We start from the raw sequence: 60,948 nt of genomic DNA on the forward strand, positions 1-60,948 counted from the left end.
AAGCTTGTTTAGTTTCTGTGGGGCGAAGAAATTCATTACTAATAATGTAACAGCTGTAGAAAGTGAATGTATGTAAGGAAGTGATGGTATTTGAAAATATGAGGATTTCATAATGTATGCAGGGATATACTGCATAAAAGCTGAATTTTTAGTTAGTTTAAGCAAAACTGACTATCCTACTATGTACTGGATAGCTCTAAGCTTGTTAAAGAAACACACTTTTAAGCATGAAGACAATACAGAAGTTTCAAAATCAACTATTACTGTCAAATTGAATCATCAACATTTACTCTCCCATTTTTTAAAACCACCATTATTTTATATTAATAAAATAAAATGTAGTCATGATATTTTATAAAAAAGCAGAATATACAGTAAACATAGAAAATAAAACTATAACTTCAGAAGAGTGAAATAACTACTGATACATAACACATGCTTTATTTTATTTTTTTCTACCATTGTATTTTCTAATTGGTCATTGCTGGTACACAGGAAAACTACTGAGTAAACATATTTATGTTATATATAGGCACTCTATTAAACTATTTTATTAACTATCTTTATTCTCTGAAGATTCCAAGTAGAAAATCATGCTGTCTATAAAAAATTGGAATTCTGTCATCTTTAAAAAATTATATCAATGCTTCTTCTTCATATTATATTTAATTTGCCAGAACATAAACAAATATTACACTTTTCTTACTAAGTTGAGAATGACTCTTGGAATTAACTTTTCACCATGTTTACTTGTATTACTCTTATAGTTTTTAAACTATTTGTCAGGCACTGGTTTGTTGCCACATGTACAAGAAGTATTCTGTCGTTATTTGGAAGTAAATTATACTTTCCTCAGGTATTTTATTGATTTAGAGTTCCACATTTAAAAAGAGGTTTTTAAATATATATTCTGAATCACATTCATTGAATAAGATTCAGGTATCAGCAGCTAAAGAGTGCTGAATATTGTACTAGATGTTTTGGTGAGGAAAAACTAAACCCACTAAGACCAGGAACTGATGTCTTCATTACAGTTGGTTAGGTAATGAGAGCTGTCACAGGGAACTCCTGATAAAGATACCAAGCAAAAATAAGAGTTAATATTGAGTGCTTTTAATATGCTGGTCACTGAGCTTTTACATAGATTATCATAATACTAAATCTTCACAATTATCCTTTGAGGTAGGATTTGCAGTTATGTAAATGATGAATCAGAGGTCCAAATGAGCTTGAAGTTCTTGCTTAGGTCACTTTAATCCCTAGCCTCGCCCGGCTTAGAGTGTAGGCAGCCTGATCTAGACTCTACTTCTTAAACATTATATAACACATTCCTCTGAGAACTTAGAAAGAAGTGTCAATTAGATGCTAATAGGTCATGACAGTTTCATGAAGTTTTTAAAGATGATGTGGTATTTTGAGAGTTGAGAACAATCTAGACAGCTTCTCTCTAATAAGATAATGGTGTGAAGAGGCCAGGACTTGGGAGAAACAATAGTTAGACAATCTAACTGAAGCAGAGGGTTTATAAAGAAGAATCATGATGTTGGGCAAAGAATAGGAAAATAATGAATGCTAACCTAAAGACTTTCATTCCATTTTTTTTTTTTTTTTTTTTTTTTTTTACTTCATAATTAGTAGGGAACAACAGAGGAGACAGAAGACTATGAAATAGTAACCCACATCCAGTAGGCCTTCTAGATATCTTTCAACAGTGAGGTTAGAAAGGGGAATGAAAAGATTTCATCCTACAGAATTATCAAGCAAAAGAGACTTGAAGAAATCATAAGCAGCAATAATGAAGGCTGAGAAAAATATGTGACATACGGAAATGAGCTACTTTGGATGTGCTAAAGACTTTTACTTTTGCCCATTGCAGGCCCAAAGAGGGCAGCCAGTGGGAACAAAGCCTTGGGTTCAAAAGTTCTAATGCAATTTCTGTCTTCAGAATTCTATCAAACTGAGCTGGAAATATTTTTACCCAAATCCTCCTAAGATTTCAGGTAGCCTCCAGCTATGCTGAACCACTTTCACACTGTTACAAACCTTCCATTTCTTTTATGCCTGAAATATGGGTTTGCCTTATCTTAAAATGCACGTGCATGCATGCATGCACACACACTGCACCCAACAAAAAGACTATGAAAAATAAAAGTTACAGAAATCTTTAAGAATATCAGAAAAGATTAGTTTTATATCCTGCTGTGGGGGCCTCATTCACGCTTTCTCATAAGTTTCTTCGTCCATAGAAATGACCTTAGATACAGGGATGTGTTATAAAGCTTTATGCTAAAACACATTTTAATTGACTTTCTAAATTTAAGATGATTCTGTTTTTAACCATTTTCAAACATTTTGTGTATACCTTAAATTATTGAAAGTCTAATGCTTTTTCAGCAGCTGGTACTTTTCAGTCAGAAAGTCCATCCCATCTTATTTAAATAGTCAGATGTGTGATGACTGGCAACAAAACTATTTGTAATTATGATTACAGCTAAAGGTTCCATACTTCTACTAAAATTTTTAGCTGCCTCAATCCACATTTCCATGTGAAAAAGGACATTTGCATGATCAAATTTGAGAACCATATTTTAGTCATTTTACAAATGTTCACCAGAGTAATTTAAATACATGTGTTAAATGCGAAATATTTTTAGATGATAGTGTCAAAAATATAGTGAGTGACTGATGCCAGAAAAAAAGTGTAACTTTATGAAAATTCAAATTTGCTACATATTTTAATCGACTTTAAATTTCTTTTCAGATGCATTATTTGAAGCTTTATGGAAAGCAACTAGAAGTTAAACTCTAAATCATCACTATCCCATAGAAATTTTTGCTTGCTGGAAATGTAGTATACCTGTTCTGTTCAATACGGCAGACATGAGTCACACATACTCATCATTTAAAATGTGGCAGGTGTAGCTGATGAACTGATTTTTAAATTTTATGTAACGTTAATTAACTTATAAATAATCAGTGAAGCTAGTGGCTACTCTTATCAGACAATACAATCTGTAGTCTGCAAGTACTTATAGTTGAAATATCTCAGTGTATATTAACCTTTCAATAAGTAAGTGTTGCTGCTTGTGTATTTTTTGCATTATTAACGGATCAATAAATACAAAACACAAAAGAAACAGCATTCATACAGACAGACGCACACACACATGCACACATATGTTGTTTCAATGCTTAAGACAATCAATATAGTAAAAATCCATTGCTGCTAAATGAGGAAAGAATCTTTAAGTAACCAGATACTTTCTCATAGGTGAGTTCTGGTTCTCCAGAGATGGATCTCTGTTAAATGTTTGTTTTATATATTTATATGTATCTATATATGTTGGAGAAAATATGTAACACTATGTGTTAATATATATGCATACATTTCTCATCAGCTTGGAGCATTGGAAATGAACCATTCTCCTCCTTTCTGGCTAAAGGCATTGAAAAGACTCTCAATGTGTATTTTGTTGGTTAAATATACGTCCTTCAAACATCCTGGCTCTGTATGTCTTTGCAGTGTCTTAAAAATATATCCAAGACCTGTTTCACTTAGTAGCCCTACTTAATGTACAGTTATAGCTGTTAAAGGTTGATGCATGGTCTCACACAACAGAATAAACGAATAGTAGCTGTCACACAAAATTATTCACCCTCCATCTTTCCAAGACTTGCTTTTGTGGCGCTATTACTGCCGTGATCCCTTTCTTGTTTTTCACCCTTACTTCAATTGATTTTAGGTATTTTTGGTGTTTTTCCCCTTCTAATGTATTACCTATTTTATTCAAATATGTAGGTGGAATATTTTTAAGTGAATCAATAATGAAGTAGTTGAGACCACAGGCCTCATCACCCTCTACATGCTATTAGTATTAGATTCCCAAGGGGCAACTGTGCAGTGAACCACAGTAATGAGGTTGATAGTTCACGAAGGGGCTGATGTGACAAATTGCCAACCTGCTGCAGGAAAGCCTCCCTCACCCTCCAGAAGGCCAATGTTATTCCAATTTTCATCCAGTTTTGCTCTCATTCTAAATGTGCCAGTGCTAACACCACATTTGAATGATTTAAATGGATACACTCACTGTCCCCCTTAGAAAGGAGAGCACCTGGCGGCATGTACATTTATAATCTCCTTTTCAAATTGACATGCTCTCGGGGTGAATTTAATCAGTATTTGTCATACCTTCTAAAGCACAAAAAGATGTTTTATTTTTCATAACTTATGTTGGAGGTATTTGTGAAACAGGTATCTTCTTTTGCTGTTCTGGGTCTGTAAGCACTTTTTAGCTGTATTGTTCCTCTCTTGATAGTCATATTAATGGACTTTTGTTGTATTCTCTCATACTTGAATGAAACATCTTGCAGGCCTCTTTTCACTCCTTTTCTCTCCCTGAGTGTAATTCATATAAGAAAGGCAAAATTCAACTTATTGAAAAAGGCTCAAATATTATGTCAGGTGAATTTCTTTATAGAGTTTTTTTTTTTTTTTTTTTTAAGATTCATCTTATTCTTTACTTCCCCCTTCATCTCTTCATCCTACCTTTAAATATTTTTTTAAAGTGTTATTGTTAGCAAATGGACAATGAAAATGAGTCATCTCTGACTTTCAGGGGAAATTTTAGCCCAGATTGGCACGGTCTATGCATCAAGTCGTTTACAAGACATTCATAAGCATTTTAAAAGAAGCTTATACTTCATAGAGTGGTTCCCAAACTACCATGACTTGACCTGCAGAGAAGCCACTGGACATTGGGTACTCAATTTCTGATAGTGAAACTAAAGCATTTTTATCGATAGAGGCGCTAAAATAAATGTTTTAATTCTTTAGATGCCTCTAACATTCCTATTTTTCATTAATGCCTGCCACAGCTTAATAAAAAATAATGTTTTAAAACTTGAACATTGACCCCTATAGCCCCGAGACTCTAGCTTCTGTGAATACATACAGCACAGGGTTTTGTTTTCCAAGTCTTCAGGGATTCAACTCTCTAATCATCCATGTATTAGATGACTCTGGCACATCAGTTTTGAACCTATGTTGTTTCACCTTGAGTTTAACTGTGAAACACTTCAGTTATTCTCATACTATTTCTTAGGCATATGTTTTGTCTTCTTATCTAAACGATTTTTAAATTACAGATTCGGCAGGTACCTGTGCAGGTTTGTTATCTAAACTCTTTGAGCTAAGGCATATATACTGCCTTTAGTCAGACCTTGGCTGTAAGATTTTCGGTAAATGCTGGTTAATTGTGTCCTATGTGTTATCAGTTGCTCCTGTTATTCACTGTGGGAATTTCATCATCTTGTAGTTTATTACCATGAGGAATCACTTTTTACCTTATATGACTCAGAGATAGTGTGTTGCACATTTCAATCATCTACTGCTCAGCCAGAGAATATATTTAAGTTTCAGATGCTTATTTTTATTTTATTGACCCAGAGGGCACCTTTATTCATTGAACATCTATCTATTGAACGCTGAGGTGGGTCAGGCACAGTGCCAGGAACAGGTAAACAAACAGACACACATTCCTTTCCTCGTGGTGTTTATGTTCCAGAGAGCTGCATTTTCTTGTAACTGATACTTTCTCAAGGAACATTAGAAAAAATAAATGAATAATAGGCAGGCATGTTAGTGCCTGTCCTCTGAGAGGCAAATACCAATATAAGATAAAATGTGCAAGCATTTTATTAAGAAAATGCCTGTGTGAAAGGAAATAGAGCCAATCCAATTATGGCTTGGCTTGGCTGACAGAATTCCATCTAAAATGGGTGGTTCTAGGTGTGTGATAATTTTGTGTCCTGTAATCAAGAATTTCATCAGTATCAGAATCCAGTGAAAAGTTTCTGTTTCTCAAAGGGTGTGGAATCCTCTGTTGCTGATGGCATGGCCTTGCTTCAGATTATAGGGAACTGCATCTTGGTTTTCTCACTGGAACTTGCCATAAAATCTAATCTGCATCACTATCCCCTCATGAACACCTCTAAATCCACAGGTCTACTCCACAGAAGACATGGTCTAAGTAGCAGGACTTATTGTACACAGTCTGGATCTACTGCAGTTCCCTTTCCTGTTTCAGCCCTGACCCAAGGCTGGCAGCCCTCCATGTCACCTGACATAAAGATGTGGAAAACGTTGCCTCAAGAATCCAAAGTTGCCAACCAATATGTTGCTCTTTTTGTGTTGAGAGATGCAAAATTCAGCAACGTGTTACCTTCAAGGGAATATTTCAGTATGCCCCTGGCCACTAGACCCCTAAAAACTTCAGTGAATTGGCCAGGCACTGAATCTTTGTAGGATTTATATCCAAATCTCTAGAGCACATGTGTCTAGGAAAGTTTCCAGTATACTGAGTACCTCTTACTTGCCTTGTCAACTTGATGTTGTCACTGTAACAAATCGTGTATTGTTCTATGGGGTGTCCTGGTGTTCCAGATCTCTGTGTACTATACAATGGTAGAGGGCAATTTATTGTAACTCCACGGCAAAAATTTAAATAATAATTTTGCTGCTCATGTGAATGCAAACTGTTTCTGATCCTCCTTTCTAATTGGAATACAATGGAATGACTTTATACTGTGTACCTGATGTCTTATTAATACATTCTAGCAAAGATACCACATTTAGCACCGTAACTATGACTGGGGCTGCTGCCTGGCTACACCTTCAGTATGGTCTGTCATCATTCTCTAAGATCCCTCTGATTTCAGCAGAAGCCAGAATTAAATAGAGATATGATAGGGACAACAATGCTTAAATCCATTATGTTTCTCCTGGTGACACTAATCTGTACTTTCCCCCAGTGATATGATTTTGATTTGGATATATTTGGGAGGAAGGACAAGAGGAGAGGGCAGTTTCAGAAGTTTTCGTTTGGCCTTCACCAGTATATTAACTCTTATTCTATAGACCAAGAACTCAATGTGGAAGTTAATTCAAACTGCCATTTATGCACCCAATGATTGAGAAACCGATCATTCATTGTCTGTGGCACGCAAGCCCACTGGGAGTCAGACTGTAACTGGGACCCCCTTGTTACTTGGCCCTTATAGATTTCCACTGTAACAAGGAGACTATGATGAGGTCTTGTATCTTTAAATATCAGTGTCAACCCAAACCCTATTTCCAATGCTCCTTAAAATGTCTGATTTAAAGGAGCAATTTAGCTCTTATTGGTTGTCTATTTATTTTTCCTTTAAAGACACTGTGGTCTATTACCCATCTCTACAATTCCCTGCTGGTCAAGCCCTTTTGGATTCTCCTACCTTACCTGTTTTATGAACACTGTGGGCTCCTGGCTTCTGGTGATTAAGCACTGCTGTTTGACCTCTATTACTTTGGGGTTCTTCATCCCAAAGGATGTTAATGAGCTCAGTTATATGAGTGTCTCTCCCACCTGCATGCCTGGCTTGCACAGACGAGCCACCACTGCACTTCTTACTGATGTTGGTGTCCCTCTTAGCAACACTTTCCTGATGGCCTTGGAAAGTATAGTCTCCGGGCCGCTCGCATGGAGCATACTCCTCTGGTGGATTTTCTGGCCTCACCTAATATATCTGGCTTGACCTAGTAAGCAAACCTCATCACTTTTCTCAGTTTTTGTGTTCCCTTTTTTAAGCTCTGCTAGGGAAAACAGGCATTTGTATGTCACTGAGATGTGGCCAGCATTTATTCCAGATTTCTAAGAGTCACCCAGCAGTGGACAGTGGGTTTAACCCATCCCCCAGGATCCTTGCTAGGGTGTTAAATCCCTCCTCAAGAAAGTGTTCCTATGTTGAATGAATGTCTGCTTTTCAGCCTAACATTCTAGTTCCTTGATCAAGCGCCTTCATCATCCAATTTCAGAGAACTTCTGTGGCTCCTGCTGACACATGCCAGCCAGTTCTTGTAATTTCTTAGTTGTATCATCTTTTCTCCTTTATCATGCCAGCATGCCACCAGTTGGGTTATGCTGAGATTTAGTCCTATTTGACAACCCGACACCTAGGTTGGAGGAGGTGGGAAGTAGCTGATGGAAGCCGCTATTGCCTTGTAGGGGAGAAGCTTCTGCAGCATCATCCATTGCAGTGTACTTACTAGCTCTTATTAGGAAGAGGCAGACCACTTCTGCAGGCCTAGGGATTGGAGGGAATGCAGAATCCACATCCTCAGAGGCTCCACTCAGGTTTTCAGGATTCCAGGTTTTCCTGATCAGCATCCTGACCTCAGCATAATGCACCTTGGTTGGGAGTTCAACTATCTATTGAGCTCTGCAACTCTCAAAATTAGACCTTCAGGCTACTTTTCCAATTATGTCTGTCCTTCTACTACAGGCGATGAGGTCCTCTTTATAAGCCACAATTTGGGCTTTGTGGTTGTCAAACTCAGCTGTTAACAACTCTCATCTCTCATTATAAGCACAACTTAACAATAACCAGCCAGTTCTGCTGCCTTAGTAGGCATATGATATGGTTTGGGTGTGTTCCCAACCAAATCTCATCTTGAGTGTAGTTCCCATAACCCTCATATGTCCTGGGAGGGACACATTGGAAGGTAATTTAATCATGAAGGCAGTTACCCTCATGCTGTTCTCATGTTAGTGAGTGAGTTCTGATGATATCTGATGAATTTATAAGGGGCTTTTCCCCCTTTTGCTTGGCACTTCTCCTTGCTGCTGCTATGTGAAGAAGGATATGTTTGCTTCCCCTTCTGTCATGATTGTAAGTTTCCTGAGACCTGCCCCATCATGCTGAACTGTGAGTCTGTAAAATCTCTTTTCTTTATAAATTACCAAGTCTCTGGTATGTCTTTATTAGCAACACGAGAACAGACTAATACAGTAAATTTGTACTGAGAGTGGGTGCTGTAAAGATACCCAAAATTTTGGAAGCGACTTTGGAACTTGGTAACAAGCAGAGGTTGGAACAATTTGGAGGGCTGAGAAGAAGACAAGAAAATATGGGAAAGTTTGGAACTTCCTAGAGACTTTGAGGGCTCAAAAGACAGGAAGATGTGGGAAAACTTTGGAACTTCCTAGAGACTTGTTGAATGGTTTTGACCAAAATGCTAAATGATAATGATATGGACAATAAAGTCCAGTTTGACATGGTCTCAGATGGAGATAAGGAACTTGTTGGGAACTGGAGTAAAGGTCACTCTTGCTTTAAAGAGACTGGCAGCATTTTGGCCCTGCCCTAGAGATCTGTGGAACTTTGAATTTGAGAGAGATTATTTAGGGTATCTGGTGGAAGAAATTTCTAAGTGACAAAGCAGTCAAGAGCAAGCAGAGGATAAAAGTTTGGCAAATGTATAATGCAATAGAAAAGAAAACCCTATTTTCTCAGGAGAAATTCAAGCCCGCTGCAGAAATTTGCATAAGTAACAAGGAGCCAAATGTTAATCACCAAGACAATGGAGAAAATGTCTCCAGGGTTTGTCAGAGGCCTTCACAGCAGCCCTTCCAATCATGGGCCTGGAGGCCTAGGAGGAAGAAAATGATTTTGTTGGCCAGGCCCAGGAGCCCCTGCTCTATGCCCTGTGTCCCAGCTGTTTCTGCTCCAACTGTGGCTAAAAGGGGCCAACATACAGCTCAGGCCACTGCTTCAGAGGGTGCAAGCCCCAATCCTTGGCAGCTTACACATGTTGTTGAGACTGTGGGTACACATGAGTCAAGAACTGAGGTTTGGGAACTTCCAACTAGATTTCAGAGGATATATGAAAATGCCAGGATGCCCAGGCAAAAGTTTGCTGCAGGGGAGAAGCCCTCATGGAGAACCTCTGCTAGGGTAGTTCAGAAGGGAAATGTGGGATCAGCGCACCCACACAGAGTCCCGACTGGGGCACTGCCTGGTATAGCTGTGAGAAGAGGGCCACCTTCCTCCAGACTACAGAATGGTAGTTCCACTGACAGCTTGTACTGTGTGTATGTGGAAAAGCCTCAGACACTCAATGCCAGCCCATGAAAGCAGTCATGAAGAGAGCTGTACCCTGCAAAGCCACAGGAGTGGAGCTGCCCAAGTCCATGGGAGCCCACCTCTTGTAGTAGTGTACCCTGTATGAAAGACATGGAGTCAAAGAATATCATTTCGGAACGTCAAGGTTTAATGACTGCCTATTAGATTTTGCACTTGCGTGGGGCCTGTAGCCCCTTTGTTTTGGCCAATTTCTTTAATTTGGAAGGGCCGTATTTATGCCATGCCTTTACCCCCATTATATTTAGGAAGTAACTAACTTGCTTTTGATTTTACAGGCTCATAGGTGGAAGAGACTTGCCTTGTCTCAGATGGGACTTTGGACTTGGACTTTTGAGTTAATGCTGGAATGAGTTAAGACTTTGGGGACTGTTGGAAGGGCATGACTGTGTTTTGAAATGTGAGGACATGAGATGTGGGAGGGTTTTGGGGTGGAATGATATGGTTTGGTTGTGTCCCCACCCAAATCTCATCTTGAATTATAGTTCCCATAACCATATATGTCCTGGAAGGGACCTGGTGAGAGGTAACTTAATTATGGGGGCAGGTACTTTCATGCTGTTCTTGTGATAGTGAGTGAGTTCTCATGAGATGTGATGGTTTTATAAGTGGCTTTTCCCCCTTCTCCTTGCTGCCTCCATGTAATGAAGAACACGTTTGCTTCCTCTTCTGTGATGATTGTAAGTTTCCTGAGGCCTCCCCAGCCATGCTGAACTGTGAGTCAATTAGACCTCTTTCCCAGTCTCAGCTATGTCTTTATCAGCAGCATGAGAATGGACTAATGCAGCATATTTTCCTAGTTACTCTAAAATATTTTCATGTTTTCACTGTAAGTACTGTTCAATCCTTTTGTACTGGTATGTTTATTTCTATAGAATAGATAACAAAAACATGGGATTTTTTGGTTAAAGTATATTTTAAATTATATATATTACTACATAGTATTCCTGTTCTGTTTCTGTTGTAACCATTCATGTTTTTACCAGTAATCTATGATATTACTTATATTCATCATACTCTCCAGTATTGAATATCAATTTTATCATATTCACCAATCTTGTACATGAAAAAAAATGTTCTCATTGTAGTCATAACTTGCATTTTCCTGACTGCCAGTCAGGAAATACTTTTTATGGCCATCTAGTTTTTACTTATTTGTTAATATTTTTTGCCCACTTCTCTATTTCATTTGCCTTATATTTGTCAGCTTATAGAATCTATTTGGATATGAATGTTGCAAATAGTTTATTTGCATTTTGACTTTATGTAGCTCTTTGTATTTCATTTAATGTATGTGTGTGTGTGTGTATATATATATATATTTGCTTACACCATAGGGTGTTTTCAATCTTGCTTAAAAACTGAACATACCAGAAGACTATACAAAGCATCTTAAAGGTTTTCTTCTAAATATTTTTCATAATTTCTTATATGTTTTCATCTAAATTTTCAAACTTTGATGCATTTGAAATTTATGCTTTTATATGGTAGAAAGAATGTGTCTGTATTTTTTTATTCCATCAGCAAGCCAATTATACAAGGACATTTATTAATCCTTTTTTGGATTTTTTTGTTGTATAAATTTAAGATATACAACTTGATGTTTTGATACAAACATTATAGTGAAATAATTACTATAGGTAAAAAATTTAACACATCTATTACCTTTCATAGTTACCTTTCTTAAGGTAACTATGAAATTCATACATTTTAGGTGAGAGCATGTAAAACCTATTCTCTAAGAAAATTCTCAATATTTAATACATTATCAATTATAGTCCTCCTACTATACATTAGATCTCCAGACTTATTTATCTTACATAACTGTAAATTTGTACCCTTTGACCCATATATTTCCATCTCCACTGCCTGATTTGTGGTAAATTCCTCTTTACTCTTCATTTATATGTAGTCAACTTTCTTGTTTTTAGATTCTACATATAAGTGAGATAATTTTTTCTGTGTCTTGCTTATTTCATTTAGCATAATGTCGTCCCAGTGCATCTATATTTTTGCAAATGATAGTATATTATTTTGTAAGACTGAATAATATTCCATTGGTGGAATATTATTTCATAATTTCTTTGTCCATTTATCTGTTAATAAACACCTAGGTTGATTTCATGTCTTGGCTATTGTGAATAGTGTTGCAATGAAAATGGGAGTGCAGATATCTCAAGGTACTTATTCTGTGGGTATATACCCAGAAGAGAGATTGCTGGGTCATATGGTAGTTCTAGTAAATAATCTTCTTGTCAACTATGTCCAAACTTACTCATACTTCATCTACCAAAGATTTTTTTCCTTCAAAAACTCTTAAATTTCAGGACTTCTTAAAATACATTATTTCATATCTAACAATTATTATTTCTTTGTAGGGCTTTTTGATTCGTTGGCAATTGATTTTGCAATATTTTTTTCTTTCTCTATGAGTGGTATTTTCTTTCACTACCTAAAAAAATACATATTTCAAAATGTTTCTTATTTTATTCATATACTTTGGAAGTGCGAAAAAAGTAAAAGGCATAAGCACATTTGTTCATTTCTGCTTGAACTACTGACTCTGTGATAAAATGCAGTTCTTCTGAATAATTCTTTGCAGATAAAACAGGATAGAGCACTCAGCCCCCTGCATCTCTGACCTGAGTCACTACATTCCTTAAAAGATAAATGACCTTGGCCTGGTCTCTTCCTACACATAAGATAATGTCTGACAGCGATAGTGATTATGCTTCTCCAATCTATAATAGAATGTTCTTTCATAATCTATAACCAGATGTACTCTTATACCCAAACTTTCATGTGATTTTGCACATACTGAATCTTCACTACCAGTATATAAACTGTGATTTAAAAGACTGTCTTGGAGCAGTCTGACAGAACTGCTCTCAGGCTACAGGCCTCAGTCTGTAATCCTCCGAAACACTTCTGTATAAAACTAACCTTAATTTTTTTTAAAGCTTAATTTTATTTAGTCAACAGAAGTTTATTTGGCTAAGTTGGTTTAGCACCAGTCCCCAGGGGCCCTCAGTTCATGAGCTTCTTCCTGTATTAACATTGGAGAGACCAGAGATCCACTCATTATCTCAGCTTGCATCACACTCCATCTACACTATGAGATGTGTATGTGTGTTTCCTCTAGCAGGTAAGTTCACACAAAGTCTAGATCTAGCTTTTTTAGGTATATACTGTATTTCAGGTATATGCTCAAGCAGGGATCCTAATTCCAGCCTCTTGCTTGGGGGGGGCATTTTGCCTCCATCACTGTGCAGGAGTAGAAGGCTCAGCCACCTTTGCTTGCTTCTGACCCAGCCAAAGCATCCTACAGTTTCATCCTATTTCCAAACTATTTTCTCTTTAATTTCTAATAGAGATGTTTGTTTAGTTTTAAGCCTAAACATGTCCTCTTAGTTCTCCCTACTTATATTTTATGCATTATTGCTTCGTCTTTGTTGTGGACACAAAATCTGACACTGTCTTAACTAGAAATTATTTACTACAGCCAAATCAAAATGACTCCCAAAGTTCCTTAAGTGTGGGGTCTACTGATAGAAGTTATTTTGTTCTAACAGGATATTTGGAATAAAGTACAGGCATATTCACTTTATTGGTCCTCACTTTATTGCACATAGCAGATATTGCATTTGTTACAAATTGAAAGTTTGTGGCAATCCTGTGCTCCTCAAGTCCATTGGCACTGTACAATTTTCCCACAGCTTGTGCTCACTTCATGTCTCTTTGTCACATTTTGATAAACTCCCAATATTTCACACTTTTTAATAATTTATGTATTTGTTATAGTAACCCCTGATCAGTGATCTTTAATATTACTATTGTAATTGTTTTGGGGTACCACAAACTGTGCCCATATAAGACAGTGAACTTAATCAATAAATGTTGTGTGTTCTGACTGCTCCACTGACTGGCCATTCCCCTGTCTCTCCCCGTCTTCAAGCTTCCCTATGTCTATTGTCTGAGACACAACAATATTCAAATTAGGCCAGTTAATAACCATACAATATCCTTTAAGTGTTCAAGTGAAAGGAAGAGTCACATGTCTCTCACTTGAAGTCAAAAACCAAAAATGATTAAACTTAATGAGGAAGGCATGTCAAGAGCCAAGACAGTCTGAAAGCCAGGCCTTTTGTGCCAAACAGCCAAGCTGTGAATGCAAAGGAAAAGTTCTGGAAAGAAATTAAATGTGCTACTCTAGTGAACACAGGACTAATAAGAAAGTGAAAGAGTCTTATGACTAATTTGGAGAAAGTTTTAGTGGTCTGAGGAGATCAAATCAGCTACAACCTTCCCTTAAGCCAAAACCTAATCCAGACCAAGGCCTTAACTCTCTTAAATTGTCTGAAAGCTAAGAGAGGTGAGGAGGCTGCAGAAGAAAAGTTGGGAACTAGCAGAAGTTGGTTCATGTAGTTTAGGGAAAGAAGCCTTTTCCATAAAATAAAAATGCACGGTGAAGCAGCAAGTGCTGATTAAGAAGCTGCAGCGATTTATCCAGATCTAGCTAGGATCACTGATGAAGGTGACTACACTAAACAGCAGTTTTCAGTGTAGACAAAACGGCCTTCTATTAGAAGAAGACACCATCTAGGGCTTTCATAGCTAAGGAGGAGAAGTTAATTCCTTCAAAGATTCAAGGGACATGCTGACAGTCTTGTCAGGGAGTCAGTCATGCACCTGGTGACTTTAAGTTTAAGCCAATGCTCATTTATCATTTGAAAAATCCTAGGGACCTTAGGAATTATGCTAAATCTACTGTGTCTGTGCTCTGTAAAATGAAACAACAAAGCCTAGATGATAGTGTATCTGTTTACAGCATGGTTTACTGAATATTTTAAGGCCACTGTTGAGACCTACTCAATTAGATTAGAAAGACAGATTTCTTTCAAAATATTACTGGTCATTAACAATACACCTTGTCAGCCAAGAACTTTGATGAAGAAGTACAAGGAGAATAATATTGTTTTCATGGACTGTATCCTATGCCAAGTGTAGCCTTACAAAATGTAATTCTTCATGATACTTGAAAATTGAAATGGATATTCTGCAGCCCATGGATCAAAGAGCAATTTCAAATTTCAAGTCTTATTATTTAAGAATTACATTTTGTAAGGCTTTACTTGCCCCAAATAGTGATTCCTCTGATGGATATGGGCAAAGTAAATTAAAAACCTTCTGAAAAGGATTCATTCTTCTAGATGCCAGTAAGAACGTTTGTTATTCATGGGAGGATGTCAAAATATCAACATTAATAAGAGTCTGAAAGAAGTTGATTCCAAACTGCTTGGATGACTTTGAAGAGGTCAAGGCTTCAGTAGAGAAAGTAACTGCAGATGTGGTAGAAATAGCAAAAGAACTAGAATTAGAAGTGAAGTCCAAAATGGGATTGAGTTGCTGTAATATCATGATCAATCCTGAAGGGATGAGGAAATGCTTCTTATGAATGAGCAAAGAGAGCAGTTTCTTGAGATGGAATCTACTCCTGTTGAAGACGCTGTTTATATCACTGAAATTACAACAAAGGATTTGGAATATTACAAAAACTTAGTTTATAAAACAGTGGTAGGCTTTGAGAGGATTATCTCTAATTTGGAAAAAGTCTTACTGTAGGTAAAATACTACCAAACAGCATGGAATGCCACACAAATGTCTTTCATGAAAGGAAGAGTCAATTGATATAGCAAACTTTATTGCCGTTTCATGTTAAGAAATTACCAAAACTACTCCAATCTTCAGCAGCCATCAATATGCGGAAAAGCCCTCCATCAGAAAAAGAGTATAACTTGCTGAAGGCTCAGATGACCACTAGCACTTTTCAGCAATAAAGTATTTTTAATTAAGGTATATATAATGTTTTAGACATAGTGCTATTGCACTTAGCATACTATAGTATGGTATAAATATAACTTTTATATGCATGAGACACCAAAAAATTTTTGTGAATTAATTTTATTGCAATATTCACTTTATTACTGGTCTGGAACTGAAAGCCCAGTATCTCTAAGGTATGTCTGTAGTTGTATAGTAAGTTATAATATTTTGTAAATCATCCTCACTCTACTTTTTCAAATTATTATTGGTTTTTACAGCAACTTAGAAGTTCAAATCTAAAATGCATCATGAGGATACCCATTGGAATTGTATTAACTATATATCAATTTATAAAGGCTTGACAATTTTAAGAAATTGCCATTCTAGAAATAGGTTATATCTCTCTATTGTGGAAATTTTATTTCCTGCTACAGAAATTTATAATGTCTGTACTGTTTTAGTTAATTTGACCCAAATATTTTTAAAAACTAGTATGAATGGATATCTTCTCTAAGTGATTAAGTTAGGGAGGCTGAGGTGGGCGTATCAACTGAGGTTAGGAGTTCAAGACCAGGCTGGCCAAAATGGCGAAACCCTATCTCTACTAAAAATACAAAAGTTACCTGAGCGTGGTGGCGTGTGCCTGTAATCCCAGCAACAAAGAAGGCTGAGGCAGAAGAAACGCTGGAACCCAGCGGGGAAGAGGTTGCAGTGAGCCGAGATTGCGCCACTGCACTCCAGCCTGAGCAACAGAGCAAGACTCCGTCTCAAAAAAAAAAAAAAAAAAAAAGAAGAAGAAGAAGATAGCTACTCATCTTTGTGTATATAATTTTTATAAAAGAACCATTGTAATTTTTCTAATTCTAAAATATTTTACTAGAATCTCTTTTAATGGAATCAGATGATAATTGTATAATGTAGAGCTAAAAATCAGAATGGAAAAATCATACTTTTCCAATATTTATACCATGTGTTAAATTTTCACATTGTTTATTAAATATAACTTCTACAATGGTAAATAATATTTAGTCATAAAAGTGTTACTGTTATAGCCCTAATTTTAATAGTAGCTTTAACATTTCAAAATTTATATATTTGCTCTTAATTTTTGTTTGAGAAAGATTATTTTAAGTAGTTTTCTTCTATTCATGTTTAAAGTAGAGCTTCAATTAGAAATGGTTGTTGAATTTCATCAATGTTATCTCAGCATCTATTGATGCAAACATATTGTTTACTTCTTTGTCACATTTATGTCATCAATTATTCTAGTATTCGCTGTAGTGGTAACCATATGCAGTTTCATACTTGGTCATTGTGAATTAGTATTTTTAATACACTTCTGGATTTGCTTTGCTATTATTTTATAAAGCCTATTTGCTCTATCTCTATTAAGAGATCTCCACAGTATCTATCCGACTATGGCATTAAGGTTATCTAGGAATCCTAATTAGAATTATGGCATTTTCCATATTTTTCTACAACTTAGACTAAACAACATAGGGAATACTGTTTTTAAAATTTGAACATAATTTACCTTTAAGACTATGTTTATCTTTATTTTTCAGCCCTGTTGTGGTTATTATTCTCTCACCGTTTCTTCCATTACTTGCAGCAGTCTTGTTTATTCTACCAAGAAATACCCATTTTATTTCAAATGTGCTCCATAAATTTTCTCAAAATAGTCTCCTATGATTCATAAGTTTTTTTCTTGCAAATACATGTTAATCAATTTTTAAGTATTCCAAGGACACAAGAAAATTCTCTTTCTGAAATATATATGTATCTATGTATATCTATTAAAATAAAATTATCAAGTATATTATTTACCTAACTCTCCTTGTCAACTTGATATGTCAAATTCTGCAAGAACATTAATAAGAGGTATTTTATTATCAACTACTATAAATTAATTTTTTATACATGCTTCTCTGTGTTCTTAGGCATTTATAGATTTGTCTGGTACATTGTTTGGTGCATAAAGTTTTATGGCTATAGATTATTCTCAGCTCTCACCTTTTATTATTTTATAGTAAAAATCTTTGTCCTGTTTAATGACATTGTCCTTGGAGTCGGTTCTGTCTTATATTAATAGGGCCACTTTTGCTTTCATTTTGTTTATATTTGCCTGAAATATCTTTGCCCATATCTTTGTATTCAAACTTTCTTTTCCATCAGTTCTACTTAACGGAAGTTCATAATCTAAACTTTATGCCTAATCTTTCCTTCTCAGTTTTTTGAGTCCTCTTAGACTAATCATTTTTCTTTTCCTATTCAAATGGATTAAAAAGTAAAACTCCAACAAAATTCAGGCTTATATTGATACAAGAGATAAATTTAAAAGAAAACATAGAAAACTGTGTGCCCCTTGGCACCTAAAAAGGATAGACAGTAAGGTCTCTCAAACTTGGTGGACCAGTAAGCAGTGGGAGGCAACTGGGTTAAAAACCATCCCTCTTCTCTGAGGTATGAAAATTAAGCCTGACTGTAGACAAACTCTCTGATTACCTTATGTTTAAAAACTCATGTAAGTTTTTCTAGAGATTCCATACTCTTATTTTCTCACCTATAAAACATAGCCTGGGAATTCTATTTCTTCTTGTTCAGCCCACTTCTAGCCACATCTAAACTGAGATTCCCAGTCCCTGGAGAAGCATCTTTCATCTTGGTACAAAAGCAGGCCTATAATTTTCAGAGAACAATGTTCTAGATGTGATCTGGTATCAGATTTATTAACTTATTTTTTTTTCCTTTTTGGATAAAACCTTTAGGCAAAAACATAATTCAACCTGGGAATTAAATCAGTAATCATCTGATGCAAAATCCCCAGGAAACTTCCAAGTTGTCCTTTAGCTTGTTATCATAAATTTTTTTGGAGGGGAAGGAATCATAATGCTGAGAGCAAACTTTTTCCCTACTTCTAATGGGCCCTTCCTTGTGGAGGAAGATCCATTATATGTTTAAACATGTGGTCAATCCTTACTTCCTCGCTCCTTTCAAGGGGAAGAGGTGAGTTTAGGAGAGGACAATGGGCATGTCTATCTCAGTTGCTTCTGCTTTCTCCTCTTAGAAAGCAACAGAGATGGCCGGAAACGGTGGCTCACACCTGTAATCCCAGCACTTCGGGAGGCTGAGGTGGGCAGATCATGAGATCAGGAGATCGAGACCATCCTGGCCAACATGATGAAACCCTATCTCTACTAAAACATAAAAAAATTAGCTGGGTGTGGTGGCACGTGGCCTGTAGTCCCAGCTACTTGGGAGGCTAAGGCAGGGGAATCACTTGAATCCAGAAGATGGAGGTTTCAGTGAACGGAGATCACACCACTGCACTCCAGTCTGTTGGCAGAGCAAGACTCCATCTCAACAAAAAAAAAAGAAAAGAAAAGAAAAGAAAAGAAGCAAGCAAGCAACAGAGATAAAACAGCTTACATTGTGCGTTCTTCGTTTGTGCTTCATGTTCTAAAGGTTTAGGCCTGTCCCTGCAAAGTATAGCAGTTTGGTACATAGAGGTAATTTTACTTCAGAAAAATGAAACATTGGGTTAAAAACAGATTTGGTAAAGAAGTGGAAATTGAAAAATGCAATACCGCTAAAAGTCTAGTTGAAACTTGATGGTTTGCAACAGTTTAAATTGTTCTATGTGGATGGTTTTTGAAGTTAACTAGTAACTCCATACCCAGGAAGATTTTAAGTTCTAGGTCACCTATGATATTTTCATGGAAAAACCTCTTTCCTGGAGTATTGTAATTTAGTACTAGGAGTTCTGGGATCCGTTTCCATGTTAAAACCGACTTTGCCTACTGATTACTGGATGGTTTGAATGATTTGCTGGCCTTACACAACTATGCTGAGCCTTTGCAAATTCTAGGAGGTCTTAGGAGTCTCAACAAGAAAAATTCAGCCATAGTAGGGTCTTACCAGCGTTACAAAGACAGATCAATCAGAATCAGCAAAAGCTCAAACTTCAGATGATGTAGGTTCTAAAGAACAGGCTTCTGCAGCTTTCCCTTGGTCTATGTTGGTTCAGTATTTGCTGAGCTGGTTTGGGGCAAGGACTGCATTTTTAAAAAGGAGTCTTTCATTTTGCAGCCATCTTAGAAATTAGGAGGCAGGGCTGGGCGCCGTGGCTCACGCCTGTAATCCCAGCACTTTGGGAGATCGAGGTGGGTGGATCACAAGGTCAGGAGATCAAGACCATCCTGGCTAACACGGTGAAACCCCGTCTCTACTAAAAATACAAAAAAATTAGCCGGGCGTGGTGGCGGGTGCCTGCAGTCCCAGCTACTCGGGAGGCTGAGGCAGGAGAATGGCCTGAACCTGGGAGGCAGAGCTTGCAGTGAGCCACTGCACTCCAGCCTGGGCGACAGAGCAAGACTCCATCTCAACAACAACAACAACAACAAACAAAAATAAATAAATAAATAGAGATTAGGAGGCAGAACATAAATTTATTTTTTTCAGATTTTTTTAGGCTGGTCTTCTAACAACTAAGATCCATTTCTCCTAAAAATAACTAATCTGCAAACACATAAGCCACTCCATTTATGTTGTTTTTCATGTTTTTTAAAACTGCATTCACTTCCAAAGGAGTAATCTGAGAAAGGCCTAAATTCTTCAACTCAGGTGACTTTTATGAGCTCTTAAAGGTTGCTTTCCCTGCATGTTTCCAACTTGGCTCAGTATATTTATACATGTTCTAACTATGGATTTTAGCTAATTCACTCATAATAAGAGAGAGATTTTATGAATCAACAAAAAGTAAAGGGAGCCCACATCAGAAATAGAATGTGCCATTTTCTCTGCTTGGAGCAAGAAAACAAACTCAGTTTATTACAATACAAAGACTTAAACAGCAATTCAAAAAGCTTGTTCTTAAAATACTGTCTGAGAAGTCATATTTGCACATAAAATAAAAGAAGTGGAAGGCATTAACAAAGGTGTGAAAGTATAGATCAGCTTTGCTTTTATACCAAGAGTGGTAAAGGGTGAAAACTAAAGAAAGAAAGAAAAAATTATTAAGTTCAGGGTTAAAACAGAGATTTCCCTAGGAGAAAGGGTCACATATTAAGAGAAAACCAGGTAGACATGAAGATTAGTTTCTATCTTAGAGATCATGATATGCAAATAGAAAAAGAAAACAATATACTCACTTCTAACTTCTCTTAAAATATGTCTGGGAAAGGGGGAAATTTGGTTGCCATTAAATGAGTAAAAGTTGTAGGGAACTAGAAAAATTTATTAATTGGCTTCTCAAAAGAAAAGCCATATCTGAAATAATCTCCAGCAGTGGCCAGAGTCTAAGAAAGGATTCATGGTAGCTTCTCAAAGACATGAAGAGATAATTTAGAGTAATAGCAATTGAGGAGCTACACTGTAGAACTGAATGTGGCTTTACAAAGTGGTTGCAAGATTGGAAATGGGAAGACCAAAGAGATCAGTGGAAAACAAAAGAAAAATCAACACCATCAACAAAGCATAAGGGAGTTTCAAAGTGATAGAACCATAATAAAATGAGCATATGAATATTTACTGTGCCTTAGATTAAGACCTTAAGGTCAACAGAGGAAAGGTGAAATATAGAACAAGAGAGCAGGCAGGACAATCACAGATTACATTCAGGCCTGGGCTGAATGTTTCTCAGGGCAGTGTATTTCCTGTGTGGGATTATCCAATTCAAATAAAAGAAGAGCTAAGCGTGTAGGCATGCGCCTGTAGTCCCTGCTTCTCACGAGACTGAGGCAGGAGGATCACTTGAGGCCAAGAGTTCTATGCTGTTGTGTGCTATTATTGCATGCATGAATAGCCACTGCACTTCAGCCTGGACAGCATAGTGAGATACCCATTACTAAAAGGAGTAATAAGAGTTTTTTTTTTTTTTAAAGGAGCACAGGATTTTGTCAAACTATGAATGCTTTTGTCAGACCCCAAATTTCTGAATATCCTTTTCCTCACTAAAAGAGAATGCAAAACAAAATTTAGAGGATGATATTAGAAAATCACATATCTGGGCCATAAAGCAAAATAAAAAAAACAAAGCATGAATGCAGAGAATGCTAGTGTTATGGTTTGAAAGTGTCTCTTTCAAATTCAGGTGTTGCCAATGTGATAATGTTAAGGGGCAGGGCTTTAAGAGGTGATTAGGTCACGAGGGTTCTAGCTCACTGGGAGTAGGTGCCTTTATATAAGGGCCTGCTCTTCCACCTTCTGCTGTGTGAGGATGCAGCAAGAAGGCTCTCGTGAGATGCTGGTGTCTTGATCTTGAGTTCCCTCCAGAACTGTGAGAAATGATTTTTTTTAAATTAATTATCCCGTCTCAGGTATTCTGTTAATTGTAGTAGAAATGGACTAGCCAGCAAATTATACTGGCCCGACATGTAATCAAGGAAAGAGAGAGATAAACATCAATTTAAGAAGCAGGTTAGGTTACAAGAAACTACTGAGTCTTCTTGAAAGTGGTATAGGCAGGTGAAGGGGTGAAAGATAAAATACTACCTACTGTGTACAAAGTACACTATTCAGGTGATGGGTACACTAAAAGCCCAGATTTCACCATTATACAATATATCCATGAAATAGAACTGCACTTGTGCCCCCAAAATTTATAAAAATAACGTAGTATAGAAGTAGTAGAGGTAAATGGGCCATCGTATCACATCACTTTAGGAAATAAGTAGAAATAAATGCTAATCCATACCTAGTGTGTTCAAAAATTATAGAAAGCTAGTGTCTTGAAAAACAAACTCCAGTGGCATAGATCTTCACTAGTTTCTCACAGCAACAACAACCTCGGTTGATTAATGTGGAGAAGGTTATTCTCTAGCGGAAACAAATGTGGTGAGGAGTGAGAATACTTCCCTAAGAAGCAGGTTGCATACGAGTGAGTCTCAATCCTGACAGCATACTGGAATCACCTGGAGAGGCTTTTCAAACTACTGCATTCACAGACATACTTCAGAGATTCTGACTTAATTAATTTGGGGTAGAGCCTAGTCATTAGTACTTTTAAAAGCTCTCCAGGTGAGTCTAATGTGCAGCCATCGTTAAGAACTACTGTTGTACAAGCATCAGCAAATGACTCTCAACCCTGGAGGTGTGTCAGACTCTCATAGAAAGCTGCTAAAATAAATCCAAGCTTGTGCCCAAAGCCAGAGGGTGAGGTCTGGATACCAATATTTTTGCACAGCTTCCCCCAGTGATTCTAAATCACAGCCAGAATGGATGAGCAAGGGCTCAAGCAATCCACAGCAAGAGGCATTGGCGGCAGTGATTGGTCACAGGCTAAAAAATGCCTGTGATTTATCTCTGTATTTAAATACTGAGATGCCAGAAACACAAGGCTCAAATGGAAAATGGAAATACAAAGCTTTTCAATATGGAAGAAAGTCACTTTGATTAAAACCTAGATGGAAAATTCTAAGACTGGAAAGTTCTAACTTATGAAAAAATTCTACAATATTTCAAATCCTATTCTTTGAGAGAAGAGACAGTTTATATGCGATTTCCCCCTAAATATAGTGCCTTTGACCCAGAAGCTAATATGAATGTTATATTTTCCCTCATTTTCTTATTTTCATATTTATTCACTGTGGCTAGTATATAGAAATACAATTGATTTTGTATAATAACCTTGAATTCAATGAGCATTCTAGATGGATTGATTTTCAGTTGTTGATGCTATGTTCAAAATTATCTGTGCAAAATGACACTTTATTCCTTTTCCATCTATTAATTTATCGTGACTTTTTGTACTGGCTGAGACCTCTAGCAAAAATATTGATTAGAAGTGTTGGTAATATTTTTTAATAAGTTTTAATTAATTTATTTTTTTTGAGACAGCGTTTCGCTCTTGTTGCCCAGGCTTGAGTGCAATGGTGCCATGTCGGCTCACCGCAACCTCCACCTCCCAGGTTAAAGCAATTCTCCTGGCTTAGCCTCTCAAGTAGCTGGGATTACAGGTGTCTGCCACAACGCCTGGCTAATTTTTGTATTTTTAGTAGAGATGAGATTTCACCATGTTGGCCAGGCTGGTCTCAAACTCCTGACCTCATGATCCACCCACTTCGGCTTCCCAAAGTGCTGGGATTACAGGCGTAAGCCACTGCGCCCAGCCTTTTCATCCCTTCTATAAGGGCATTTATTTATGGTTCCTCTCTTCCCTCGCCGACCTCCTCAGATAATAGCACCAAGTGTTTATTAGTTCCATTTAAATTATTTTCTTATTTCTATTTTTTTGTTTGTTTTGCTATTCTTTTCCTTATTTTTTGAGATGTGTAACATCACTGATATGCAATCTTTATTTTCTTCAAATACATTTAATTCTATACATTCCCCTTAATGTTTCAGTATGCTACATTTATTACACAATTAGATAGGTTTGTCAGAGTTTGAATTTCTTCCTGGGATCCCCATTTCAATCTCCTAAATGATTTTTAAAAGTTTAACTTTTTATGTTGTAAAATCTATGTGTCTGATAAATGCATAATGCCATTTATACACCATTACGGGATTTTACAGAATAGTTCCGCCTCCCTAAAAAGACTCCTGTGTTTCACCTATTCAACCCTACCCCCTCCTCCGAACCCTTGTCTGCTACTGATCTTTTTGTTTCTATTGATTTGCCTCTTTCAGAATATCATGTAGTTTAAACCATAAAGTATGTAGCCCTTTCAGACTGACTTTTTTTCACTTACCAACTTGCATTTAAGGTTTATTCATATTTTTCTGTGGCTTGATGGCTCTTTTTTGTTTTAATCACTGAATAATATTTGATTACATGGATGTACCATGACATTTTGTTTCTGTTCACCTATTGAAGGACAACTTGATTGCTTCCAGTTTCCAATTATGAATAAAGCCTCTATAAACATTTATGTACAGTTTTTATGTGTACAAAAGTTTCATATCAGTTGGGTAAATATGTATAAGCACAAAAGTGAGATCTTATATTAAAAATAAACTGCCAAACTGTTTTCTAAGGTGACTGTGCCATTAGAAGATAGTTCCCACTATAAATGAGTGAAAAGTTCTCTTTCTCCTCTACCTCTCAAGCATTTGCTTTTGTCAGTTAAAAAAATGTTCAGTCCTTCTAGTAGGCTAATATAGTAGTATCTCATTGTTACTTTAATTTGTAATTCCTTCATGACAAATATTAGAAACTTTCATAATTTTCTACCATCTATATATCTTCTAGAGATTTTGTTTAGATCTTTTGCCCATTTTTTAAATCAGGTTGTCTTCTTAATGGTAAGTTTTAAAGGTTTTTGTATATTTTGAATACAAATTCTTTATCAGCTGTAGGATTTATAAATACTTTTTTTCCGGTCCATGGCTTGTCTTTTCATTCACTTAAAAGTATCTTTCACTGAAAGGGGGTTTTAAATATTAACACATCAATTTTTTTCTTTCATGGACTGTTCTTTTCATGTTGTGTCTAAAAACTGATGCTCAAATTCAAAGTTCCCTAGATATTTTCTTATGTTTTCTTCTAGAAGTTTTTTAGGTTTCCAAGTTTTAGCATTTAGGTTTATGGTCCAATTTGAGTTAATCTTTGCAGAGGTGGTAAGGCTTGTGTGTAGGATTACATTTTGCATATGGATTTCCAATTGTTCCAGCTTCATTTGCTTAAAAACTATCCTTTATGAATTGAATTGTCTTGGCTACTTCATCAAGGATCAATAAATTATAACTGTGGGTGTCCTTTTCTGGACTCCTTGTTCTGTTCCATTTATCTATGTTTATCCTTTCTCCAATACCATGATGTCTAGTTTACAGTTGGCTATGCAGTAAAGTTGAAGTAGGTTATGTCCCCAAGTTTTGTTGTTCTTTGGTGTTGTTAACTATTGTAGACTTCAGCTCTGTTTGTCAGTATCTACAAAATAGTTGCTGGGATTTTTATTGGGCTTGCATTGAATGTGTCACATATAGATTCTGTACATGCTTTGTTAGGTTCATCACAGTGTTTCAATTGGTTTTACGCTAACAATATTGGTATTGTTTTTAAACTTCAAATTCCAATTGTTTGTAACAATTGTTTGTATGTAGGAAAGTAATCGACATTTGTCTATTGGCCTTACATGCTGAAACTTTGCTATAATCTCTTATTCCAGAAGTATTATTTGTCAGTTATTTGAGGTTTTCTATATAGACAAGCATTTTTGTCAATTATTTGAGGTTTTCTATATAGACAAGTATTAAGTTAACTGTACTTTTTTTTGTACATGTTCTCTATTTGAAGAAGTTCCCCCCTTTTCCTAATTGGCTAAGACTGTTTTTCATGAACAGGTTTGAATTTGTCAAGCGTTGTTTTTCTGTGTCAAATGATTGTAATTGTACAGTTTTTCTTTTTAGTTTGTTGATATGATGGATTATGTTATTTTATTTTCAAATGTTGAACTAGCCCTGAATACCTGGAATAAATCTCATTTGGTCATGGTGTATAATTCTTTTTATGCTTTGTTAGATTTAATTTGCTGATGTGTTAAGAATTTTTGTATCTGTTCTTCACAAGCTGGCAGGAAGAAGTGCCAAGGGAAGAAGGAAGAGCTCCCTAAAAAATGACCAGATCTTGTGAAAACTCATTCACTATCACAAGAAAAGCGTGGGGGAAACCGCCACATGATACGGTTACCTCCCACTTAGTTTCTCTGCTCACATGTGGGGATTACGGGGATAATGGGGATTGCAATTCAAGATTAGATTTGGGTGGGAAAAGCCTGACTATATCAGGGTGTGTTCCTTATATACCTATTTTTTTGAACAATATTGTGGAAAACTATAATTTCTTAAATGTTTTGTGGAATTCACCAGTGAAGTCTGGGACTGTAGCTTTCTTTTTTGGAAGATATTAATTATTCAAATTATTTAATCAATATATACCTATTCAGATTATCTGTTTCTTCTTCTGAGGATTTTGTAGTTTTTATGTTTCAAGGTGTTGATTAATTTTATCAAAGTTATCAAATTTGTTGGCATACAGTTGTTTGTAGTATTCCTTGATTATCCTTCTAATACCCATGAGATGACCCTTCTTTTATTTCTGACATTGGTAATTTTTATTTTCTCTTTTTTTTTCTTGATTAAAGTACCTACAGGTTTATCAATTGTATCAATCCCTTCAAAAAAGAGGCTTTAATTTTTTATTTTCTCTATTTTACTGATTTTAATTAGGTTAATTTCTCCTCTATTTTTTATTTCTTCCGCTTGCTTTATGTTTAAATTGTTTTCTGTTCTCTATTTTCCTAATATGGAACTTATATTATTAACTTTAGGTCTTTCTTCTAATATGTATATTATATATTTCCCTTTATTCATTGCTTGCTGCATTTCACAATTTTTGATAAGTTGTATTTTCATTTAATTCAAAACACTTTTTAATTTCTTTTGATGCTTCTTTGACCAAAGTGGTATTTAGAAATATGTTGAATCTATATTCTTACTGATATTTTGCCTCTTTGATTTAGTAATTACTGATAAAGGAGGGCTGAAGTCTCTATAATAGTGGATTTATACAAAAACTTAAGATTTTTTATCTCTTCTTGGGTAATTAACCACATTATCATTATATAATACCCTATTTATAACCAATAGTTTCCTTGCTTGAACTCTGCCTTGTCTGAAATTTATATAATTACTCCAGCTTTCTTTTGATTAATATTAACATGATTTATCTTTTAACTTAATTGTTTACATTTAAAGTAGTTTCTTATAGATAATATGTTTGGGTCTTGTTGGTTCCCCCCCCCCATTCTGACAATCTATTTTTTAATTGATTTATTTAAGTGACTCACATATGAAGTGATTATTGATACAGCTGAATTAATATCTTGCTATTATTTTAACATGTCCCTTAAAGTTAATATGTTGAAAACTCGATCCCCAATCTATCGGTGTTGGGAGGTAGGTCCTGTTGGGAGCTCCGTGAAGCCTAATGAGAGATGTTTGGATGCTGTGAGCACCTCTCTTATGAGTGAATTAATGCTTTTATTACAAGAGTAGATTTGTTATAGCAGGAGTAAGTCTCTTATATAAAGAATGAGTTCAGTCCCCTTTTGCTCTGTTTGCCCTCCCGCCATGGGACGGTGCAGCAAGAAGGCCCTCAGAAGATGCTGGCCCCTCAATCTTGAGCTTCCCAGCCTCAAGAACCATGAGTCAATAAATTACAGTTCTTTATAAGTTAACCAGTCTGTGTTATTGTTGTAGCAACTCAAAAGGACTAAGACATATTTATTATATTTGTAACTATTTTCTATTTGTTGCTTTTCTTTTTCCTTTATTCTTCCCCTTCTTTTCTACTTTTAAATGAATATTTTATTATTTCAATCTCTCTCCTGTCTTGCTATTCAATTATACCTTTTAAGATTTGAGTTGTTGCCTTAAAATTTTGAAGTATAATCACAACTAATCTGGATCCACTTTTAAATAGCAATGTATCCCTTCATGTGTAATGAAGGTACTTTATACCAAGTACTTTATTACAAGGTACTTTGAGTTGAAATACGGAATTCAACTCAAATTTCTGCCCCAAATTTGTTAAAGTCCTAATCCTTTTTTTCTCTTTTTAAAAAATCTTATTCCTTTTTTCCTGTGCCTTTTAGTTCAAAAAGTTTCTGGTGACATGTCTACAAGCTCATTAATTTTCTCCCCATCCCCATTTTCATCATACCCAGTCTACCAGTAGATACATTGAAGGTGTGAACCCTGAAAATCTAAGACAGGTCTCAGTTAATTTCGAAAGTTTATTTTGCCAAGGTTGAGGACATGTGCCCATGACACAGTCTCAGGAGGTCCCAATGACATGTACTCAAGGTGGTCAGAGCACATTTTGTTGTTATACATTTTAGAGAGACATGAGATATTAACATATCTTGGCTTGGTATGGAAAGGCAGGACAACTCAAAATGGGAGGAGGCTTCCAAGTCATAGGTCTGTAAGAGACAAATGGTTGAATTCTTTTGATTTTCTGATTAGCCTCTCCAAAGGAGGAAATCAGATATGCATTTATCTCATTGAACAGAGTGGTGACTTTGAATAGAATGGGAAGCAAGTTTATCCTAAGTAGCTTCCAGGCTGACTTTTCCCTTAAGCTTAGTCATGTTGGGGACCCAAGATATATTCCCTTCACATTGCTCCCTCAACCCCCACCACCTTTTGTAAAATCTTCTGGAGAAAGTTTTTTTAGAAGAAAATGAGTCTCTGGTTTTAGGTTGTGTCTGATTTCTCATGGCTAGGATGGTTTATTCCTAAACAGGTAGATCTTGAGTTATTAGGAAAGCTCATTTTTAAAAGGTTGTGAAGTCTCATGTCCTACGAAGAGAAAATAGGGGGAGCAAGGGAGGAAAACAACAAACTAAAGAACAATCCTGGAAAACTGATATAGGCCACATTACTCTGAAGTTCATACATCAGTAGGTACGTATGAAAGTGACTTACGTACATAAATAGGTTATTTTCTTCTAAATTTGTCTAGCTTCAGTTAACAGGGCATTATGAAAGCACAGCTTATTTTTCATTGACTCCAAATTTTAAAAACTGGAAAAAAAAATTGAAAACACTATTTTGAAGACTGGTAGGTAAAAAATTTAGGATCTTGTCCAAACTGTAGAAAATAAAATTTAAACACGTTAGGTTAGACTGAATCTAGCAAAAGGTGTACTATAGTTTTTGAAACATAATTTTTCTCTCTCTGGTTTCCCATTTTCACTAAAGACAAACCATGACAGAACTGGTTTGCTTTATCATACTTGGCCTAATTATGTATATACAGTGCAGCAAGAATAATTATTTTTTACATAGGCTTTTAAATTGGCTTTGATGAAACTTTGTTCCATACCACAAATCTCAGGTAATACTTTGTTAAACCCAGCCCAGCCCTGAATTTGTACCATCAAATACCTATGAGTTGGGTGAATTTCTCTCCTCTTGAGGTTCTTAGATAAATTTGGGGCTCCTGGGCCTGTCAGAAAGTGACACTCTTTACTTACCACAGGACAGGAACTCAGTACAGGGACTGTGTAGACAAAGGTATGAAGCCAGTTTTTCCAAGGGGCTTTTATTGGCTCTGTAAGTCAAGTTTGATGCCTAAAAGGAAAGCACACCATTCCAGTTAAAGTCTTGGTAAAATAACCACTTTCTCCGATTGTATCCTGTTATAAATGAAAACAGATTCTTATTGCACTGATGCAAATAACTGTATTGTCATAACAGAATACAGTTTCCAAATTCTATAAAAATCAAATAGAAACAAATAAATGCTCCAAATTTTGTTCACAGGAGTATACTCCATTTTTAAAATGTGTAAATAGCTTTTAAAAAGGTTTTCTTGACTCTGAAAAACAAAACAAAGGATCAGCAACATTTTAATCAAAAAGTTACAAAAATTACTTCAGACTCTTATTAATCTATGCAGTTAATTTCTGTTCTGCTTGATATTCATGAATATTTCAGCTATCCATGGTTCCTAAGGTTTTTCCACTATTCTGATGTCACAATCTCCAAAGTTATCAGAAATTTGCATTCAATAGCACCTGTTAGAGTTTTATAGCTGATTATAAAACCACCTTCTAAAGAGGTCTAAAACACGATAACAATTGTCCATGGATGACAAAAAGTTTCAGGGCAGTCAAAGACACAAGTGACAAGGAAATTTATTACCTCTGTGGGACACAATACTTTAACATAACAACTACAATAATTACTAATAATGTACATTAAGTCATATCATAATTATAGGCATTTCCCATAATTCTGGAACACATATCAATAACATTTATACAAAAACAGCCCAAAGAAAAACCAAACACCATCTTACATTTGATAATTCTTCTTGTATAATTTTTATACAAAATAAGCCAAATATGTCATTTTTGGAGTTTAGGGAACCTATTAATATCTTAAAGGATTAGGTCAGAAAAATGCATACTTTATAATTTGACTTTGAAAGTTTGTCAAATATTAAACATTAAAGGTTACAAAATATTAAAGGTTACAAAAAGGATCACAGGCCATTGTATAATGTCATTCATTTAACCAAAGTGACAACACAATTTCAAAAAAAGGCAAAAACCTTCATTCTCTGAGAGAGGACACTTAATTTTCTAAACAATAAGCCCTAATAAAAACAGCAAGAAGCCAATTAAATTTGTTTTCTAAAATTTTATGAACAACATGAAATTTTTATCTTGATCGTCAGATACAACTTCCATAAGCCTTTATCACCTTTAATAAGGAGTTGGTTAATGCCTCCAGAAAACCTTGTTAATCTGACACAGGGGCCCATATACTGGTGTTGTATCAGTGTGTCTTTGACATTAATGATTAATTTATAGAGAAAAAACTTATTTTCTCTCTCTGAATCAGCCCTTACAATTTCACACACCTACCTCTTCTGCAATAGTCCCTGGGCCTTGAAGAGTTGAATAGCTTCAATTTCTGAACCTGTAACTCAGAAATGCAGTTTATTTTGATTGACATCCTCTACTGGACCTGAAGATGAATCTTTGTTTTTAGTGTTTAAGATTTAGCAGGACTTATTGTTCTTTTTAGACCCAAAAGTTAAAGCCCTTTAACTCAATGTAACAAAGACTTTAAAAGTGTATACAGGAAGATACAAGAATTTAATAACCTTAATTTAAAAAATTTACATCTCGGTTTTTCCTAAGCAAACCAAACTTAATAATAATGGCATAGGAATTCTTTCAATAAAGGTAAAATCTGTTAGGCCAGTTACCAAAAGGCAAAATTAAAAAATTTCTGAGGTGCACAGCATATTATGTTGGAAGAAAACATTTCCTTTAGACCTTTAAGTAAACATTGTTAGCATCAGGCCACAAATAACAGAACTCAAGGAGGAAAAAGAAAAAAACTCATACGAACTAAAAATGAGTTGAAGGAGAGTGTTACTGTTTCACACCTTTTAAAAGGGGAGAGAAAACCAAAATCAACAAAATGTAATAAAAGTTGAACTTTGGATTAAAAAAGTATTTTAAAAGTAAAATCTCTTATAATCTATTAAGAGTAAATTAAACCCCTTAAGAAAATTGCATTGTTCTAATTCTTTAGCGTGTGTGTTTTTTAAACATTAAACCAAATCTCCAGAAAGACAATTATAATTTCCCTTTAATCATAGACAACTTGATCATATAAGAGTTTTTGGTTTTTTTAAATAAATCCTTTTATTGTGACTTTTATAGACTGTTTATGACATGCTTGGACTTTCAGGTTTGTCCTGAACATCCATCCTTCCGTCTTAAACAACCAGTCATTTTATTCTAGGAATGAATTTACCACACAATAGTCTTTCTTACATGAAATTATTTCTCTTTAAGCTCTTTACCACAGAAAACCCTCTTTTTGTAACTTTTTTTACGTCTCTTTTATTTCCTGGTTCTTTTTACCTTGTTTTATACATGACTTTTAAATAAGCTTTGAATTAGACAAAAATTGCTTACTTTTTTTAAAAGGACACACTTTTTTTCCTTATGGAAAGAATGTTTTCCTTCAAATATATCTTTATTGAAAAATACCCAAATGATGAAATATTTATTATTTAATTTAATATAACTTTAGAGTCTAAATTATGACAAGTTTGTCTACAAATATTTATCCTATTTACCTAATTATTTTAATTGTTTGCCTAGATTATTTTCAAAAACCACTGTGACTGTCATTATTTGAAGTATGAAACTGCCATTGCAAAATTATAACTGAGACTGTGAAAAATATTCGACCTAACTGACTCCATCTTTTAACCTCCAAGCTGTCCTTGTTCATTCCTGGGCATAGGCTGAACTAACTTGGGGAGAAACTTAGTTTATAGTTTAGCTTTGAAGAAAAGATAAGGATCCTTTCCCAAAACAAATTTTTCTGTTTGTTGACTAGACGACTTAGAGCCACGAGATTAAAAGTTATGGCAATCTTACTAAATTTCAAATGTAGCTATTTTTATTAAACCAATATCAATTTCTTATTTATTAAAGATTACACAAGCAGAGATCATTCTGTCTTCAGCTGGGTCTAAAGTTTTGTACCCCATATGCCAAATTTTGACACCTTAAAGTATTTGGCAGTGTTAAGTATGAAATTGTTTGATTAATAAATGTAAACAAAAATGTATGCTGGAAATTCTTAAGACATTTCTAATATTATTTTACTAATAATTTTAAAGCTAGCTTATTAAAGATTTTACTTAAGTTGCATAAACTTGAGCAAGAATTTGAGTAGCCTTTTCCTGAAGTATTTGATTCAAGTGCTTTTACAAAGCCAATTAATTAGAGCTCTTTCATATATTTTCAGTAGTGAAACATTGTGTACACAACACATAAATATATACATGTATTAGACATGCTGATGGAAGTACATCTTACAGACTTATAAATATCTTTTTTTTTCCTATCTTAGACTTTCAGTTCTTGATTACCTGTTTCACAACCCTGGGCAGTTGTCAGCTAAATAGTCTTAAATTTACATATTAGATGAACAACTCAGGTGAGTGAAAATCAAATAGAAAAATTTACATCATCAGGTACAAAGAAAAAAAAGTCTAGCGCTGCTACAGGGAGATTAAAGATGGATGAAAAATCAAACATAAAATTACAGAAATCTATCATAGGATTGTATAAGGAGACCAATTTTATTTATATAGGGACTACTTATCTTGTGACTGGATCTCTGAGCTCTGGCCAGAGTCCACACTGAATCCCGAGTCTTTGAAAAGGGAGAATTATTATGAGGTTAGACTGTGATGCTGCTACAGTGCACTTAAAAAATTGTTTTTAAACAAATACATTTCTAAGTGTCTAAACCATACTCTTCCTTAAAAACCCAAGAGTAACCTTTGTTGCAGTAACTATTTTAGTCAAAAAACAAAACAAAACAGGTAACACAATACAAAAGTAGGCAGTTTAAGATCTGAGACGAACTTCTCTGCTTACATGTTTGGGTTTCCATAAGGAAAAACAGTGTTTTTTTTTTTCTCCGAAGAGAGTCTGGCACCTTATCCATTTTCTTTAAGGAACCCTGGCTATTATAAACTATTTTAGGTCCCCCATGCAGCAAAGGGTGCAAGAGAAAGGAGAGACAGCAGAAGTAAATGAAGAAAACAGAGTTCAGTCAACTGAGAAGAAGAAAAACTTTTGCTCAAGAAAAAGACAGGTCTTAGGAGAAAAACAAAAACATGAAGACATTTTAAATACAAACACATGCATATACATTTATACACACACATCTTGGAGGTTAGCTTTTAATTAAGCTGACTTTTAACCATTGAGCTCATTTAAAAATATTTTTAAATATCATTGCCATATTTCAGCCAGGACAAACTGTGCTATTTTAGGAGTATAGCCATTGCTCTTTCAGTTTGATCCGGCTAGCAAAAAGGTGGCCTTGTTATGTAAGTAAATCCCCTTAGTAGTTAAGATCAAAAACCAACCTACCTTCCTTCTTTCCTTCCTTCCTTTTTTTTTTTTTTTTTTCCCCTCTCCCCCACCCCACCACCTTCTTTGTGTGTGTGTTGGGGGAATTTAGCCCCTTCAGAGCCCTCCTCCATAATTTGGAACTTCCTTTGGCTTTGTTAAAGTCAGATAGAGTTGATCAAACCCAATGAGAAAAAGACTAAAACAACAACAAAAACAGAAACAAAGAACAACGACAAAAATCAGTTAAGCCAATGGGAACACATGGACACAGGGATGGTAATATCACATACTGGGGCCTGTCAGGCTATGGGGAGCAAGGGGAAGGAGAGCATTAAGACAAATACCTAATGCATGCAGAGCTTAAAACCTAGATGATGGGTTGGTAGGTGCAGTAAACCACCATGGCACATGTATACCTACGTAACAAACCTACCTGTTCTATAAATGTATCCCAGAACTTATTGGGGGAACCTGCCTCCAATATTTCAATGTAGGTTCTTTCTATTTTTCCGTAAGTGTCAGCTGGCTGAGAAATAAAGAGAAAGAGTACAAAGAGAGGAATTTTACAGCTGGGCGGCCGGGGGTGACATCGCATATCAGTAGGACCATGATGCCCGCCTGAGTCTCAGACCAGCAAGTTTTTATTAAGCGTTTCAAAAGGGGAGAGTGTGTAAGAACAGGGAGTAGGTACAAAGATCACATGCTTCAAAGGGCAAAAAGCAGAACTAATAAGGGTGTAACAAAGATCACGTGCTTCTGAGGGAACAGGACAAAGGCAAAAAGGAGAACCACTGATAAGGGTCTACATTCAGCAGTGTACGTATTATCTTGATAAACATGTTAACAGAAAACGGGTTAAGAGCAGTGAACAAATTTACCAGGGTGGAGTTTTTCCCCACCCTAGTAAGCCTGAGGGTACTGCAGGAGACCAGCGAGTATCTCAGTCCTTGTCTCAACTGCATAGGACAGACATTCCCAGAGTGGCCGTTTACAGACCTCCCCCCAGGAATGCATTCCTTTCCCAGGGTATAAATATTAATATTCCTTGCTAGGAAAAGAATTTAGTGATCTTTCCTAGTTTCATGTCCATTTATAGGCTCTCTGCAAAAAGAAAAATATGACTCTTTTTGCCTGACCCCGCAGGCAGTCAGACCTTATGGTGGTCTTCCCTTGTTCCCTAAAAATCACTGTTATTCTGTTCTTTGTCAAGATGCACTGATTTCATATTGTTCAAACACACATGTTTTACAATCAATTTGTACAGTTAACAAAATTATCACAGTGATCCTGAGGTGACGTACATCTTCAGCTTACGAAGATAATAGGATTAAGAGATTAAAGACAGTCATAAGAAATTATAAAAGTATTATTTGGGAACTGATAAATGTCTATGAAACCTTCACAATTTATGTTCCTCTGCCATGGCTCCAGCTGGTCCCTCTGTTTGGGGTCCCTGACTTCCCGCAATAAAAACATAAAATAAAAAATTTAAAAGAAAAAAAATCAGTTAAGCAAAACACATGTTCATACAACTTACATGATTACTGAGCACTCTAATGGTAAGGGGAAATTAAGACTAGCAGATAGTTAATCTTAACTTGAGCCAAGACAAACCCCAGTTCAGTTACTTACCAAGGGATGGGTCTCAGGCTGAAGATTGCTTTCTACCATCCTAGAAGCAGGCAAAAAAACTCATTTTGCCTGTAGGAAGCAACTTAAACTCCATAAAGGAGTTACCTGCCTTCCATTGTCATGGAAGCAGGAAAACACTTGCCTTCCTTGTGTTGGAAGAAAGTAAAACTGCCACCCACTGACCCTGCAAAAAAGGGTTGCAGAGCAAAAAAACTTTAGATCTTGACCAAATCTGGGGAGATCAATGATTCTCTGGTGGGGGTGCTTCCAGGCCTCAGCAAATTGTGCTATTGCCCATAAAGGTAGCTCAAGCTGGTACCAAGCACCAATAGGAGATTTGCCAAAGGTCAGGGGCATCTCCACTCAGAATCCCTGCGTGGTTACCAAAATGTGAACCCTCAAAATCTGAGACAGGTATCAGTTAATTTAGAAAGTTTATTTTGCCAAGGTTGAGGATGTGCCCTGTGACACAGCCTCAGGAGGTCTTGATGACATTTGCCCAAGGTGGTCAGAGCACAGTTTGGTTTTATACATTTTGGAGATACACGAGACATCAGTCAACATAGGTAAGATGAACATTGGTTCAGTCTGGAAAGGTGGGACAACTCGAAGTGGGGAGGAGGCTTCCAGGTCATAGGTAGATAAGAGATAAATGGTTTCATTCTTTTGAGTTTCTGATTAGCCTCTCCAAAGGAAGCCATCAAATATGTATTTATTTCAGTAAGAAGTAGGGTGAATTTGAATAGAATGGGGGGCAGGTTTTCCCTAAGCAGTTCCTAGCTTGACTTTTCCCTTTAGCTTAGTGATCTTGGGGGCCCAAGATATTTTCCTTTTATAAAGGTATTCTTCATTTTTGTTGAAGTATTTTTTTCTCATTTCTAACATTTTCTTTTGATTCTTTCTTAGCGTTTCCATCTTTCTGTTTACATTACACATTTTTCTTGTATATTGTCTATTTTTCCATTAAAGTCCTTTACGTATTCATAGCTATCATTCATAGCCATTCCCCTCTGAAAATTCCAAAATCTGTATAAAAATCTGAGTCTGGTTATAATGCTTTCTTTGCATCTTCTTACTACATTTTTTCTTGCTTTGTGAAAGGACTTATACTTTTCTATTACCAGCTGGATATGATGTATCAGGCAATTGGAATTTAGGTAAAAGTCGTCTAGTGTGAGACTTTATAATAATCTGGTTATGAGCTGGGTTTTGCTTAATGTTTTCTGTACCTGTAGATAGCCAAGGCTTTAAAATTCTCCTAATGTCTGAGAGTCATTATTTTTTCTTTTTGTAATTGTGTTTTCCTATTCCTTAAGTAGAGCCTGTACTTTGCAGCTCTTTCAGCTAGAATTCACTGCTATTATACTGGAACCCCTTTGAGATGATGGTAGAAGTAGTAGAAGAGGATCACTTTCTAATCTTATGATTAAATCCCAGTCTTTCAGTATATCTGGGTTTCTGGAATGTAATATGTTTCTTAGCTCCATCACCATCTTCATTTATGTGATACAAGAAGGTTAGAAAGAGCTGAAATTTGATAAATGCTCTTCAACATAGATTGCATAAGTCTTGGGAAAGTCATTTCCCCTCCATAATAGACCTTTGTTATGGAGGCTACTATGGCTGTCTTTCAAATTGGTTACATTTCGTTCCTCCTGCTAGAGTCACTAAAGGATTGATGTTTTTCTGTTTGTTTGGCTTTTCACCATGAGAACCTTATGGAGTTACTAGAGATAAAACCTATGAATAACTGGGCACCCTTGTCCCCAAACCTCACAGGTAGTTTCCCATTCACATGCTTATCCACTCTCCAGCACCAGTAACTTTCCACAATTACCATTTAAGTGTTTCTATCAGTTTATGGCTCCAGTGGCTTCTCTTCCAGATGTTACAAAGACTTTGACTTGGATAACGCATAGTTGAGACCCTGAATCCCATATAGTAATTCTTTCTATTTTCCTGTCTGCATATTTTAGTATGGTGGTTGGCCTGCTACCTCAGTTCACCAATGAGTCTAAGAAAAGTAATTGATTTTTAGATTGTTCAGCTTTTTCTTCTTGTTATAAAGACAAGTGACAACTTCCAAGCTCTTCACATGTCACATCTGAAACTGGAAGTCTATGAGTCTACATTTCAAAAAAAGGACTTATTTGTGCTTTAAATAACGCATATCACCAATTATAACCAGAAATTGACAGACTGTATTTAAAGAATGGACATCAATCCTCATTAAGAACCATCTCTTCCAGTTCACATCTGTTCCTCAGATGGTAGCATTCCAAGAGGTTCCAAGCAAGTCTGTAGCATTGGAGAGAAGCAGCATTCTAAGAGGTTCCAAGCAAGGTTTCCTCATCTGTAACACTGAAATTGGAGCAATCTGCTGGAAAATGCTCAAGTTTTCACCACATCCCTTCAACTTCTACTTTATTGGCAATCACAAAGAAACCTGAAACCATATGGTAGGCCTGTTTCTCTTGGCTTTTCACCTCTTCTGAATCTTTGCCCATTGTATTCTTACTGCCTGGTGATGAAGACTCTCTCCTTGACCAAACATTTAGACAGGCTCCCCTGAGACCTCTTTTGACTAGGTCTTATGTTTGTGCCCTATATTAAACCTGCCTGTGTAAGTCTTAACAAATAATCCTGCTAAGTCAATACCCCACTCTTTGATATCTGATCAAATTTGATATCTGACCAAGTTCTTCATCCCCTACCTTTGATGTGTAAGTTCTTGGCCAGGATTAATAAGCATCTGTAGGTCAGTTTAGCAACAATGCTCCTACCCTTGATGTCTCCTCGTAGTAATTTCCCTTAGTAATTCCCCCGAGTCTGCTCATCAGCTATAAATCCTCACTTGCCTTGTTGTACTTGGGGTTGAGCTCAATATCTCTCTGCTGTTGCAATGGTCTTACTCTTTATTGCAGGAATCTTAAGTAAAGTCATCTTTAACATTTTTGAGGAGTCAGAATTATCTTTAACACTAGTAGCTTTTCAATATGTTCAAATAGATTTCTAAAAATGTATTCTGTCAATTCTTTAAAAATTATTGAATGTGAGGTAGAAGTTCAAAATAACCTAAGTATCCAGCTTGGAGTGAAGTGGCACAATCATAGCTCACTGCAGCCTTAAACTCCTGGGAAGAGTAATACTGTTTGAGGGCATAAGAGCATATACCAAGCATTGAGCTAAGTATATAACATAAAGAATAACCTTATATAACAGCCTTAAAATAGTATTATACCTAATTTACAAATGAAAATGAAAGAGTAAAATATATATGTAATCTTCCATGATTGTACAAATGATAAAAAATTGAAGGCTGAATTCAACCACAGATTAGTTTGGTTCCAAAGATATGTTTTAGCATTACTTTCCACAGCCTCTCCAAGCATCTTGACTTTAGGAAATTACTAGTATGAAGTTGTACATTGTGGTTCATATAAGACTTTTTGTCTTATTCACTCTTCTTAGAATGGTTTGGTTCTGGGTAATATCTATATATTTTTTCTTTCTAGACGTTTTTCTCCACAGGAAAATTTTGTATAGACTGCAAATGCAAAGCACAGATTGAAATACATCAAAACACTAATTTTTAATCCTTGTAATTCTTTGATCCTATCAGTGTTTCCATTCTACCTATTGAAAATTAGAGATTTTATAAAGTAAATAATATTCCAAAGACAACAATTGTGTGGGGGAGAGCCATTTTTGAGCTCTAGGCAGTTTACTCTGAAGTTCATACACTTAACCTCGATATTACGTTACCGTCTTTGGTATACTTGCCATGTTGAAGTTGTATTTTGACAGATTAATGATATAGTAATATTTTCCCTGCTTATAAAGTCAACCATTCATTTCAATTTATTTCCTTGTGGCTGTTAGTATATAAAAATTCCGAGTTATTTTAATCATGGCTGATCTATTTATCCATAAAATAAAAATTATTAAAATTTATTTCATTGCATTGTATAGTTAGTGCTTAAGATCAGCTAAGAAGTTCTATTTCTGCTCTAATCAATAATCCCCACCTCACACCATCTCCCCACCACCGCTTCACCCTTAATCATCTTGTCCTCTTCTCAGGAATGACATTACTGATACATGTTAGTTCCATTGACAGCTGTCACCAGAACATGGAAATCCAAATATTTCTTTCAGTTATACTACTAAAAATATGCAGTACTTCACATTTATATTGTATTGCTTACAATTCTACCCAAAACTGGGATAACCACATCTTTAATAAGGAATATGAATATCGTCATGGGGAAAACTTGTGTCCATGGACTTTTAAAAATATCAAAATGAAATGACAACACTTTTGACAATTAAAATATGTGATTGACAATAAAATATGTTTATCAATTTTCAGGGAATTCTAGAAATATTTTAACTTTATTCTTTATAAGTATAAAAATTGTTAAATGTATATTTAGAAGTTTATATTTATACAATATAAATTTAAAAAATAAACTTGTGGCAGGTGGAGATACTGCCTTTGTGGAGATTGCTTAGTTATTTGTTTCTGCTTCATCATTGGCATCTCGTACAAATTTCTGAAAAGCTAACTAAACACTAACAAGGCTTCAACTGAAACTTCCCAGAGAAGACTTCACTCTTGAAGGATATTGATAATGGCATATGAAAATGTTGACCTCTAAATGAATTATCCTTTGCACAATGTAGATTAGCACAGGTTGGACATACAGGCATATTGTAAAGTCAGGCAGTCACCATTCATAGTTGAGATCTGCCTACAGTAGTTACTTTTTTTTTTTTTTAATTTTTTATTTTTTGAGACGGAGTCTCGCTCTGTTGCCGAGGCTGGAGTGCAGTGGCGCGATCTCGGCTCACTGCAAGCTCCGCCTCCGGGGTTTACGCCATTCCCCTGCCTCAGCCTCCCAAGTAGCTGGGACCACAGGCGCCCGCCACCACGCCCGGCTAGTTTTTTGTATTTTTAGTAGAGAACGGGGTTTCACCGTGTTAGCCAGGATGGTCTCGAGCTCCTGACCTCATGATCTGCCCGCCTCGGCCTCCCAAAGTGCTGGGATTACAGGCATGAGCCACCGCGCCTGGCCCTACAGTAGTTACTAAACATTAGAAACCTAATTAAAGGAAAAGCGACATCACCCCATTCTTGAAATGTTTCAATTGTTGAGAAAATAGATGCACATGAATCAATTTCATGAAGAAGTAACAGGACAACATGTACATATACAATATAGATCCCTGAGCTGCTATTGGTACAATTCCAGCTCCAATATAACTTAAATTATTTTTAATATGTTTTAAAATAGCATGATCAGTGGGGATAAATAGGTTTTCTCTTTTATTAAAAATATTTCTTTCAGTGCAAATTTATTGCATACAGAAATATGTTCATATGTTGAAGGAAAATGGAATAAAACAGTTTACTGCAAAATAAGGTATGATAATGTTATGAATACTTGCAGATAAACCTCTATCACATAAAAGCTAGTTCCCATCGCAAAACTAGTTCTTATGGTTATTTTCATTATAAAGGAGAGAGTGTATGGCATATGGTGAGAAAATAAGGAAGGAAATTGTCATTTATTTTGCCAGGTGTCTGCCTCTGAGCTGCAAAGATTCATATGTATTATTGCATTGTATCCTCCCAACATGAACCTCTTGAAAGCAAGAACAGCATCTTAAAAAATTTGTTGCCTAGTGCTCTTAAGCATGATTTCCTAGTAAACGTTGGTTAAATAAATTAGCACATGAATGCGTGGAGTGAAATAATATGTAAATGAACATGCAAATAGAATAATTTTTGAAAGGTGAAAGTTTTTGGAATATGGGAACCCAAGTTCAGAATGGTAAAGTTGTATAATTTCTTACTTTGTTTTTTGTTTTTTCATGACAGAAAACAACCTCCTATCATTTGCTTTCTATTTGTACCTTTTATTTTAAAAAGTATTTGATCTCATGTATATCATGTTATTTATGTTTTATATTTTCCACTTCATTCTAAAAAAAAACTCAATTTCCTCATTTAATTTAAAATACTGTGCTCAACTCTGACCATTGTTTTCTATTCTGTTTCTCTTGAAATTCTTTTCATTTCCGAAATCATATTTTGAGGTTTTTTGGGGGAACAGGTGAATATTCAATAGTTACGGTGTTTTATTAATGTAGCCTTTCATTATCAATAATCAAATTTCATTGATTATGCTGAAACCTTAAATTCTTCTGCATTTATTGTGTTTCAATGGAAGCCGTTTGCTCCAATCCTGATTTTCCTTCAAACAGATAGTAAGTTTCTCTTAATTGCTCATACATCTTCATAGATGAAGAATGTATCATGATGTTCTGTCTCAGTTCATGCTCAGGACTCAGAAACTAAAACAATAAAACAGGAACTAGGACACTCAAATCACAAAGGAAAGTGGTAAACTATCCAGCTGGGACAGGCGATACAAGCAGTAGTGATTTCTCATTTCTAATCTGTGGTGATCCCAGAATGGTGGTTGCAGTATAAAGAGACAGAAAAATTTCACTATGAAATTGTAATTTATATACTCAACTGAGGGAGGCCTTCCAACTAAAATAGATCGGAAAAGCTATGGGACACATCCAAAGTTTTATTCTGGAACAGGGAAAAATAAGACTATGTAAACTGAAAGGACAATGCAGAAAAATAAAGCAGATGACATCATGTTGTATCCAGATCACTTGTAGAAATACAGAAATTGATTAATATAAGTAGGCTCTTAAGCAAGTTGTGACTTTGCTGTTGTTTCTTTCACTTTTAAAATCCCATACTGGATAGCCTCACCTCTCACTGCTGATAGAGATATTTGCAAGAAATTTGCCCTTGACAAAAGCCCCTCATTTTGTCCTGTAATTAGAATTAGAACTAAATCATGTAGCCTGCTTCACTGTGATAGTTAAGTTGGCATACCCTGAGTTAAGTATTTCCTGTTTGTTTCTCATGAAGATTCCCCCAGGATGTCCCAAGAACAACAACAACAACAACAAATGCATAGGTTTCATCTCCCAACCTTACTATACAAGCAGTAGAAGTGTATCCTTTCTTGTTGATTTTTCAAGCTGTTTATTTTGTTCACATCTTATACAGAATAATTTCTGTTTCAAATTTTGCCTCTTTTCTTTATACAGAAAAGATAGTTCCTTCAGGTTATTCATTGTGAAACAAGACATCTTCTTGAATTTTATATTGTATTATAGCTTCTATTGGTTTTTTTCCTTTTCCTTGGGCATAACATTTGTGTGAAAATCTTTCTAAGTATTAAATTTTGTTCTATACTCTATCCTACATCTATAACTTACATAATTCTTGCAACTGAACCCAGTGAACCTCTTTACTGTCACCACCATCTACCTACTCATAAACATCAGATATCCACTGGGTAAACAATCTAATTTTGGGAATACTGAAACAGAAAGATCAAGAGGTACATTGCAGAGCATTTCTCAGATTGCAGAAACTAGATAAAGTACAGACTAAAGAAAAGAACCAGGGGTGGTGGAAAATGGCCTGGAGGGAAATAAATAGAAACACAGTGTTCTGAAGAGTTCTCCATACTGGCATTGAGATAAAAAGTCTGGAAAATCTAGTGTCACATGAGGAGTGAGGAAAAGCTCTGAACTTTTATATCCAGTCCAGTGAGATATTCAATAAATGCTTTTCCAGTAAATGAGTGCATGATGTTCAGTAAGAAAAGAAAATAGAGGGCATGAGAACTGTCTTTGAGAATTTAGACATTTGTTTTTATGAAATAAAAAGCAGACTTTGAATAACTCAAAGGGTTACTTTTAGATTGAAAAGAGAGAGATGAAAGAACAATCTTTGTGATCTACATATCACATATATATCCTAATATATCACATATATCATGTATATTTATATATATCACATATCATATATCACATATATCATGTATCAATATACCCATGATATGTGATATATATATACATGAATATTGTTGCTATTTCTTAAAGGGCAGTTTAAAAATACATGGAAGAAGTATTATAACTCTTCCAGAAGATAAGCTAAATTTGATTGCCTAAGTTCTGCACTACAGTGAGAATAGTCTAGAGCCCAAGATATATAACACGCACATATATATACATATATATACAAGTGTGTGTGTGTTTTCTGTGGGAGAGGATAGCTTTCTAAAAATATGAGGTTTCTAGTAGTAGAAATCATTCATTTACCAAATATGCCTCTGATAATACAGGTAATGGGCAAGGTCTGGGTTTTCAGTGGTGACCAATTTAATCTTGAACTCATAATGGAGAAAGTAGGAGGGTAGACAGATGCTGTACTACTGATTTCATAATAATTGGATTGCAACTTAAATAATTGTTATGAAGGAGGACAGTATAACACTATGAATATTTTAACAGGGATCTCAGGGATTAAGGAAGTATTATCTGAAGAAGTGGTATGAGGGTTTCAAGTTTAATGAGAACAAATTTTGACTAAAGGAAGGGTGGACAGAGTGATAAGTTACCAGGCAGTGCGTGTAAAGGCTCTGGGCAGGAAAGAGAATGCTCAGTTTGGGGAACAAAGAAGATAAGTGTGGCAAGAAAGGTGAGATAGATGGAGCACATGGTGCCCAACACGGATTAGAGAAAAGGTGTTTAGTGGCGGCTGCCAAGGAGCTGGGTGAAAGCTGACACAGGGACCCCATACCCAGAAAGCCACCTTGCTTCCCTCCAGGCGAAGACAACCAGGTGGGAGGGAGTCCCTGGCAAAACTCTAACTGGCCTGGGCACTAGGAGCCACAGAGGTTCTCAGTTTGCAACAGGGAGGAGCCTGACCCCTTCCCTTCCTGTGTGGACTCTGGGATTCAGTTGGCAAGGCAGGAAGCTCATGGGCAGGAACTCTTGGCCTCACAGACAGTCCCTGTTCTCCCTTTTTTCTTTTTCACCCAATAAAACCCTGCTTTACTCATTCTTCAAACCACCTGCAAGCTAAATTTTCGTGTCTCTGGGAGGTACGAAGACCCATCTTCAGCCGAACTAAGCAAAAGTCCTGCAACACAGGGAAGAATTCTCAGTCCATTAACCCAACTGAGTGTATGATTTAGAGTCAACTCTTTAATATTCCAAGACTATACCTAACCAGCCACTCCTTAACACTTTACCTTTCTAGTGTAGATACTGTGAAACCTCTCAGAACAGGCAGGGCAAGACTGGGACCCCTTGAAGGATGGTTCTGTTGTAATGGAAAATCTTTGCAATTATATAATCTGTGAAAAATTCTTCTCCCTTCTGAGAAGGATCTGTGAATCCTTCTATTAAGTTTTGTATATTTCTTGTTCTTTTCTAATTGCAATGTTTTATAGTTTCAGTAGTTTCTTAAAATATTAAATAATTATGCCGATACTGGACATATTTATATTTTTCCTGACTTTTAATGTGTCTAATGTCTCTTCCTTAAATATTGTGCTAGCCTTTTCCTTAAAACACTTGTAAAAATCATATTAAAATATATTTATTGAATTGCAGCCTTTTAAATGTTATATTTTAAAACAGAAATGCATGTTCAATATTTAAAACTATCTTCCTTCAGTATTTAAAACTATATAAGACTATTCTCTACTTTAGGAATTAAAAATAAAAAATCTGATGGGGTTGAAGATGGTAAGATCATAATGTAGTATGATGAATGGAGGTAGCGACTTTATGATGATTTCAACAAATATCTACATGCCTCTTTTATGGTATTGCTATTTGTTAAAGGACAGTTTAAAAATACGTGAAAGAAGTCCTCAAACTTTTCTAGATGATAAGCTAAATTTGATTTTCTAAGTCCCACACTGTAGTGAGAACAACCTAGAGTGCAAGATAGACATGTGCTTATCACTACATTGTCTTTTCCACTGGGAATCCCACAGATCCTATCTAATATCACAAGTCATACCTTTTAAAGCTAATAGCTATTATCTCTTCTCCTGGATTGTTTCCTGGCTTCCCTCCCTCACCAAGATTCAGAATGTGTCCCAGTGATCATTATTTGACTTAAAGGTACTTTATTGTCCAGTGTAAGTGGAGGACAAAGTAAGTAATACTCTCTATTAAGTTCCCTCTATCTTACTTGCCAGACACAAAGGCTGTCCAGAAGAAGGTCATGCAATCAAAACAAAGGCTTGGAGATCTGTGTGAGAAATTCTGCTAAAGATACATGTTGTCTTCTTGGAGCAAAATGAAAATCAGTACTATTTATTATGATGCCTTTGTCTGTATCACATAAGATGTCATCAAGTGGTCCTATGCGGAGCCGTCTCACAGCATATGATCCCTCATAGAGCATATGATTCCTCACAGCATAGAGTTTCCTCAGCTGGAAATTCTACCAATGTGGTGTAATTTGAAAGAAAGGAGAGTTATAAATTATACACCATTGTAATTAAATGTGAAATTGTCGCTCATCAGGTGGCCCCATCATTCTTAAAGACCTTCCCAGCTCATTGCACTGGACTTCTTAATTTGGTTCTTGTGATGTAGTTAATTTTCTCTGTAATTGAAAGAATATCTATTGCAAATGATTTCTAGGAGCAAGTGAACATGATGATTTGCTCAACTGGTCAGTGGGTGTTAGATTCTTTTCCTTTATTAATTTACAGTGATTTCTGTACATCCTCTGAATTTCTAACTTGATTCCAGAAAAGGCCATGCATTCAAAAAGTGGCCTTGCAGTTGCCTGTAATCAGTCATCTTGCTGTCAGTTTTAAGGATGGGGGAAAAAATGCTGGCAGATCAGGTGGACGCAGAGGAAAATTAACACAAGGTAACCTTAGGTTTATGACACTGAAAAGCTAGTTAAGTGGACTGTGGACTGTGCACTGTAGTAAAACACCTCTGTGAATTGTAAAGAAAAATAAAAGCTCTCCCTGGAAATGCTTCAAAACTACCTAAAGCAAACTATTTTATATTTTCTCCTGTGGGGAAATGACTTTGATTAGGTTTATAAGATGCTTAACACAGCAGAAGGAATACTGTTTGATGATATTTTCCAAGTGTATTGACAACAGTGATGATTCTCATTTGGAACTGGACATCATTTCAAAATTTCAACAAATACTTCAATCAGTATGGGTTAAAATTAAGTTTCCTAGTCTTTCAAATAATTACCTGACTCTTAATGTGATGAGTCCTTCCGCTGTTACCTTAAATTTGCATAGCACCTCTCTAAGGAGCACAAGTGATTTCTAGACCATATCTCATTAATTTTTCTAAAATCACTCCCAGGAGACAAAGCCAAGAGAAATTAGAAAAGGCTTTTTCTACCTAAAAAAAAAAAAAAGTCCCTTCCATAGTTAAAATATCTTTCATCCATGTACAGAGACTCTGTATAACTGATGATAGTTTCCATTGTTAAGCACCCAGAGATTCCTCCAAAGATGTTCTTTAAGCTTACTTTTTATTTGTAACAACAACTTAAAAGAAAAGAAATCCTTTCTGAGCTATTTTTTGAAGTAACAAAAAATTGAAAAAAGTACATTTGACACAGACTTGAAGGGCTTAGTCAGGCTACTGTGCAAGAGAACAAACTGCATGAAAGTAGTTGATGATATTTATTGTAAGTCTGGGGATGGGAGGTTCCAGGGGAGTTTATAGAAAACACAAGTTAAGGTTCAATTTACTTTTTAACGGACATGTGAAGCAACGAGGAGTCCTAAAACCATTGGACAGCCATTATGATGTAGTTAGTGTGCAAAGGTAATAGATGCTGTTAAAGGCAATCTTTCCCAACATACTGAAAAAAATTATGAAGTGCCAGCAAGTGTATTCAGTTTTTCAAATGTCAAGACTTACCTATAGGGAAGAGATGGAAGCTTGACACCCTCATGATACTCTGCCACATACCCCTCAGCAATTCTGTAAAATGATAGAACATTTGAATCTGTCTGGGAAAAAAGTTCAGAGAGCCATCAAAGTGCCAGAAATCTTATGGGATAGCTACTGGTTTCAACACGAATATAGAACTATACCCAGACTGAAGTATCGTACGTCACCTTCCTGTGGAATAGCCAGTCCTCACCAGGAATACTGGTGATGACTCGTCACAGGAACACTACTGAGTTTGGAAGATCAAGAGCCAGACATTGACAGAACAAGAAAAATAAGGTCAATAAGGCCAACAGAAGGAGAGCCATTTGAAGTTCCTTTGGTGATATATAATTAGACAGGACTCTAAAGCAGTATTAACAAGCAGCTGAAATAAGCAGAAAATCAGCCAGCTCAGGCAGCAGCCTCTTACAGGGAGTTTCCACTGTTCTTCATCCCAGGATTACAGAAAAGGTAAGGACTAAGGCCTCAGTCAACCTGGAGGAGCAGACTTGGTCAGGAGCTGGGAGTAATGTGGCAGGAGGGTAAACCTGTCCACAATGAGGTGAGTAGGTCTTGTCTGGGGTAATTAGTGTAGGAGAACCACTGGAAGTAGCTCTCACGCTAGACACAAGCAGTGACGGCTTCCCCGGCAATGAGAGAGGGAATGGGAGCGGCAGTATTTTGGAGAGGGTGTTTCAGTGAGGACAGCCATTCTTCACTGAAAAGTCTGCCAGCAAAATTCATCCCCAAGAGAAGCACAGGTCTTCCTACACTGTGACAGATGCCCAGCAGCATGGGATAGGCACCCAGGTCAGCAGCTTCACCAAAACCAAGAAGAACCCATGCAGAAAACAAATTTCCTCTGTCAGGATTATCCACGATTATCCACGAGCCAGTGCCCTCAAGGAAACACAAATTAGAACAATAACTCAAATGTCATGGATGTGGAAAGGACATGGAACCGAAAACTAAAAGACCTGTCTGGAAAAAAAAAAAAAAAAAAAAAAAACAACTCCAAGCTTTTCATATGCATAACTTTATCTTCATCCTATGACATAGATCTAAGGGGGTTTTACCACCACTTTAGATAAGGAGAGCATCATAGAAGAGTTAATTAAACTGCTAAGGTCATTTAGTATCGTATTAGAAATCTAGTCTCTTGATATATGGGGAAAAGCATAAGAATGTTTTCTTTTTTTAAGATAGAGCTTTAATTTCATTTATTTAAAAGATCAAATGATACCATAAATTATATTGACTAAAGGCTTACCCATTTTTCCTAAGCTTCTTAAACATCCCTGTAAACTGGTTCATTGTTATTTCTACATTGCTACTGCTTGTAAATTATTGTTAAATTTTATATTCATGTTTATGTTTGTACCTCTGATTAATATGGCTGTGGTTGAAATAATCTTAGCTTTTTCCCTCTCACCACTAACTTTACTCTTTGACTAACTCCCTTGTATCTACTATGGGCCATGCTATGGACTGGGCTACAAAGATGAATAAGAACAATCCTTCCTCTTTATTAATCCATTATTGAGTGGGGGAGAGAAAGATTAAAACTATAAAACAATAGTGACAAGTGCTAAAACATACATTGATGCAATGTGGTATTGGAAAAAGAGAAGTGACCAATTCTTCTTATTATTTTAGAATGTTTACACCTGTATCACTTGCACATTCTAGCCTGCAGATATTTTCAAAAAGATTGAAAATATTCAATATACTTCACATTATATTCACTTATATTATAGTCACACTTCACATTATATTCACAAGTGTTAGAGAAGTTCCTGTGAAAAGTAAAATGAAGCTCAGATGTAAAATGAATCACTAACATGATAAGTAAGTAGTAGACCCAGGATACAAATCTCAGGCTTCTAACTTTAGATCCTCTATCTTTCCCACTACAATGACACTGGAACCTAATGTGGAAAGAGGGATACCCCAGACTGAAGGGAGTGGGAGTAGAGAGAATGTGTGATCAAAGCTACTGTTGAGTGGAGAAATGAGAAAAAGGGACAAAGTCTTAATTTCCTCCTCTCTATTAAGGGGACAGTATGTCCTAACATGGGCATAGTTGTGAAGATGTAATGATACTGCAGGGCAGGGCAGAACCCTCGGAAAGACCTTAGGCATGGAGCTACCATTCTTGTTAGAGTACAGGAGACTTAAGGCTGAGTGAGTCTGGAAATTTGATAAACACAGATTCCCAGGTCATTATTGTGATCATAATCTAACATCTTAATTTCCTGTCCCGAAATGCCTTCTGTAATATGATTTTTCTTTTGCAATCTATGGCATTTTATTTTTATTTCTCTTAGTAAATCCCGTTTTATAGTTAAATCCAGTTTCTGGTCTTACTCTAATGGTGAGGTTGGCAAGAACATTTTAATCTTTACCTTTCTAAATCACAAATACAATGTTTAACAAATGGAAAATGCATGAACGTGTTCTTTTTTTTATATTAAGATTTAGATGAAACATAATATATAAGACTTCCAGGCCTATATTTATAGTTCTAATGCTTGTTTGCAATACTCAATATATATTTGAATGAATAAATAAATGTGCAATACCTATTTGTTGATAGATTAATGTGTTTGAAGTTCCTGAAAGTTATATTTGACAGGAAATACCTTATTTTGCATTCTGTTGTATATGATATATATGGGGGGTTTTGGCATACTTTACTTTAAAAACAAAGTAATTTATATAAAGCATATTTGCAAGTGAATAACCCCACATTTTAATGTATGTATAAGGCAGTTTTTTGAGTCAGCCAAACTCATTAGGTTGTAGTCAAGAAAGAGCATTTTTTTGTTCTCTTACAAATGTCTTCAAACATGATGTATTAGATCTCCTTTTCTTGCTATAGGCAAAATTCCAGCTGATCCCATCGACTTGTAGTGATTTTAACATCTTACAGTCTTAGAACAGTTTCATTTTCAGGGTGTTCATAAATTTAACCTAACCTAAGTAAAAACTTTAATCTCACAGTCAAGTTAAAGATTTTTCCCTCTTGGCTGGGCACAATGGTTCATGCCTGTAATCCCAGAACTTTGAGAAGCCAAGGCAGGCAGATCACTTGATGTCAGGAGTTTGAGATCGGCCTGGGAAACATGGTGAAACTCTGTCTCCACTACAAGTACAAAAATTAGCCGGGCATGGTGGCGCGTGCCTGTAATCCTAGCTATTTGAGAGGCTGAGGCATGAGAATCGCTTGAACCCAAGAGGTGGAGGCTACAGTGAGCGGCGATCGCACCACTGCATTCCAGCCTGGGTGAGACTGTCTAAAAAAAATAGACAAAAACAAAAACATATATTTTTTCCTGCCCTTCAGATCTGAAATAGGGAATAGCTCAATATAGAAGGGGGTACTTCATCTATATTTCACTCTGCATCTCTTCGGTTCTTTTCTTTGTGCCAAGGAAGGAGAGGAGAGACTAGGGAGGGAAAAGTTACAGGCTTGTTTACTTAGCTAGTGAGATTTTTGTAGTGATTCTCCATTACAAAACATCTTCTGTGGTGGAAAGTTCTCTAGAGTGTTATCCGTGACCTTGTGTGTCAGGGAGGAGGTTCTCATTGTTCAGTTAGCTCCCTGTTGCAGGAGACACAGTCTGATTAGTTCCCAGGACTTACCAGATAGATAGTGCCTGTTTCTGCCCAGGTCCCCTAACCCAGGCAGGCAAGAGGGCCTCTTGTGCAAGGTCTTTCAGGTAATTCACAACTGTTCACCTCTGTAGCCTATTGGCTCTCACTCACCCTTGTCCAGCTGAATGATACATAGCCTTCTCCCTTCACTGCCCTCTTTCCTCAAGCGGTTTTTTTTGTTGTTGTTGTTACTGTCTGCCTCAGTTCACCCCGTAACACATATCAAGTTCTCACTCTTCTACATTACATATCTTTCTATTAACAGCAGAGTATAGTACTAAAAATTCTTGCAGCTCAGCAAGCATTAACTGTAGCTGTGAAATGCCACTTCCCTTCGTCATTCTTCAAGAGATTCTCTTGCACCCACATCTCCATCCCCAGTCTTCTCATCATCACAGACTGTCTTGGAAGTTGAACTGGTGAAAAAATTACTCTCACAAATTCCCATTAGAGAACTCTACTCCCTAATAAACCCCAGTGTCTGCTTGTATGAGGTAAGATGGACAATGCTTTCCATATTGCATCGGTATGTCTGGGATACCAATTAAGACTATGTACACATTTATCTCTCATTTCTCAGCTTTGTGACCTAGCTTGGAGACAAGGAAGTAACGAATGATGAACCAAAAAGTTAAAGCCATCAGTTACACTAGATAGATGGATGGATGGATAGATAATTGCAGACAAAAGCTATTTGTTTGCTTAATGTTGTTGGTGATTTCCTGTGCATATGAGCAAAGCGAAAGGACAATAATAGGTTAAGGGACAGGCAGAGCCTTCCCTGCAGTAGCATGATATTTGGCAGATTGTGAGGTTTTGGCTATGAGTATGCCAGTTTTCCTAGGCTTTGAAAGAAATGGTAACAGCTGACTTAATACCAGACCCTGACCTCAAAAATGTTTACTCGAATGTGAATAAACAAATCTCCAACAACATGATGAAGTGGATGTTGGGGATTTGCTTGTCCTCTCCTTTCCAATATTTTTAAAACACTATACTTACACTGTTATCTTGATAGTGTGAAATGAATAAAAATTATCCCCAGTAGAGACTTCATTCTGAGTGAAATCATTTTTATTCATGTGGGGAAAAAATGGTTGGAAAAACTTGCTACAAAATTGTCTAATTTCAACATTGCAAAATAGAAATTGGTACAAAATGATCATATACATTTTCATTCAAGAAACTACCATTTTCTTTCATTTTATGAGAATTATAAAATAAAGTATAATTTTAATAATGTCTCAACATTCTATTGTATGACCCTATTATAATCTACTTAACAAACCTTAAATTGTTGGACATCTAGTTTATCTTTTAATTTGTGGAAGTTGGTCATATGAATTGGATTGTTCTTGTCACACTCAACTAAAACAGAGTTGAGAAGCCAGGGTGAGAAAGCACTCAGGATATGAAATGTAAAATGTAATCCTCGCAAGCCTGGCAGCTAAAACTGCCTGCAGTAACCTGAGACCAGTTTTCTCTAATGATTACATAAAAAACCTGATACAACTCTCAGACTGGTTCTGCCCACCACAGTCACTTACCAATTAGAGCTGGACAGATCTTCAAAGTCTTACTAGTACCAATGAAATTTCTCAAAGAGCAGTACATAACAGTTACCCTTTTAATAAAATCTCTAACTCTTTTTTTGCTCTTTGGAGAGCAGCACGCTTTCAGTCGTACTAAAGGCTGTGCCTCTTCAATCTGCATATTAGTTTATTTTTTTGTAATAGAAAATAAAGTGATCCCTTTTCCTCTACAGATATTGTGATCTTTTATTCACAAGTTTTTATTTTTAAAGCTGTTTTAATGAACATCTTTATAAAATTTTCATACACTTGGACCATGCCTGTAATCCCAGCACTTTGGGAGGCTGAGGCAGGTGGATCACTTGAGGTCAGGAGTTCAAGACCAGCCTGGCCAATATGGTGAAACCCCATCTCTACTAAAAAGACAAAAATCAGCCAGGCATGGTGGCAGGCACCTGTAGTCCCAGCTACTTGGGAGGCTGAGGCAGGAGAATTGCCTGAACCCAGGAGGCAGAGGTTGCAGTGAGCTGAGAACACGTCATTGCACTCTAGCCTGGGTGTTGCTAGGTTTTGAGATCTCCATCTCAAAAAAAAAAAAAAAAAAAAAAAAAAAAATTCACACAATAATCATTTTCTGAAAACATTGAGAAAATGAATTTAAGAATAAATATATATGCCTCTTATAATAAGTTTAATGCATGTCATCCAATTACGCTTCAGAAATGTACCAATTTATAACTCATAAGTATATGAAAGTTATATTTCCTCAGATTCTTTCCATTTTGTCTCTATACCTTCGCCAACTAACACATGGAAAAAATGGTACTTCATTTGTCTTATTCTTTTAAGGTAAAATAATTTTTCTATGCTTACTGGCCATTTATAATTTTCAAAATATTCATATATTTTGCCTATTGGAATAATCATTGGTGTTTCTTTGTATTCATATATAAACAGCATTTTTTTTCTCATAAACATTGTTTCTTGTCATTTGATATTTGCTTTTGCTATGTTAAATCTTCATGTATCAGTTTTATCTGGCTTTTCATTTCTTGGCTTCTGCCTGTGTTAAATATCAAATAGTTTGTGTAAGGGGGAAGCAAGCAGAGTTAATTTATTAGAAAAGGAGACATAAAGAGCAACATGGTGAAGGGAAGGTATGTATGCAAACTGCTCAAGAACAAATATGGATTACATATTTTCCCCTGTCTCTGAGCTTTTGAAGTCTTCTTTATTGAAATCTTACTGAAGATAATGTCCAGATATTCTTAGAATTGTTTTTAAAAGTTAAACCATAACCTAATTGTTATGAATGAGGTAATGATTTCCTAAGATGGATATATTAAGTAAATAATTGAGTTGTTTAATTTTAATGATGAAAGCTGTAAACCAAAAATAAGATTCTAAGGCCCTCCAATCATCTAAATGGACCCATCCCCTTGGCCAAGGGCATTCTAGAGTTAGCCTGAAAATCTAGTTTAGGCCACCATGGAAGAGGGGGTTGGATATGCCTCAATATACCCCTCCAGCATTAACATCAACACAGACCTTAAGTCTCATAAGGAACATTTACGATCTTTTCTCTCTGAAGTCTGATACTTGGAGGCTTTACCTGCAGGATAAAACCTTGGTTTCTACAACCTCTTACGGTAACCCAGACATTCTTTTCTACTGATAACTTTTTCAACAAATTGCCAGTCAGAACATTTTTAAGTCTACCTATGATCTGGAAGCACCCACCCCTGCCTTCCCACTTTGAGTTGTCTCGCCCTTCTGGATGGAACCAATGTAAATCTAACATGTACTGAATGATGTATTATATCTCCCTAAAATGTATAAAAGCAGGGTGTACCCTGACCACCTTGGGCAAGTGTCGTCAGGACCTCCTGAGGCTCTGTCACAGGTGTATCTTAACTTTGGCAAAATACACTTTTTAAATTGAGACTTTTCTCAGATACTTTTTGCTTTACAAATTAGTTATTCCTTTGATTACTTTTTATAGTGTTAACAGGGATCATTTTTAGTGAAGAAAATTATGAGATATTTTACTTTTTTCTTTATAAATTCATGAATGCTTTACTGTTATTTTTAAATAGGCATATATTCTTGTAATGAGAAAAATAAAATATATTTTGAATTAGAAAAGGCTTTTACCTCAAAACTGAGATGTGTCAATAAAATTTTATTATCAAGGAAAAATGACAATGTATATAATTTCGTCCCAAAATTTTATGTACACAGGAATCACCTGGGAACTTGCTAAAATACAGACTCTCATAGCGTAAATTTGAGATGAACTCTGAGTTTGGTATTTCTAACAGGCTTCCATGTGATACTGATGCTGCTGGTCTGCACTGCACTTTGTATAGCAAGCATAAGGAGATTATTTGTTTTGGCAGCAGAAAGAATTACGCCTGTTTTTTTCAGATTTTTTTTTGTGTAGAGTGTTCGTATGAGTTTTATGTCGCTTTGTTGTTTTTTTTAAATCTCCTAAACCCTATGACAAATAAATTAGATAGTGACTATAACTGAATTCTGGGCAGTGGTAAAAATTATGTAGCCTGTGCTGTTAAAATGTGTATGGCTAACAACAACAAGTGTATTCTTAATCTATAATTAGGCACAAGAGCCAAACTAGTTAAAAGAGAATGAATTAATTATTTCCCAATTGACCAAGTAAAGTCAATAGAAAACTTCTACAAAGTTAACAAAATTAGGATATTGGTATTTTAACTTTTACCTTTGCTTTCTTTTATGATTTGATGGGTTTTGGGCTGATAATAAGTTTTAGGAAGAGTAATATTATTTATGTATTATATTTTAGAACCTGCAAGGGTAGCAGCAATAGCAAAATATGCAGTAAATGGAAATTCTAACTAATATATACAATTTGGTAACTCTTTATTAAGAGATAGAGTGAGGAAAACTGCAGGAACAAGAGGCCTTATGGTAAGCCCCACTGATCTTGAGAGATTGTCAACAGTTTCTGAAACAGATTATATTCCCTTGTGCTTGGCAAAGCTTCAAATGAGCAGCTAAATGTTGAGATGGATATCCGAACTAAACCTCTGAACTTTTGGAGGGTCACCTGTCATCCCTGAATGTATAATCAGATCATCTTTTTCTCTCTCTGCCTCCCCTCTGGCGAAATTTCCAGCATTAATTCATGCCATTTTCTCATCTTTCAGCAGTTTTTCCTACTGTAGGCAAGGCAGTCACCGTCCAATCAAGAGCTCATTTCCATTGAGAGTTCAGGGACATATGACACCCTACTTTATATGTTTAAAATCAAAATAGACTACCCATCACCCTCTTCCTAAAAATAAAACAATCCTGCCATTCTTCTTATGAAAATTAACATTTCTAAGGGGTTGAGCACGGCGGGCAAACGTTCTCGGCCTACCTCTTTAACATGTTATTACCATCTCCCTCTCGGGTTGTTAGGCATCCTGTTATGATTTCACAGAACTAATTCAGACTTTCTCTTCTGCTCATGGCGCTCTGATTTTTCTTCTCTAATAAATGGAAAATTAAGTGAGTGACAGAGGGGATTGAATTTGGGTTGCTTTTTCTTTTTTCTTGTTATTTTATTTTTACCAGAGTCTCAAAAGATATGGTAATTCAGCAATTCTACCTTTGGATAAATTGCTGATATCTTTATAAGTTCAAAGTCTGCTGGCTTCCTTCTAGATTTAGGTCGTCTCGGGTACTGACATTGAGAAAATGCCTGGAGGCCTCCTCCCTCCTGATGACAATACATTCCCCAGTTGCTTGAAGCTGGCTAGCATGATTTGTATCAGACTCAGAAATCTAAAAACTCCTGTTTACCTCTGTACTACTAGTTGTGCTGTGCAGAAAAGTAGAAGAGAGGCTCTGAATTTAATGCTGGCTTGTAAGATGGTTTGATAATTTAATTACCAAATTTATAACTTTTTTATAGTAAATAGGCATGTAGCTCTCTTTGAATGCATTGCAGAAGGGGCTATTGATACAATGACTAGTACTTGAAATTTTTGAAATGAAGATGTTCAGGAGCCAAGCTATTTTAAATTGCCTTGCAACCTGGGCAACATGATTTGCGAACTTTTCATCGGGGCTCCTCAAGGATGGGGTCTGTGTCTCTTACCTACTTATATATCCTAGGTCCGGTACTAGTATATATGGCAGCCAACACAAAATTTACTTTTTGCATGAAGTAATTACATTGTAAGTTTACAAAGCTTTGGAAAATGGGTTTGTAGCAAAGTAGAGAGGAGGAAAACAGCTGTAGCAGTTCTGGACCCAGACAGCTACATAAGTGGTATGAAACATGAACTTCCTCATAGTAGTAGCAGTAGTAGCAGTCACAGAAGCTCTCAAAAATTCAAGTGCAGAATGAGAACACACTATTATTTAGTTGTGTTGTCAGAGGCCTTATGATTCTAACTCTGGTTGGTTTGTTTTAATGTAACCATGTACACCCATTCTTTCTAGGAAAAAGGGAATGAGGTTTTTTTTTTTTTTTTTTTTTGAGACAATGTCTTGCTCTGCTACCCAGGCTGGAGTGCAGTGGTGCGGTGGTGCAATCTTGGCTCACTGCTGCCTCTGCCTCCCAGGCTGAAATGATCTTCCCACCTTAGCCTTGTGAGCAGCTGGGACTACAAGCATGTACCACCATGCCTGGCTAATTTTTGTGTTTTTCTCTTAGTGGAGACAGGTTCTCACTATGCTGGCCAGGCTAGTCTTGAACTCCTGGGTTCAAGCGATCTGGCTGCCTCAGCCTCCCAAAGTGTTGGGATTATAGGTGTGCGCCACAGCATCCGGCTGAGTTACTATTATTATTATTTTTTTAATTTTCTATTTTCTCCTTTCCCCTGTTCCCTGCTTCCTACTCAGTACTTTAGAAATGCAAATATAACCCTTTACCTCTCCTTCACCAGGCAATCCCTACAGGGCAGCTACATCTAACCATGTGCTCTAAGATGGAACTCTCCTTGAGAGTTAATTGATCAAGTTACAGAGCAAAGGATACCTGCCTCGGAACTCTCACCCTCCAGGGAGTAACTTGGAACTCTCATCATCAGGAAGCCATGTCAAAAGCATGCCCACTTGGCTACTTTTACAACTTTTTCCTGCCCATGAAGGTGCCAGCTCAACTCCCTGGTACCAAGCTAGCATGCGGACCCACCACCCTTTCTTGCTTCCTTCCCTGCCTTATAAAAGTACCTTGCTTTCTGCTCCAAAAGTGAAGCACTACATTAAAGACAGGATGCTTGAGCCTCTTCCTCTAAGCTAGTGTCAGAATAAACCTCTTTACACCAGACCTTGATCTTGTTAATTGAACTCTGCATGCAGTGAGTAACTAACCTGCTGTTCAGGTACACTGCCATGGCACATATTTATTTCTGGCCAGAGAAAAAATTAGGCCTTGATTCCAACTTGACTTTGAACACATGCTTTGCCTTAGAAGAGTGGATAGAACCCTCCTCAAACCACATTGGTTAACAAAGGAAAGGAGTAGATTCTCTCTTCCCAATTTTTGAAATGTTATTACTGGAAGCAGAATGACTACACACTGGACGTCCAGAAACATGTACACATTTATATACTCACCCAGATGTCCATGATAGTACCTTGAGTCAGGCTGGTGTTTAACCACAAATTGTTTCCATTCAAGAAACAGTGATGCGGTTGAAGAGAAGTTATATCCAGAGAAAGAATATCTAAGTACTTACTAGCTTCTAACCTAATTTGTCTAGATCTTGGTTGCTGATATGAGAAAATATCTCATCTCTCTAGAAAGTGCTCTATTTGAGTTTTTTTTTTTTTTGAGACGGAGTCTCGCTCTGTCGCCCAGGCTGGAGTGCAGTGGCGCAATCTCGGCTCACTGCAAGCTCCGCCTCCCGGGTTCACGCCATTCTCCTGCCTCAGCCTCCCGAGTAGCTGGCACTACAGGCGCCCGCCCCTGCGCCCGGCTAATTTTTTCTATTTTTAGTAGAGACGGGGTTTCACCATGGTCTCGATCTCCTGACCTTGTGATCCGCCCACCTCGGCCTCCCAAAGTGCTGGGATTACAGGCGTGAGCCACCACGCCCGGCCTCTATTTGAGTTTAAAAAAGAATGTTGCATATCTAAGGTCCAAAATTCTGTACATTGGAGTATTTGCACTTAGATTTACTGTAACAGCATTCTCCTAGATATGTTAAAAGTAAATTAGTGTGTTTACTATTCCAAACACTGTGTAAAACATTTTATTTGAAAAATCTTATTTTTAGAAAAACCTCATAAGAGTGTATTTATCAAAAAACTAGCCGGGCGAGGTGGCGGGCGCCTGTAGTCCCAGCTACTTGGGAGGCTGAGGCAGGAGAATGGCGTGAACCCGGGAGGCGGAGCTTGCAGTGAGCTGAGATCCGGCCACTGCACTCCAGCCTGGGCGACAGAGCGAGACTCCGTCTCAAAAAAAAAAAAAGAGTGTATTTATAAGGATATTTTATTTTTTAAAATACTGCCTCAAACTGGTATAAACAATAAAGGAATTCATTATCTTTAATATACGAAGGAAGATTGTCTTCCAGTGGGCTATGAGTAGGACTCCAGTGATTTCCTTAATTTGCCTGTCTGATTCAGCTTCATCTTTAAGTTACCTGCCCTCATGGATGCAAAATAATTGCCTTCAAACATAAAGACCATATACTTCTGTTTATTTCTAAAGGAGAGACAACTTTCCCTCTTAGCTATGAAAAATTTCCTTTTATATTGAGTCAGATAACTTAGGTCATGTGTACACCATAAAGATTAAGAGTTTAAAGTGTTCCTGGGAGAATGCCCACTGCTGATTATATAAAGCATAACATGAGTTTCTAAATCAATCTCTGGATTAGACGTATCAGGACCCACTCTGGCAGATGGAGATAGTCACCTTCCTTTGAGTCATTTGGTCTGATTGGGGGATATGGTGGATACCTGAACAAAATTAGCAAGAGGGTCCTAAATGCTATGGTGCCCATGTGGTTTGTCATCAAAACCGGGATACTTTTGAAAGTGACAAATGCTAAAGCATACAGAATGCCATTATAGCAGACATGAACTGAACTTAATTATCCAGTGGTTTCTACTGAGTTGAACATCAACATTTTCTGCTAGGGAAAGCATAATCATAGCTGGTTTAGTAATTAAGACACAACGCCTCTAATATTCAGATGCTATACATACTCAAAATTACTCAATAAATAGGAATTGGAGATTAAAATTCTCACAAGTATTTTCTATTCATTTCTAATTTATTAGACCACAAAGCTGTATATTCACCTGATATTTGCAGGACTGTAGTACTTCTTATGTTTCTCATATGGATATTTTATTTTCATTTTCTGTTTTCTATGTTAATATTACTATGCTAATAAGCATAGTTATTTCTACTGTCCAGTAACTTAATCCATATAGTGATCCTTTCTACTCTACAAGAGAAATGCCGTTCAGTGAGAAATTAACAAAACAAGCCAAACTCAAATTCTAAGTTGCTGGCATTATAAACAGCAGTGCTATGATGGGTACCAGCCTGCCTCAGCTTTGCCCTTATTGGCACACTGGCCCCATATAAGTGGGTCAAATATGAACTGACAAAGTTTCTATATTCTCCAAAATGTCATGCATACCAAGTGTTAAAGTGTTTGACTTAGACAATTAGGAGTGAAATCATACCTCTTCCTTTAACTATTTGCAGAGACTGGGTCAGCCACATCTTTTCTCCTATGGGATATAATAAATTATTTTCAGATCCAACGTAGACATTTTTAATTTAGTAACCTGAACTTCTTCCTTCATAGATGTTAGCAAATCAGATTTTTAGTTTCCTTTGAAATAATTACTGTCAAATTTATGCCTATAGAAAGCTATTTCCTACCAGATACAAATAGCAAAATCCCTATAGTGGAGAGAGATTTCTAAACATTTCAGCACATTTCCAATTCTACCCTGAGTCTGAAAACTGTTATTTGAAAACACTTTAGAATATAACAAGTATTTCTCCAAATACTCTGGATGTCTCTTAGGTCAGCTCTTTTTGACAAGCCATTGAAAACACAACAAATGTGGATGCCCCTTCCCACTGCAGTACATATGATGGATTGAAA

The 60,948-nt window shown here is 36.3% G+C and overlaps 1 long non-coding RNA gene across 1 annotated transcript; it reads right to left on the reverse strand.

Annotated features, from left to right (window-relative positions):
- Nucleotides 1–29,765: 29,765 nt before the first annotated feature.
- Nucleotides 29,766–56,279, reverse strand: LOC105464212 (uncharacterized). The gene is made up of 4 exons (XR_976711.2): nucleotides 56,241–56,279; nucleotides 47,634–47,696; nucleotides 31,158–31,212; nucleotides 29,766–29,856 (listed from the first exon to the last, which is right to left on the reverse strand). It is a non-coding gene; the product is annotated as an uncharacterized lncRNA (long non-coding RNA).
- Between the last annotated feature and the right edge of the window lie 4,669 nt (nucleotides 56,280–60,948).

This window comes from Macaca nemestrina, chromosome 3 (assembly GCF_043159975.1).
Source record: "Macaca nemestrina isolate mMacNem1 chromosome 3, mMacNem.hap1, whole genome shotgun sequence".
Taxonomy (NCBI): Eukaryota; Metazoa; Chordata; class Mammalia; order Primates; family Cercopithecidae; genus Macaca; species Macaca nemestrina.